At 37.2% G+C, this 68,821-nt stretch overlaps 1 protein-coding gene across 1 annotated transcript; it reads left to right on the forward strand.

Moving 5' to 3' along the window:
* Positions 1-12,096: 12,096 nt before the first annotated feature.
* On the forward strand, positions 12,097-60,604 carry LOC140243637 (uncharacterized). The gene is made up of 19 exons (XM_072323302.1): positions 12,097-12,156; positions 18,316-18,420; positions 24,051-24,093; positions 24,899-24,977; positions 25,491-25,588; positions 26,299-26,419; positions 36,567-36,654; positions 37,977-38,135; positions 38,719-38,888; positions 39,481-39,593; positions 40,931-40,982; positions 41,203-41,573; positions 42,183-42,373; positions 43,620-43,744; positions 47,110-47,202; positions 49,763-49,931; positions 53,403-53,639; positions 56,713-56,763; positions 60,326-60,604. Exons 1-19 carry the CDS (start codon positions 12,097-12,099, stop codon positions 60,602-60,604), a joined length of 2,604 nt encoding a protein of 867 aa, XP_072179403.1.
* Positions 60,605-68,821: the final 8,217 nt, after the last annotated feature.

Below are 68,821 nucleotides of genomic sequence, written 5' to 3' on the forward strand. Positions count from 1 at the left end.
AATTAAAGTACGGAAACAAGTGAGGCAGAGTAATGGAATGTAAGTTGGCTCAAATCACACGTATGGGTATCTACATGATTATGCCATTTTGAGTGATGAAAAGTTATAACAACATTCATCGAAGGAATTTTCGATAGAGTTGTCCTAAATAGCCAGGCAGTTGCACTATTGGTTGCCAAACATTAGTCATAAAGTACCAGTATGTACACTATGAGGCTTTCTTGTTATTTTGCTAATTTCCTTTCTTTGTTAAAAAAAGGGAAAAATGATCTTCTTAAGGTATCATTGGCATTGATTTTCATATAATGGTAGCTATTTTTAGAAAAATAGTAGCACATCTTTCATACAGTACTGTCAAATATTTGGGAGTATAATACATGTACATAACATTTGTGCAATAAATGGTACATGAAATAATGCAAGAAAATCATGGTCATGTAGCCAAGATGGCTGATTCAAAGTGGCTTCAAGACTGTATTAGAAGATTCAACAACTCTTCTGCTCATTAAAAATCCAATTTCTCTCTGTGTTTCCCCAATCTGTGGCTTATCTTATCACTGTGTGTATAAACTGTGTAGGCCAATGCAAAACTTCTTTTTTTTCCCATTTGTTGATTTTCCTTGTGGAGAGAGGACTGTATACAATTGTAATAGTTTTTCTATGCTGTCTCCAGTATACAGTGTATCTTGTGCCCATCAAAATAGTCTTCAAAAAAGGACTTGAAATTATACATGTATCTGTTTCAAGGAAAAGGGGTGTATGTCAGCTCTCGGATCTTCTTGTTGATTTATAGGATCGGTGCTCTTAAGTATAAATTTCTAATTCCATTGTGTTATTTGTTGCAAAATCATTCAATAATAGAAGGTTAAATTCACAAGGAGGAAAAATGAGAATGATATTGTTTGCCCAGTGTGGCAGATGTCCTTACTCCAATCAACCTTACAGCACAGTAGAGATGCCCTTGGAAAGGCATAACATACACATATTGTTCAATGTTGCCCTCACCAGATTTTCTTTTTTTTTTTTTTTCAAAATGATCGATGAAGGCCATAATCCATGAAGCATTGATTTCATGAACAGAATTTGTCTGTACCGTACCTAAACCTTGTCCACTCCCTGCCAAAAAGAGTACAAAGCTTTTTATTTGTGTTTGGATATTTTCTGGTTTGCTCACATGTGTACAAGTGTAATTCTAGCATTATGCAGAACAGTCCATAAAATTATACTTTACTTTTGGTACAAGGTGTACATTTACTTGCCAATATTATGCATTAACGGCCGGGCAATAATTCTGTATGTTCTTATATTAAAGGAAAATGGTACTTTGTGAAAATTCTGTGCACATGATTGTTCTCATTGTGTGTGGGTTGGCTCTGTGTCTTGAACTACACTGTATACACTGCAAATTTCCATGCAAGTATGAAAGGCGAAAAATTATCAGCTTCAGTTGTTTGGTCGTTCTTGCATGTCATCCACCCTATAGTATCCTTGATATGTCTAATCTGGTAACGCTGCATTTCTCCTAAACCCACAGTTATTTGAGTTGCGTATTCAGTTGTAGTGTACATTGTATTGCTTGCCGTTACTGGCCTACAGACAAAACTGATTCAACAGAGGGAGAACTTGCCAAGCTACAAAATACATGTAGAATGTCACAGATCTATCAAGACATTGGTCTGAGAATGATCCAGAGGCCAAAGTATTGTTGGCATTCTAGATGCAAAATTTCCCAGGCATCATAATTGTCTTTTTGTTTTTACCGAGGCCAAAGTTGTACAATGTAGTAAGATTATGATGTCATGATTTCAACACCTTTGCTAGGCTCTTAAAGGTCAATTTCACCTTCATAGATGTGGACTGAGTGAATGCGGCAATATTAGTAGAGCGCATCAGTGAGAGTTTGAGGAAAATTGGACAATCCGTTCAAAGGTTATGAATTTTTTTAAGTACTTGTATATTATGTGCGCAGTCACTGCTTGATGAGAAGACTAAACAGTGTATAGATGATGACTGGCGGGGGAGGGAACATACCGAATGTTCCACCCGAAGGGTTTGAAATGCTATTGAGGGACTTATAGCCTCCCAAAATAGCATTTCAAACCCTGAGGGCGGAACGTTTGGTACATGTTCCCGACAACAAAAGTCATCATCTGTTATATTATACGGGTTAGTCAAATATGTCAAATCAAAGATCTTATGATCTTTGGTCAAATACGTCAACGTCAACCACCGGCAGCACAACGCACTCGATCGCTCGCTGGCGCAGAGCCAAATGCATGCACTGTGCGCGCGCAGTCCTATGCCTTCTGTCATTTATTACGTGAAAATTTTTTCCCATGGGAGAACATTACAAGAATGTTTGCTCATGGGCGAACACATGCGTAGAACGATATAAGGAAAATATAAAGAGAATTAATTTTTTTAAAGTGCACATTTCCTTGTCACTGACATATGTTAAGGGTAATATTATTCCCCTGCCTTCTGAAAGAGGCAAGTCAAGACAAGTGTTCTTTTATTAAGTGAGGAAAGTGAAAAATATGTTGAATTTTCTCTTTTTTCCCCATTATATCGTTTTACACATGTATGTGATTATACAATGTATCACAAGATGAAGTACAATGTAGTCTTCTCATCCAGCAGTGACTGAGCAGAAACTTCAAAGGGTTATTCATAACTTTTGAACAGATTCATTGTGATTTGTCTCACACTCTCACTGATACATTCTACTAATATTGCTGCATCCACTCAATCCATATGTCTATGAAGATGAACTTATCCTTCAATATATTTGAGTGCAGTCTTACACAATACAAATGGTACCTGTGCCATATTGTATGAGCAACAAGTGTAGTGCAATGTATGTGAGATTAAATGTGAAACTGAGAATGTACCAAAAATGTGCATAATTTTAAAGAACAGTTTATAGAGATCATTCAAGTGACCATTTTGTTTGATGCCCAGAATTCAATTGTATATTTGCTAATACAATATCAAGCCTGTAGATTTAAAGAACATATTCTACATCTAGATATTTTATTATCACAGATAGTCATGTTAATAGATTTATGCATTCAAATGTAATACTTACACAGTAGACAAATTTATGGAAAGGTCTTGGATTTCAGCCAAGCGCAAAGTACGTCATGAAAGTGAAAGGGCTATGGAGGTTAGGTCAGACTTTTGACACAAATCCGCTCCTAAACTGGAGAACTTGTTTGACAATGCTGAGATGTCTAATCTGAGTATGGCATGCCTAGAAAACTACATTATGAGTGCAATATCAATCATGTTCTTGATTGTCATAGTCAAGTGTTTGGCGATGCTGTTTGCGTCATGTGCTTGATAAATGCCAGGTCGCTCCAGACAAGACATGGATTAGTCACAGTGGGACTGAACAGAGAACAGCCCCAGTGAACCAGGAATGTTGCTGTAGTTATCATGCTTGTCATGATAAGTAAATCCAAGGGAGGTTATTCTCATCCCCACAACTGACAGAGATCGGGACATCTCGCCTGCTAATCCCCCAAGCTGCTCGGCGACATGTGAAGCACATCAGATTCATAAAAAATGAGCAACTTACAATGTATGCCTTCAAGATACTCCTTTAATTTTATGGATATCGCACTGGAACATCTTTATTTGAGATGTTTTGTGACAATGAGCATAGCCGCACTGCAAGAATTAATTCTTTCGGGCTTAGCAAATTAAAAAGTTTGGTGGTTTGTTTGTGAAAATTATATTGTGAAATGTGAGTGCAGTCTTTAGCAGATGTTGACTCAATGAACAAAGTAGCTTGAACCTTCAGCCCCCCCAGAGGCTTGGTGAAATATCAACCTCTACTCACCAAAAGAAATTAAGTCACTTTCACACTGTTTTCAGAATTCAAAATTCAAAAATTTAATAATGTGAATATTGTGGTACCATTCGCACATGTTGGTATCATGCATAATTTGTATGAAGTTATGCGAGTAGCTGTATCTTGATGAATGAAGTGATTCTTATTTTGAGCAGCTACAGTTGTACCGAAAAAAGTACATTTGATTCAGCGATAAACTGTTAAAGGGAAGGTAAACCCAAAAAACAATGTGGATTGAGTGAAAGCAGCAACATTAGTAGAACACATCAGTGAAAGTTTGAGGAAAATCGGACAATCGATGCAAAAGTTATGAATTTTTAAGGTTTTGGTGTTGGAACCGCTGGGTGAGGAGACTACCAGAGGATATGACGTATGAGTGGACAACAATACAAAGAAAATATAAAGGAAATTCAACAAAAATTCACTTTTCTAGAATCATGAAAGAGCAATGGACCAACCGCTTTCAGAAAGCAGGGAGAGTAATTGCTACCCTTAACATATGTCAATATCAAGTTGATGGAATTTGTAATTTTCATGAAAAATGGATTTTTGCAGAATTTTCTTTATATTTTCTTGGTATTGTTGTCCACTCGTACGTCATAACCTCTAGTAGTCTACTCACCCAGCAGTTCCAACATCAAAACTTTAAAAATTCATAACTTTTGCATCGATTGTCCGATTTTCTTCAAACTTCCACTGATGTGTTCTACTAATGTTGCTGCTTTCACTCAATCCACATTGCTCTTGGGGTTTATCTTCCCTTTAACTGTTTACATATTGTAGCTCAAGCATGTGAAAAGTAGATTGTGGACTTTAGATCTTTGGCATAAATTGGGTTTACAGCAGGAAAGCATGGGTCAGTTGCTGTTGCAGTATCTGGCAATAGTTTGATGTTTGTATTATTCAGTTTATGTCCTGAACATCCACAGGAAGAAATTTGAATAGAACAGTATTCCCCATCTCAGCTACAAGAGCAATGTTTTTTCCTTTGAGCTAAAATTGGATATCAGATGCCAATTTTATTCTAAATGTCATCTGCCAGAAAGAAAGATGGTTGCCACAAATTCCTTGACAGTGATAGACCAAAATAGATGTTTTGATGTGAAATGTGAAATAAGCAACTATAAACCAGCCTGGTCCTTTGATAAGGTACTGGTTTTGTGCTACATCACATGTACAGTACATGTATGTCCAAAAAAAAAAAAAAAGAAGAAAGAATAATAATAATAATAATTACAATCGGATTTTTGCATTGATACTGTAACTCCCAATATGATATAACTGTCTAAATGCTATTTCAAGGTCTTAAAATATAATATCTTAGCTCTACTTTGCAGAAAACCCCATTCAATTTGGTTAAGCGGTCACAGAGAAATGTGGTTGTTGTAAAGCATGTCATGAGTCTGATTCTTCCAAGTTCAGCACTTGGATGCTCTTGGAAAGTGCATAAATGTGTGAACACATTTACACTGTAGCTACAACTTGGAGGGAAGAGATTCCTGACAGGCTCTACAAAAAGAAGCAAATCGGATGGGGTTTTCTGTATAGATGTGGGCAGTGTGTGATAGTTTCATACCCTGAAATTTTGGATTGATTTACTACTTTTACAGTTATCATTGCAGAGGGTTCCGTTGTAATTTTTATGGGACACACAGTACAGTGTATTTTTGCTTGTTGTTTGGTGTTTGGTGTTGTATCCGATGTACACTGTAAATGAAACACTCAGAATCTCCTATACGTGTACAAGTACCCGTGTGTTATTGAGAGGAATGCTGATTCAGACTTGGTTTGGTAAACAAAGAGTATCACACCTGCATAGAACACATCTCTTCAAACCGTTTTGTGTAGACCAGTGTATACAAGCAGTGCATTATAGTGTGAGCGATTGCATCTCAAATATTTGCCTTGACAGATCCTTGTCATCTTGGACAAACAAGTTTCCTTGAGGCCCTTCAGTTGGGCCCTGGACAACAGTGTGGATTCAAGACCACCATACAACACAGATACATGTACATAATGTCTCCAAAGCAAAGTTACAATAAATAGATATATCTAATCTTTACTTTATCCCTGCATGTCATCATTTTCCAATTGACTTTCCATAATTCAATGTACATGTACCAGGTACTGTCTTTGTTATGGTATAAAATCTGTGTGTATTACAATGTACCTAATCATAAACATGAAACAACGTGTTACAGAAGTCTGACAATATTTAACACTGTATCCAAGTTTTCTAGGCTGTAGCTAATCATCAGTTAATTGAAAATTACTTCCGTGGTCAAATACATTGTACCTCGTGCCCTCTGTTGAATCTTGCAAATAAGATTGTCAATATGGAAAAAAATGGCAATCTGGGCTACAGGATAACATTGCATCGCTGCTGACATTTTACTAGAATTTAGAGGTAACCTTTGGGTGATATTTTTAGCCTCTGTCACATTTTAAGTCAGCAAGTGATGTTGTGTGTCTGTCTCTTTCTTTTTTTTTCTTTTTTTTATATGTAAGGCAGGTATTAAAGGGATGGTACAGTATTGGTGGAGATGAGAATTGGGCTTTTAACTTTTTGCGAGATACCAAGAAAACACTTATGAAATAGTACAGAGCATACCATTCTAAGAGGAATTCAAAGTTTATTTGATGAAAATTGAGTTTGGAATAACTGAAACATCCAAAAACAAAGTAAAACAAAGCGATCGTAAAAAAGTGTGGGTCCCACACTTTATTAGAATTGCTCCGTTTTGGATATTTCAGCCATTTCAAAACCAATTTTCATCAAATATAAGTTGAATCCCTCATGGAATTCTGTGTTCTTTCATATTTCATAAGAAGTTTCTCATTATCTCACCAAAAAATGTTAGAAACCTGAAATTAGGTCTCAACCAAAACTATACCATCCCTTTAATGTTCATGTGAAGCAGCAGGGAAAGTTGCTTGTGAAGACTCAGTGTGTTGGTTATCGTATGCCTTGTGTGTCCCCTTGGCAAGCTACAGTCTTGTGATGCCTGAGTGCTTGGCTTGTGGGTAATCTTGAACTTGGTGGTTTGCCATCCCCGCCCCATCTCTACCCCCTAAAATAATACGTAGGACTTACCACAATGTACAGCGTCTGTCTATAATGTGTTACAGAAATGACACAAGGCATGTGATAATGTCTGCATGCCCCCCCCCCCCCCCCTTTACTATGTCTGGGGGTTAAGTCTTTTTCCCCCCATTTCTTCTTTGGCGACGAGATCATTAGTTTCAGCTGAAGCATTGTTCAAGTTTTAACCACATGTGCATCATACCATGTCACCGTATTATCAAAAGTATTTCTGTCCTAAGAACAGTCATTGTACAGGGCTCAACACTAATTTTTGTTCTCTCTCTCTCTCTCTCTCTCTCCCTCTCTCTCTCTCTCTGATGGCCTGTTTTGGCCAATAAGATCTTCCATTATGAAATTTTGGTGACCAAAAATAAAAAAAAATATGAAAATTCCTTTTGAATTTTAGATGCCCCCTCAGGCCACCAATAGGAAAATTTGGTGGCCAGACATCAACTTTCGATGACTGCTAATGTCGAACCTTGTTGTATCTCTCCCCATATTCTCCTGTAAAAAGTACAAAGATCTGTTGTACATGAAAAAATATTTAAATGAAAGAATCTGAATAAACAAGCTTGTATTTCTTGAAAAAGTAGCATTTTGTGAAATTGTCTGACAGCCCATTGTTAATGTACTGACAGTGATTCCTGCATTTGGAAATCAGCCATAATTGGATGATATGTAATAGTTATATAAGTGAGAGTCTCATAGAAACTATTCAAATGAAAGAGAGTTTGTGAACCATTACATACGAAAAGAACAATGACATACAATACCGTATGCAACTCATTGGTTGACAAGATACTCTGTACAATATGAGTAAACTTTGGAGATGCAGAACATAAGGAAATTATGAAACTCTGTATACAAGTGATAAAGAAATACTGGAGTTGGAAATGCATTGTAAATTTGCAGCACAGTTAAGTCATATTTCAAATCTGTAACCTTGTTCTCCATCCTTCATGGATTAAAGGCACTTAAAGTATACATCTATTAAACATATCTCCATCCTCTCTTTCTCTCTCTTTCTTCCATGAAAGAAGAAGACGAAGAAAAAGAGAAAGGTTGGGGTAAATTCTACCACAAGAGTGTTTCCTTATTTTCCACGCTTGATTTAGAGTACACTTGACATGGACGTTAATAGAGCAGTCAGCAGGAAGTTGTAGAGCGCGGAATAGATTCCAAAAAGGAAGTAATTAGGTTAGCGGTTAATTTCATCTGCCTGCCTGTTTCGGAGGTCTGCATCAAGTGGCGACCACGTGATAACGATATAAGAAGAAGTAAAAACAAACACACTATTAAAAGAAGTGATTTGGTGCTAAAATGGCGTAATTAGATTTAGTATCAACTGCATCCAGTTTTTGCTTCTGCCAAAAATGTAAAACAGTTATAACCTAAATTAGCCCGGTATGAGGAATTTCCCCTCCTCGTTGTAGCAGGTTTGTTCTTGGTGCGTACAATACTTTGCATACATGTAAGTATTACGGCATTCTATATATAGTAGCTCAGCGAATGAGAACACAAGCATGGCAAATATTGCCAGCCAAGCAAAGTGATAGCCTTGAGTGCATTTATGCTTAATTTTTGAAGGCACAATCAGCATTTTGAGACACTGTCAATCCGAGAAAAAAAAATGAAGGGAATTCCACAAAAATTCATTTTTCATGAAAATTACACATTCCATCAACTTGATACTGACATATGTTAAGGACAGCAATTCGTCGCCGGTCACACGAACTGACGAATCACTCGATTTTGGGTCAAATTTTCGATTTTGAGATTTTCAATCATTTCGATAGTAGACATTCCATACTACATATTCTGAAATTCTCAGTGTGTAATTCAGTGTAATTTTTACGTAGTTATCACTTTTGTAGAAGTATGTAATTCCATTTGTGAAAATTATTTGTTTTCCCCATAGACGCGTGTGTTGAACAATCGGGCGATTCGACGGTTCGGTAACCGCGCGTACTAGTACGCGCGGTCACCGAACCGACGAATCAGTGCGCATTGACTTGCGTGTAGTTTTTGAGATTCAACAGTTCATTGACCGCGCGCACAGTGCGCGTACTATGTAATACATGCGTTGACAATGACAACGCTCAATGCACATGTACATACTGTATGGACACACATGGAAAATGACAACGTTCTTTGCAGACCGAAAATACATGCATGCAGCTCTTTGACGATTTCCCGCTTATTTGTTAACAATACAATTCGATAAAAACTTCACAAGTTTGAGCTAGAATTGAAGTCTGATGTACTACAAAAATAATTGGAAATTATAGACATGAAAGTGTAGCAACCATAAGTAAAAAATGGGTTAACTTCAAACGCGATTTTCTCGAATTGTCATTCTTACGCAAACCTGAGGGATTCGTCGGTTCGTGTGACCGGCGACGAATTATTCACCCTGCTTTCTGAAAGCGGTTAGTCAAGTGCTCTTTCATCATGCTAGAAAAGTGAATTTTTGTGGAATTCCCTTTATATTTTCTTTATAATATTATTGTCCAAACATGACATCATAACCTCTAGTAGTAGTCTCCTCATCCAGCAGTTCCAACACCAAAACTGTAAAAATTAATAACTTTTGCATCGATTGTCCAATTTTCGTCAAACTTTCACTGATGTGTTCTACTAATGTTGCTGCTATCACTCAATCCACATTTCTCTTTGGGTTTTGGTTTCATACAACTTTTTTTTTTCTTTTTTAAATGGAATGGCTGTCTACAGTTGTCTGTGATTTGACATTCACTTGTGTATTGAGAAACCTATCGCTGCTTCAGGCTTTGACATGATCCTATTTATCAAGTCCTCCTCTGTTACTCAAATCAGTATACGGGGTCAAAGGTTGAGCATCCATGCTGGAGCTATCTAACAGGTGCTGTGTCAACTCTGGTAAGGGTTCAACAGCTAGTCCTTCTCAAGGCTTACAGAGTTTTTGTTTTCGGGTTTATGCCATGAATATCAGATGCAATCAAAAGGAAACTGATTAGAAATACCATGGAGCTACAAACGAATACTATGCGATACACAGAATTTTGTATTCTTTTGATAATGATAAATAATAATAAATGTAATAAATAACACATTTACCATGCAGTGATGTCATCATGTCTTCAGTGTTTGCAAGAAGGGGATTCCCCTCCATGCAAGTGCATTTCAACAATCTAGTTGATATCAGCTTGTATCTCTGGAAATCAGGTGCTCAAAGTAAAGGCAAAAGCATAGACCTACATGTGTCAGAAACATAGCATGTACAAAATATAGGAGGTGGAAATAGAGACATTTGTGCTATTTTCAGCTATTGGGCAGTAAAAATGAAAGCAACATTTTTGTTTGCCCTCTTAAATGATGTACTACTTAATTATTCACCACACAAATGTAATTATTTATGTGTTTACTCTTCATGTTTGGTCCAGTCTTGAATCTGCTCTTATCTACAGGTAGCTTTTCATATCTCAGCATTCTATTAGTATTAACGGCTCAGTAGTTTACTGTCCTTGATAAGTGTTTTGCTATGTGAATTTCTTTTAGAAGATAAAAATAGCATGAAAATTCCACATGTTTGTAGATACTGGATCAAATTTACCATCTGCCCCCCCCCCCCCATTTCTCTTGTCGCAGCCAGACCATAAGTGGCCAGAGTAGGGAGCTAGACTACAAAGTAGATTCAGGAGCTGGGTACTTTGGAGCACCCCTGTGTGCAATCAGACCCTGCCTAGTATTATTTGTTTATTCCATGGCGACTAAAAATAGCATCTGGAAGCAATTTTCCTCTCAAGATCTTTGCCCTCCCTCTTGTGTACCTCTCTTTCCCCCCCCCCCCCCATAATTCCCTCTTCAGATATTAATGTCTTTTGGCATCAAAACTGTCTTAAAAATTGTCTTTAGCAGAATTTAACAATTCAGAATATGCTCTGCAAATTAAAGGCATTGGGCCATTTCTAGTGTTAAACGATATTTGACACCACTTCCCTCATCATGTGAAGATCAAAATAGAGGAAATGTATTAAATTCATCAGCTGTAGGCCTATTGTATGTGCTATTATTTTTGCGTACATATGTGTAGGCCCTATATTCTTATGAATGAGGAAATCACAGACATTTTCGGGAAATATTGTTTTCGCATATTTACGCTGCAGCTACATTTACATCGTAAATGCACTGTTACCCAAGCGCATGGCGACATTTTTGCTTAAATAAAATTGTTAAATTTGTGGTCTAGCAGTGATTTGCGATATTCCCGAAAATGAACCCCTCATGAATATAACAGCTTTAATATAGGCCCCTCACAGACACTCAGTATCTGAAATTGAAATATTCTTATGATTCATAATGTGGCAGAGTGTTTTAGATTGAAGTTGGACATGTGTAATAGCAAGTACAGTGAAAATATTTCATGGCTGCACTGATAACTACCTTTTTTTTTTCAGTTTTGCAGACAAAGTTTTTAGTACCAGTAACTGAATATTGCTGTACATGTATTAAGTTATCCTGTGTTATTTCATGGAATTCATCAGTTTAGAACATGCATACAGTGTAGGTACTTGCATACAAGTCACAAGTGTAGCTTTTAACATCACTTATCCATAAAAGTTGTTAATGTTTTCTGAAAAGAAGTCAGCATCATTCATGTGCTTCCATCATCTGGATGATATACACATGTGTAGCAGTACTGGGGAGCATTATTCCATGAGTGTTCAAGAAGATGTGTTTCATGAATTAAAGAAGGTAATTTTTATTGAGAGATTGTTCAGTCATTCATAATTTTGCTGTACACTTTATCTTCTTTTACACAAGATCACAGTCATGCTCTGTACAAGTAAGTGTGTTTCATCAGCCCGAAGTTTAAAAATAGCACGCTATCTTGCGGTTGCGAAACTAGCCATGTGTCAAAATAGCGCGCTATTTGTGTAGTGAAGATACAGTAGGGCCTACAACTGTAGGTACCTAGTTTTTCCATTTTTTATTGGCCCATTCCTGAAATATACTGGTCCAACAGTGATTTTTACTGGTCAGGGACCGTCGGACCAGTGCCAGTGTGCAGTGTTGGCTTGGAGCTTGTTCGGAATTTGCATGAAGCTGAAACCATACATGTACGTCAACATTATAAGAACAGCCACATTGAATGAAATCACTTATCAACCTCTAGATGGCGTCATCCAAACTTCCTCTCATAACCCCTTCCATCCAGACCATTGATCAGATAATGGTATCACCAATCATGTGATTATTGATGTATGGTGGAGGGCCTCAAGTTCAGGCAGCTTTAATTGACCTGATTGACGTCAAGAGAGAAATCAAATTGGGTCCAGAATATGCCCTGTGTCAAGATTTGGAAATTTGTCAAGTATTGATGAGAGAAATGTTAAAGTGGCCCCCTTTTTTATCAAAGTACTCTTGCACCCTTGGACTGATATCACAGAGAGCTTTCATGCTTACCAAGAATTTGTTTGTGAGCCGCTCTTTTAACATCTTTCATGCCAATGAAATGTGCCAATGTGCACAAACTCGTATGCTTGGCCAGAAGTACACTGTATTAAAGTAGCACAGAGATGTCCTCCAGTTCAAGTGGGGTTTTGCTGGATTCTAATACCTGTATGGCTATGTTAATATCATCTTTCCCATGTTTCAAACGTACTGTATTTCACTACCCACTATTAAAACGCATTTGCAGAGCCTTTCAGATCATTTTTCGAGTTTTTGCTTTAATCAACTCTGTCATGAGTCGATTGGGATAACTTGTCACTGCGCAATTTGACCCGTGGAGCGGAGATATGTAGTTGACAGGGTTTGGTTTGGCAGGTCCGAGCTATAAAAGCGCTCAAAACATCAGTGCATTTATCAACGGTACAGAAACCCTTTTCAGACTCAAATGCATGTTTGTATTAATTCCACTATCAAAACAGCTTTGCATTTTGATATCAAGTCCCTGAAAGTTGTTTGGAAACCTTAATTCTGCACCAGAAGTGAGTTGATAAACATGCACTTTGTAATCTGAATGGCTTGACATACGTAAAAAACACTACTGAAGAGGCTGAGCCAATTTTGATCTTGTAGGTATTGTTACTTCTACCATCATTCATATAAAATGTGTTCATCATCACTGAAGCAGATTCAGGGTTACATGTCTAATTGACAGGTGGTAGTGTTTGTGATGCAGCTGTCTCAAGGAGTTAGAAGTCAGTGAGGACACTTGAGCTTTGTGCCTGAACGCTTGGTACAACATCCTACATGTACAAGAAATGTGTGTTGAAATCATGATTACTTACTGTTCTTTTGAGTGAAAGCCTGCAAAAGACCCCAACCAACTTAATATTGTACATAGCTGTCAGGGCTACTAGTAACTCCTTCATTGCTACAAGTCAGCTTAACTTGAAATCACTGAATGAACACAATGAAGGTCCAGAATACTGGGAATTATTAAAATGTTGGCAAAGAGAAATGTTCAGTTGTTGCAGATTTGGCTGTAAAAGGAAGAAGTTGAATTTTTTATTTATTTATTTATTTATTTATTTTTATTTTTATTTTATTTTTTTTACAAAATGCAATGCACAGAATGATGCCAAGGAGTCCTCAGTACTGCAACATTGAATGAAGACTCCATTCAGCCACTGGACATTTCCCACACCTAAATGATTATGAGTGTACGCGTAAATATCAGAAAGACATAAATACAATTGTATGAATCATTAAAAAAATAGCAAAAGTTTCAAAAAGAGTCTGACTCTGTGAGAAAGAGTCCCTTTAATCTTGAGTACTGTCAGTGATTTACATTTATTGCTATTCTAAATATTCATGTAGGAGCCTACAGATAAAAGTTAAAGGTTGAGACATGTACAAATCAAGTTATGAGGAGAGAACCTGCCCATAGCATTGTGTAGAGGGGGACTACCTTGGATAGAGGGTAACTACCTTGGTTAGAGGCTAACTAATCCTTCAATTGCTGGTAATAAACCTTGAAGTATAAACCATTTGAATGAGTGTCACAAGTATGTTGCAGTCACCATTTCCTCTCTCTCCTCTTTCGTATCTTTTCCTTCTCTTTTGCTTTTCATCTTCATTCTTTCTATCTATCTGGATCAAAGTTTAAGGGATCAGAGTCAAAATGTGCAGAGTACACTCAGACACATATGACACATGTAGACCTTCATTGTATGTTTAGTGTGTTTGTCTACAGTACAAACTTCAGTGTGAGTCATACAGTGTTCTTTAGACACCAGTTACCAGAAGGCCTCTGATAGCATGGAATGCTCATTTATGGCTCTGACTCATTTGCATAATAAAGAAGCCTTTTGAAACTGACCAGCTATGCCAACATCTGTCTAGGTCCAGTGTCCAAGGGATTTGCCTCTCCACTGACCCTTCATGTGTTACATAGGCTTGATGTGGACAATAGCCCATGAATAGATTTGTCTGGCCATCTGTAGCCAGGATGGCATTAAAACCAGATTACAGTTTTAGGAAATCACCCCTAAAGGAGATCTCTCCAATTCTTCTGTCTGTGATCATATGAAAGGGGAAATCACATGACATGTGCAGTGCAAGTTGAAAATGGATTTCAAAACCAAAATTTGAGAATCTACTTCATTGAGGATTCCCATTTGTGCTTCCAAATGACAGTACACTTGTGTATATTTTTGTTGCGTTACAGATTATTCAGTGTCCGGCTGGTTTCAGTGATTTATTCACGTTTGTCTACTCAGCGTCATGACATTTTATCTCATGTGATAAAGTGGTCTGGTGTTACAATGTTGGTGAAATGGTGAATTGGTTTCTTTAGTACAAAATGTATGCATACAGCTAGTGCTTTGATAAATCGTAGGAATTTCTGTAATAATCTGACTCGCCCTTGTCTAATACCAGTTCGCATTATTGTTGGCTGTCCATCAGATGGGTGTATTCTGGCTTCTGTGGAAAGGGAGTGATAGTAGATGTATTCATATTTGAATTACTGTGGTATTGAATAATAAGTTACATAATGTAATTTGTCGGCAATGTTCCCATCAAATTGGCAAAATACCAAGGAGATACATAGTTACCATGGTATTCCACTTGGTATCATTCTCATTCATGAAATACCATGATACCTTGTATCTCTGGTAAGCACTGCGCATAGTTCATACCTCCTAGAGAGAGAGAACAGGAATGTATCATGTTAGATAATACACTGCTGTATGATCAGCGGTATTTTCTGACACGATTCACAATCAAGCCTCACATCAGTATTTTGTACGAAGTTTGAATTACCACCCTACATAAATACCACATATGGTATTTCATGATGTATTTTGTGGTGGATTTGCATTCACATTACAAAATACTATGATATGGTATTTCCCCCGCCAATTTGAGTTACAATGAATGCACCTACATTGTAAATGTCAATGATGATGATTGAATCGCTCCATTCTCCATGGAGATTGTAATGAGGTAGTGTTGACATCTATACAAGGGAAGCAGGGTGTGTCATTGGGAATTCCCACTGAGTCAGCTTTAATATCTAATGCCATGCAGCGCAACATTGTCAGCGGCATTCAAATGTCTGTCTAGGGAGATTTGCACTTTGTAGAGTGATGACTTCACTAATGTTTATAGTGCAATGTCCAAAACAACAACAACAAAAAGTAGACAGTAATGATGATAATGAATTATTGTGCAGGTGTATGCACACAGGAGGGATTTGAGATGGATGTACGATTGATAATTTATCAGTGTTGATTCAGATTGTACTGATAATGAGTTTTCCAGATAAACACATTATGCATTGTTGAAAATGAAAGTACAGAGGCAACTGATAATGATACAATGTATGTTTGATGATAGTTTGGAAGTTGGCAAACAGTATGATATTCTCCTGCATTTATCAGGGTGATGGTTTCCATATGGATTTCATATGTATACATTTTGCTGTGACATGATGTGATCAGAAAGCACTCAGCCATTATACCCAGGGTAAGGAAACAATGTGTTTGACAAATTCATCAAATCTGAAATTAACCAGCAAATACAATTTGATGATAATCTTGAATTTACACACACACAAAAATCACTTTGACAAACCCTTTATGTCAAGATTCATAGTATATTGTACGTCATTAGAATTTGATATTGCACAATTTGTTTTTAAAGATGCAGTAGATGTTTGATTCTAGTCAGTGACTGTAGCAAGAGATATTAGACATGCACCTTCCAAACGGTGCATGAAATTTAGTCGATGTGACAAGTCTTTTCTTTAAATAAACTTAAACCACATATCAAATACACAGCTTCACACTGTAAATGTCTCGTTCATCTGTCATGCTATACTCTGGTTTTTGCACTTGTTGTTGACCCTACACTTTGTCGGTTGGAGTGTGTCAATATTTTTCCCCTCTCATTGCTGGTATATCGACCTTTAGGGCGCCAAACATTCGGCAGTGTTATCGTTCAACAAACTTGAACATTTTTTTGTGGGTAAATAGGAGACCTCCAGCAGACAAAAGCAAGACCTTGATACACATCTGGTGCATACATGTCACAGCTCAGCAAACATATCATTTATTGTTGGTGAATATGTACTGAAGTCATCCAAGGATACAGGAGGTGGTGGTTCATTTCATGTTCAGCCAGATCTTGATACTACAGTAAAGAATTTTTGTTTCATCAATGCAGTTATTGATGCAGTTCGCCAGATAATGAAGCATTGAGTGTGAAATTGTCATCAAGTTTCCCAAGGATATCCGTAACATTTGTGCTTGAACCCTTTCATCTGTGCCAGGGACTCTGGACAGTGTTCAATGCTCTCAGGTTTTTTGTGCCAATCAGCACACATTGTTCTGTTTGTTTGTTTGTTTGTTTATTCAATGGTTCTTTTTTTTTGGGGGGGGGGGGGAGGGAGGGGAGTTTGTAGTAACCTGTACAGTAGCTTCCAATCCACAGTGCATAAAGATAACAATTTGCCTCAAGGAAGTACCATAAATGCATGGAATGTCCGCTCAAATTACTTTTTGATTCTTTGAAGAACTTTTTATTCCTTTTTTTTTTCTACATTCTTATGTCCTCTTGTGATCAAAGTCTGTGTATAGTTTGAAAAATGATTTAAAGAAGTCATTTTGTTCACCCCCCGATCTTTTAAATGAAGACATTTAGAGACTCCAACCCCAAGCACCTTCTGATCTGGAGATTCTCCCGCGTGAAACCCCTAGCGAACAGGAAGCTCCAACTTCGTCTTATGCGCGAAGCGCGAAATGATAGGGTTCTAGATGCTCTCTCGTGCTATCTAAGGCTTATTTTTTCAACACACTAAGTAACACATGAAGTAAGAAATCATTTCAAGTGGGAGACACAGAGCCAAGGCGGGAGAAATTAAATCTCAAGCGGGAGAACGGGAGATTTTGCAAAAATGGGCTTTCGGCGGGAGATCTCCCGTCGAAAGCGGGAGAGTTGGAGTCTCTGGACATTGTACGTAGGACTTACAGTGTACCTAGAGTGCCAACAAGCAAGTGCTATCCTTCAAGTACCACACTTTAGACCATCAGATTTCTGACCTTCAGTTCTTTTTTGTTCGGTTTACATCAAATAAAATATAACTCACCAGCCATTAGTTCTGTTTGGATCCTTTTTTTCCCTACTGGAGCTTCTATGGATATTTTTGATATTGTGAGATGGTACCAATGAGCATTGTTTGTAAACTTTTACCTGATCGAACATTGAACATAGTGAATTCTGTTTTTACTATTAACCACACTAGGAATCTAAATATCTTCCATACATCTGTAGAAAATACAATCCTCAGGAAAATCTGTTATTTCAGCATCATCTCAGCGAATCAGATGCTGTCGTATGAAACCTTGGCCCTGTTTTATCAAGAGATATAATTGATTGTAAATTTCCTTAACACACAGGCTACCATAGACTTGTGATAGAAATCAACTTCATAATCAGTTTTAACTCAGAGCTCTTTGTCCAGGCTATAATTGTACAATTAGCTTCTATCTCTCATTCATTTTCAGGTACAGTCAGTTACTAATGTTACATTGATTTTACTTATGTCTTGATCAGTATTACTGGTTTTTGGGGTGCCATAATTTCCTTTGTTTTTTGTGTTTAATTTTCTTTGTGTTTTATCATTTATTTACATTGTGTTTATTATTGAAATTGTTATCATTATAAGTAAATCCTCAGAGCTTCCCAAGCCAAGAAATCATCAGCTTAACTTTCTTCTCTAAATATTTTCTGTATAGTACAATTGTGATGTGTGTATCCCTGCTGCTGCAACAAGCTGCATTGGAATGATTATCTAGCAATGCTGAATGTCACATGAATTACTGTCTGGAGGTTTAACATTAATGTCTCTAATTGTGATGTTTGTTTTGATCGTCTCTCGCAGAAACATGCCAAAGCCAAGGAACTATTTGACCAGGTCTACTACTCACTGGATGTCATTGAAAAGGATTACTTTGGACTTAGCTATATGGACACTCAGCAAGTCCAGGTAAGACCACAGCTCACACTGGCTTAAGTGAACTGAGCTGAAAATTTTGTTCTAAGAGCTCCTTGTCCGTATTTTGTGTGAGAAGAACATAAGAGGAAAGCAAATACAGTAAAATTTATTTTTCTGCAGTTATTTCCTCTAGAAACATATTTTTGACAAATTTGTAGTCAACAATTTACAGATCTCCATTGTTTGGTCACAGACTGTGTGATATTTTACTGTATGAAACCTGGCCCAGACAAAGCTTCAATAGAAGTTAGAATTATTTTGCAAGTAGCTTTAGCAGTTAAAGGGCTGGTATATTTTCTGTTGAGATGAGGCTTCAGGTTTCTAATGTTTTTTATGATGATTTTGAGATAATGTTAAACCTCGGACTATGAAACTTTAAAGATCATATAGTTCTAAGAGGAATTCCAAGTTTATTTGATGAAAATTGGTTTTGAAATGGCTGAGATATCCAAACCAAAACAGTCCTAATAAACTGGGACCCACCTTTTATCAAGATTGCCTTGTTTTACTTTGTGTTTGGATATCACGGCCATTTTATAACCAATTTTCATTGAATCAATTTTGAATTCCTCTTAGAATTGTATGCTCTTGAACATTTCATATAAGTGGTTTTTAAGTATCTTGCAAAAAGTTAAATGCTGAATCCTCATCTCAACCAATACTATACCATCCCTTTAAATATGAATTATTATTAGAAACACTGCATACTTGCAGCTTAAAAGAGTATCTTGATATAGCAGCTCATAAGGCACTGACAAATTGCATAATTTATAATACATTTAATAATTTTAGGGACTGAAAGGATATGTGGAATAAAGAGTTAAAAAAAAAATCATGAGTGAAATTCGCAAATTTGTGTTGCTTGGAAATAAGCATGGGCCATACCAATACAGGCAGATATTTAGTACAGGTCTGTAAGTTCAGCCATGTGAGTTTTTATGCCACAGCCACAAAATGTCGCAAGAAGCAATACTATCATTATTTCTTTTTTGCAAAGCTTCCTGTAATGTGAAAATCTTGTCTGTTTGCATCTGTTTTTGTTTCCATGGGAACAGTATGAGGAAGAGAATGTTCCATATGTTTACAGCATACCTCCCCGTGAGACTGAGGTATAGTGATAGAAACACATTTATTTTCATTTTTGTTCAAAATCACGTGCTGCCCATTCTTTGTCAGCTGTGATGTTTGTAGCATGAAAGTGTGTCTTAGTACCATGACATTATGTGTTACATTATCAGTAAAGCATCAGCGTGCTCTGAAATGGTGGAAAGGTGTTGGAAGTAGTGCACAGTTTCTTCACAGTACACCAAAGTTTGGGGCTGGTATTCTCAAAACAGTTTCATCTTTGACTCCATCTTTCACTGCAAGTCAAAGGGACTTACAAAAGAAAAGACTTAATTTGAGATTTGAAATCATATTCTGAATGTCATTTCACTCATATTTGTCATTTTAAAGACATGTCTGTTTTTCAACCTTACATAATTGTGCCTTCGTGCTCATATTTGACATCAGGGTGGTCCACAAGGGGTTTGAGTGTGTCGCAACAACATGCTCAAATTCTTGTGCAACATCCTCAAAAGCCAGCAACATGCTGTGCAACATCCTTGAGAATTAGAGACATGCTCAAATAAAATATATTCAAACATGTGAAAACCATTCAAGTACAAAACTTCAGAAACATTCAAACTTCTGTACTTAGAAAATTTTTGTGCAAAACATGAGGCAGAACATATTAGAGCATAAGCAGCATGATGAGAAATAAGAAGCAAAATATTGCATGCTACTCGCTCATGATACGTATTCCCTGCACGTACAATTTCTGCAATACTCTTACATTCTAAGCTTGTTATTTCAAGTTGTGGACCACCATATGACATGCCAATCTTCTGTATTACCATGATATGAATCCTGCACATTATGACTTTTATGTAAGAAGATCCACTCAGGCATGATAGCATCACATTTCGTCATGAATGCATCTGTGATAAAGATTGATGACCAAAGCAAGTCAGCAGATGTACTGATTGGTGAATAACATACACTTGTACATTTTGTTGAAATTGGATGTAGCATTCGTAATATTTGCAATTTTTGTATTGGTGCATTCCCATTAAAAAAAAAAAAAAAAGATGATAATAATTCTGACGTCATCAGCACATGTATGTTATCTTTTCAAAGGCAATGCTGCTTCATGTTTTGATTGTTTGTTATTGCGTCTAGTCTAAAAGAAAGTAGACAGAATCGTGAAAAAATGAGGATACATTTTCTTCTTTTTTTTTAAATTTTGTATATTTTGCAGATATGTAGAAGGATCTCAGTGATGATATCTTGTCTGGTATGCCCACTCTTGTGCTAGCTTTCATGGTTCAAATTGTATTCAGCTTGATTTTTAAGTGTGTTCACCTGTAGCTGGTCCACCGCAATGATTCACACTGTCCGCTCAGCTATCAGTCACATGTGCCATATTGTACAGTGTTGTGATGTTGTTTTTTCTGCTTTGCTTCTTTTTTTTTTAGATAAATGTATATTTGGCTGCAGAAATAATTTTGCAAGTCAAAAATAATCATCCATCATCGTGGGAATTCATTACTTTTTATCTTTTTAATATTTTAGTATTTTGTATTTTTCCCAGGCATTAGCTTGTGGCATAGTGATTGTTTATGAAAGCAGTAGCCATCATTCACAGGACATTGTGGTTAAGAAATATGGTTGATGCAAAATGCTTCTTATAGATTACACCATATCATACATGTATTAGGGTGTAATGTCAGAATTCATTTTGAAACTTTGTAAGATAATTCACTTCTGTAAATAATTTTTCTGTTTTGGTATAAGTTGGCAGTTCTATATTATTTTCATTTCATTTTTTAATGCCACTTAAAGAAATTTAAGAAAAGTGTTTAAAGAAAGTGTTTGAATCGGCCATAAAAAAGTACAGTGTCCTTCAGAAGCTTATGAACCACCAATAAGCAGTTTGTGATTTCATGTCTCAAAATAGAATGCGGGAAGTCATGGCTCAATGGTTTGAGTTGGTCAGAAAAATAGTGGCAGCAGGAGTGCAGGTGATAAAACTATCATTAAATTCCAAATATTCCTTTACCATAAGTGGAAAAAGATACAAAGGTTGTGTATTTACTCCCCCCCCCCCCCATCTTTTTATGTCAAAATGAAGTGAGAGTTAATCTGTTCGAACTTGATTCATTTCTGTAAATTTATCCATTTTCTCTTCTTCATATTACAGTCTCTGCAAAAGGGATTTTACATGTAGCCTTATAGCGTTGGACGAGATGGCATTCATCTTTTGAAGATGTGATTTTTTGTTCTTTGAAAAGTTCTGTTTATGATTTATTGAGCCCACACTGAGCGATTTCATTTCATATCTCCCAGAAAAAATAAACGTGAATATCATGAATTCAATCGTGTGAAATGGCAACCTGTGATTTGTTACTTACACCTCTCACCCTGTGCTGTTATCTGCACATGGTATAGAATGTACAATGCACAGCCAAAATGGAGGTGTCTAGATGGATAGTTTGGTGATCTAGTTTAGCTCAAGTTTTACAACTTTCTGCCCCTTCCTGAAATTTTGGAGGTGCAACCAATACTTGGTGAATTTCACATGCTGATGGGAAAGTAAGTTTGTTTGTTTGTTTTTTTTTTTTTCAGCTCACCATTTCATATTTTAAGCGGGGATGTTCTTGTCCACTTGTAGGGCCTAAATAATGCATAAAGGTTGTACCAGGAGCTGTAATGGCTACTATTCTCCTTTTGCTGTTAGTGTAAGGGTGACTCACAGAGTAAATGAAGCCTTTAGATCCTTTAAATATTTCTTGATCAGACTAAAAAGACATTGTGGGTGCTGCTATCACCTTCTCCCTGTTCTAAAGAGTAGATCAGCTGATAACACCTTGACCTCATGGGGGAAAGGTCAAGTTGAGGTCTTGTCCCCAGGGGGTCAGGAAGCCAGAAGAAAGTGGGAGGGGGGGGGGGTGCAACTGACATGTGTCATAAAAAACACCAAATCTGGGAACCAGACAAGGGAAATGCTAGTTTGTTCACTTGGTACTTTGTAGTCTCAAAATGCTGACATTAAATTAAAACGTATTCCACAGTGCACAATCTCAGCATGTGATGTTAACCTGGAACTGCCAAGTTGCATACATGATGTACAATGTATTTTATATTTGTATGTGACCTTTATTTTTTTTTTTTGCCTTGAGCTTGAGCTTCTTTCTAGAATACTTTCAATTTTGAAGTTAAATGTAGTCTAGAGGGTGGTAATTATACATCATGGTATTTCTTATATTGATGTGTATGGTATGTCCATTTACATACATACATGTGTGTGAAACCTCATAATATTTTGTTATCAACTTTATCATAAAAAATGAGAGCATTGTCCCATTCTCAGCACAACTTTGTACAGCAGCATTGAAATGTGGTGTTTGACATCATTAGTTTTTGTGGTGATACAAAAAAAAAAAAAAGAATTGTGATGTTGCTGACATGAGAAAATGTTTTTACTGGTATAATGTGCCTGTATGCAAACAGCAGTCTTGCCAGCTACAGATCTGCAATTCATGTAATTTCAATAGTGGGAAGAGATCTAAATTTAGCATAAGTCACATGACATGATGGTAAGTTCTTTGCAGTGAGGGTACTCACTGCAAATCATAACTACAATGTACTGTACCATGCCAAGTTAAAAAAAAAAAATGACATTCCGGTTTGTCATATTTCTGGCGATGTTATACCTAAACCCTTGATGCAGTTGCTTAGCAACTATCATAGTTATGTTGCCTGCAAGTTCTTCTTACATCGTGATTTTTCATCATCATTGTGAATGGCGATTGTGATTGATTTGTGTGAACATGTCGGTTGCACTTTTCAAACTGGTAAACAACACAGCGTACATTCTACATAGTCCCTGCCAACTGGGCCTCAGAAATCATCATGTTTGTACATTATCACCGAAAACATCATAATGACTCTCTTCCTTCGCACTGCTGTTCATATCATTATCGGTCTGCCCATTTAAAAGAAAAAAATGTGTGATCGAGTCTGTGTAATTTTTGACTCTGATATTATGTACAAAATGTATGTATAGCTTTCTGATGGGGGAATGTGTGAAGATTGAGATGAGTATGAAATTGTAACTTTCTTTTTTTTTTAAGTGTAGCTGTGCCAGTTTCTAAAGTAAAGTGAGGTAGAATATAGTGTCATATGTTTACTGGCATGTGAATGTGAAATTGTCACAGCTGCCTGCAGTAATTCAGTTGTTCATGATGTACAACTACAGTATACTTTGCCCTTGTGAAATGTTTCTCTCTTCAGGTATGTGTCTTGTATGCATTGTCATATTTTACAGACCACTGGATTATTTGATAAGCCAAGAGAGTTTGCTAGTTCATGAAGCAAATATAAAAACAGTCTTACTGACATGTGAAAAAAAAAGTAACATAGACCAGCACTTTGATGGTGAGAAAAGTCTGTCAGATCTCTTTACAATATGTAAGCATGTTAAATTTATTGTGAATGTCACAAATGATGATTGTAAATGATCAGTGAGGTACGTGTACAATTTGTTGAATTATCATTGTTTCTGTTCTGTTTGATTGCAGCACTGGTTAGATCCAACGAAGACCATCAAAAAGCAAGTCAAAAGTAAGTTTAATCTCAAGATTTCAGCACATGAGCTTGTATAAGAATCCTCCTAAAGGAGAATAATCAATTGTTTATAGTAAAACATGGGAAAGGGGGGAAAGAAACGAGAAAAATCCTGGTATGAGTATGTACTCAAATAGAACTGCTCAAGTCAGTGAGAATTTCTGCTGCCACATCTGTTACCTAATGAAAGGAATTGTAATGAATTATAACTTTATTTTTCATCCTTGAATGTTTGCTCACTGTTACACTGCTCTTGTGCAGATAACTTTCCCCTTCAGGTCTACATTTAGAACTTAGGTCAGGTTAAATGCTAGACCTCTCAGAAGACCTTTATTTCTTCCATTCCCTTGAAACGTGTGGATGATTTCCACAGGCCACTATAAATATTTGTCTAAAAGTAGTTCTAAAGTCTATTCTTAGGTGTCCATGAATGACCGTGTAAGATTTAATTTCTTTTGTTTTCGTTGTCAGGATTTCTGTGGTCAGATGGTTTTCCAGTGATGTCAGTGTGATAGAGGATTTTTTTTTTTCTTGCCTAAGAATGAGTGGTAGCCATGGCAACACAGTATCACAACAGGACAGGGTGCTTGCACCATATGTATGCCCTAATTACAGCAACATTGTTTGCCTAATCTTGTTCCACATTTCATAATGAACTACTGGTTTTGTAATTTGTTCTCTTCATCTAATGTTACTTTGAATGAAAGCAAATAAACCTATTTTTTACATCTTCTGTTACATAATCATTGTACCTGTTATCCATCAATGTATGTTTTGTTCTCTCTCTCTGTCTTTGTTGTAGTTGGTCCACCATACACATTGCGATTCCGAGTCAAATTCTACTCTTCAGAGCCCAACAACCTACACGAGGAATACACAAGGTTTGTCTCACTGTTCTTCCAATGCTGTTTTTGTTTCATACTGATCAATACAGTGTGTTTGCACATTTTGAAATGTTTTTTCAATAAAATGAAAAAGTATCAGAGATGTTCAGTGTACTTTATGGAGAGTTCATATAACAAATTTGATGATATTTTCCTTGTGTGTGTAATAAGGATATTAGACCTACAATGTAGACTCTGTACTCGTTTAACAACCAAAATGTTATTAAAAAATCTTACAAATTCTATATGATGAAGTATAATAACAAATTATTTACATTGGATTATAACCTGAAAGCAAGCATATTTTTCTTACAACTGCTATCAAGATGATAAAATTTTGAATGATGTCTTTTAACATTTTTGCAAGGCATCTTTTTATATAATATGCTGGATGCTGACTCTACAGTACATTCGTTCATTAAATCATAAATTCCTTCATTCATTAATTCAGTCAATTGTGATAAGTTCTTTTTTGAATTCTTGCAGTAGTTTGTTTATCATTTCATCCAGGTATTTGTTCTTCTTACAACTGAAAGAGGACATACGATCTGGAAGGCTACAGGTATCATACAACACACTCCTTGATCTATGTGCACTTGTTCTGCAATGTAAGTATTCCCCTATTGACATCCCATTTAAGATCACTATTGTTTGAAAGAGTGTAGTTGTTGAGTGTGATAGATTACTGCAGGATTCACTGTCTTTAGGCAATTTGTTACTCAGTTTCCTTCAACAGTTCAGAAGTTTCAACTTAAACTGAGATGTGGTGCTCTGAGTTTTCTCAGTGATCAGTTGAATTTTTTAATCCATTTCTTTTTCAGGCATTGAGAAACAGACAGATCAGAGAAAAGTAACATACAAACAAAGGGAATGTTTATAGAGTAGTTCTAAATAATTATCAGTGGTCTTGTGCTTTTATTTTGTAATTATGCAAAATTATTTGCCACCTCACAAGGTTTACTCTGAAGAATAAGAAGTGATATAGTTTTGTTGTGTTTTTATCTAATTTTTGAAACCATCTAGTGCCTTATATAAATCATTGTCTCTGTACTGGGTCATTTGAACAAGTGCTTATTTTAGCATCTCCAAACCAGCATTGATAGTGAGCATTGTACAGACACCAATGGGATTATAGTGGATTAAAAGTGTTACTGAATTGAAGTCAATGTGAAATATTATGAGGTTTTAAATTAGTGGCATTGCTAGTAGGAAAGAAGTTTTTGCATTCAAATGTCATAATTAGCTGAGACAGATCAATCATGGAGGAAACATCATTTTCAACATTTCTATAAGTTTGTGTGAATTGTTTCCATGGCAGCGGAGCTGGGAGATTATGACCCGGAGGAGCACGGACCAGAACTCGTCTCGGAGTTCAGATTTGTGCCAGAACAGACTGAACAGATGGAGCTGGACATCACAGAGAAGTTTAGACAAATCAGGTGGGCAAATTGTTGTTGTACTGTACTGTTTTCTTATGTGTCTGGCCTGGATGGTGCAGGAAGCATTCTTTCAGACTTCAGCGCCAAAGAGATGTATTGAATATCCAAGTCCCTTTCGGTGCAAACAAGGTGTAAAATGCCTTACAAGGTGTAAAATGCCTTACAATGTTACAAAGAAGTGTTTGTGAGGTGTTGCTGCTGTAACTTTTGGTGAATTTTCTTTTTCTAAAGTAGAAGTCATGCCACTGCTCTGAAAACCACCTGGGCCCTGTGTTGTGATATTAAAATGACTCTCAGATGGGGTATCATGCAAAAGACTTTTCAGATTCTTGTCGTGGAGATCTAGAAACTGATTTTGCTGAACTGTATTAAGATGGAGACCCGTATTTCAGAGACCCGCTTTCGGAGACCCGCTTGTAAGGGGACTCTGAAGCTACAGACACTGAGATGTTTCCTTATCAATATCAACCAAAAAACTCAAGTCAGTCATCTTGATTGCTCTTCCTTAAATTCCTTTATTGATGGCTCTGTTATGGACTCCATATTAAAATAGCTTTCAAATTGATACTCCTTGAGGTCCAAAAGATAGATGGGAAAAGAAAACAGATTTCAAGACTGAGTTCTTATCATAGATGAAGGCACAATTTATGGCTCCCTATAAATAACCAGAGTAAGATTATCTCACTATTCTTATTAGAACCCTAGGATCCCTGTCTTTGGGTGGCATAGAGACCAGACGTGCAGTGCTCTAGTCATGTCGACAGAGGCGATCAGAAAGACATTTTCTGGGTGGTTGTACCCAGCCTCGCCTCCCTCTTTCTCCCTGTATCTCTGGCCCTCTTGTCTCAGTGATGCTTGTGTTTCTCAGAAGTCAAGGGGCAGCAATCTAATCCCACCAGTGACTGGGTTTAGGGGCGATGAACGGAGAGCTTTGGCCCCCATCCCCTGGTTGCGTCCAACCAGTTGTCATTATGGGGTATCACTGCGTTGCCATGGCAATGTGAAGTCAGAGCTGTGCAGTTCCTGACTTCTTGGGGAAGATTGTTCTGTATATCATTCCCCATTGGAAGTTTAACCTTTGAACCATGTGCAGTAAATAGGAATAAGGAAACAATGGTGTAGGGTTTCCGTGTGGAACCTGTAATGGTGCAACTAACTGACAGATTTGATGAGAGAGTACATTGTATTTCACTCCAATTTTGAGAATACGAAGACTTCTGCATGTTGTATGGCCAAATAAAACAGTAAACGTAATTACACTGACAAACCGGTCTTTACATACCAGACATTCTTGTTCATCTATCGGTATTTTTATCCTATAAAACAGAAGTTATATTAATTACTTCCTCAGTCTCAACTGAATGAAGAGATCAATCATTAAAACCATTCCACAATCAAGTTGACTTTAGTAAAGAGAAAAGCAAAGATACGGAATGGTAGATGTTTATCCAAATTTGACAAGTTTCATGTGTTTTCTGGTAGCACTGATTTTAGTTACAACTGCACATACAGTATGTAAATTAGATGAAGTGATATCATCGGCTAATTGTTCTCCCGTTAGATTGTATACAAAGATAGTAGAAAACTCACCTTTTATTGGTCAATCTATCACCCACAACCCCTTCCCCCTAGGCATTGTAACATTATTATAACAGTGATTTACTGCAAAGGACACAGACTTTTTATTTCTGTCATGTCCAATCTATTTATGTCTAATAAAATCTAGATCTTGTCCAGTCAGGAAATTTATTGAAGATTCTAATGTACAGGCGCGGTGGAGCACCCCAATTTGCATCTCATTATCGCCCCGTTCTATTCGAATTTCCAACGGGCATCCACGGCTGCCCGAAACTGTGTGCATGAAAAAGTCAAATCTTTACCTTCTCCTTGTGCCGCTATGCATGCCGCTAGTAAACTCAAACTTCCCACACTATCTAAGTTTTTAAAAACCTTCCTTTTAATGAAAAAATTATGAAATTTGCTGCACTAGAACTTGAGATATTAAAGCGTTTTGAAAATCACCTCTCGCAAAACATGCTCTCTGTTTTTTTCCGACTGGACTATGGCCGGGCTCCAATGTGTCCGAAATTGGCAACATAACTTTATCAGGCCTCAATCCATATATGGTGAAAGTTTTCGCTTGGTTCCACCTTTACTTTTTGAGAAATCAACTTGTTTCTACAGGGTTTGGAATAGAAAATTGTAGTCAGCGAAACAATTGAAAATGACGTCATTTCTTTTCCCGTAATATTGGGCATGCGTGGTACGTGAGATTCAGGATTTCATGCTCATTGTTGGTTTGCATGTGACGCAGTCAATTTTGCTGAGTGTCGCACGGCGGTGACTGCTGAGCTGCTGCCGCGCACGCTGCATGCAGCACAGCGTTGTGTGTGCTGTGACATGCAACGCTACAGTCACGCGATTATATATACATGGGACCGACCTGTACGCTTTGCGTTCGTGTCATTTTTGACATCACCTTCTGTTTTTTTCCGACACAACCATGGCCGGGAATATTACGGTATGACATTTAAAATGCAAGCAGATAAATAAATTTCGGTGTACTTTGTTCGAATGGCGCTTTGGTTCCGCAATCACACTTCGTGAATTTTAGGATGATTTTCGAGTCATATTTTTGGTAATTTTGCTCGCCAGGTTTTCGCTAAAATTTCACATTTTATCATTGTCAAATCCTTTAATATGTTATATGTGCATATTCGGACATGTTTTCAAATTCAAACTAACTCAATTTTAATCAGAAAATAGGTTACCTTAAATTGTTATTAGCTTGAGAAGTTGTTACTTTTTCTCAACTACGCGAGTACATGTTGTTTACTTTATGCAAATGAGGCTCGGCTGCCGATGGATTTCTGTGAGATAATTGGGGTGCTCCACCGCGCCTGTGTAGGTCAGTGCTAGACTTGGAAAAAACCAACAACTTTAAAGGACAAGTTCACCTTCATTAACATAAGGATTGAGAGAATGTAGCAATATTAGTCGAACACATCATTGAAAATTTGAGGAAAATCGGACAATCCGTTCAAAAGTTATGAATTTTTGAAGTTTTTGTTCAGTCACTGCTGGATGAGAAGACTACTGCAGTGTATGATGTCACATGCGTACAACAATATAAGGAAAATATAAAGAGAATTTCACAAAATTTCATCTTTTGAAAAAAGTACACATTCCTTTGACTCGTTGCTGACATATGTTATGGGTAATATTATTCCCATTGCTTTTAGAAAGAGGCAAGTCAAGTGCTCTTTTATTATGCAAAATAAGTGAAAATATTTTGAATTTTCTTTACATTTTCTTTATACTGTTGTACTCATATGACATCACGAGCCTTAGTAGTCTCCTCATCCAGCGGTTCCAACACAAAAGTTTTAAAAATTCATAACTTTTGCATCGATTGTCCAATTTTCATCAAACTTTCACTGATGTGTTCTACTAATGTTGCTGCATTCTCTCAATACTTATGTTAATGAAGGTGAACTTGTCCTTTAAACTCCATAACTTTGTTGTATGTTTATATGTCTGACTATGATGAAACTCTCTCTGTTCCATTTGTTTGGCTTGACTTTACTCATTAATACTAATTTGAATGTTGTGTGGAATCGCGCCTTAATTTACAAGTCAGCTATATCCTATTGTACGATAAAGGAAGAGATATTATTTTGTTGCATGAAATTCTCATGAATTGGAGCCAATAGCCTTTTTTCTGGCATGAAATCACTACCGGCATCCAATGCATAGTGTAGACAAGAACTTTAGCGTACAAATTTAATTCTGTGCATCTTGGCTTGCGAAATTTGCAGAATCAAGATGCACATGAAAATTTCTGGTTTTACAGTTTGCCTGTATCTCTCAATTTTTTTCAATTATATATATATTTTCTTTTATTTTTCTTTTTGAGCAACAAACTTTCCTTGAGATGTCTAGTATTCCATGTCTTGGTGTTGCTGTCTTCACAAAGATTGTATTTTTCTCTTTTCTTCCCAATGTCTTGTGTTGCTCACTGCGTGTGATGTGTGATGTTGATGTTGAGGAGAAAGGGGGGTCACTCCTGACAGTGTGATGTGTGATGTTCACGTTGAGGAGAAAGGGGGGTCACTCCTGACAGTGTGATGCTCAGCATTGTCTGGTCTGCTCATGGCATTCCATGCATACTTCTCCACATTCCAACACCCAGCTGATAAGGTCCCATGTACTGCTGTGCGAATGTTGTGGTTGGAGAGAAAGAGTGTGTGAGTGTGAGTGTGTTGTGAGTGCACGCGAGACAGAAAGAGAGTAATCTTTTTGAGCTTCTACTTAAAGGTATCGTATAGTTTTGGTTAAGACCTAATTTCATGTTTCTAACATTTTTTTTTATTTTTTTTTTTTTAGTGAGATAATGAGAAACCTCTAATAAGATATGAAAGAACATGTAATTCCCAGAGGAATTCACTGTTTATTTGCTAAAAATTGGGTTTGAAATGGCTGAGATATCCAAAAGAGAGTAAGCTTAATAAAAAGTAGGACCCACCTTTTATTATGATGGCTTTGTTTTACTTTGTTTTTGGATGTTTCAGTCATTCCAAAACCAATTTTCATCAAATAAACTTTGAATTCCCCTTAAAATGGTATGCTCTGTCCTATTTCATTGTGGTTTCTTGGTATCTCACAAAAAGTTAAAAACCCATTACTCATCTCCAATACTAAACTATCCCTTTAAGATATGTGTATGTTTGCAATTCACATATTTTTCATGTTTACATCTGCTAGTTAAGTACACAATCTTTATACCCACTTCCACATTCTTTCTTATTGTCTTTTTTTCCAAAGTGACTTAGAATGAACCGAAAATGAAACTTTGTGTGGAGGTCTGCCAGCTGAAGTGTAATCTGTATTGTATGAATGAGGAAAGTTGATAAAACTGCATGTACAGAAGTAACTTTAAAAGTTTAGACAGTGTGTTTACATTTGTTTCTGAAAACCATCAACTTCCCTCATTGACAGTAGACGATGATATATTTTCTTTTAATAGCAATGTTTTAACAAATCTCTGCATTGTACTTTTTAGTCAGTGTGGTTATATAATTTCTTATGCACAGTCTAACAGATCATGAATTACATGTATAAAAGCAAATGTGAAAAACTACAAAACCATAGCATCTATATAAAGAAGGTATTTGTGAAACATAGAGCATATGGTGTAACTATTCTTTCAAGTAAATTCTAATTTCAGGACATTTCATATAATTTGAGGTGATTTGACATGCAACTTGGCAAGTCAGCATTAACCACACCCAAGTTAATTACATGCAGACTGCTCCATTTAGGAACAGTCTACTCTCACTTGATAATTGTAACCTTCCATACTTGTATTAATCTGTCAGTATTAGATGTATCATCTCCCTTTCAAGAAATGAGTTATTCATGGAAAAATATAGATATATTTTTTCCCTCTGCAGTTGTGCCAGAACTAATGAAAATGTGTCAGTGTGCATTTTGTGTCGGCTGTCAACACGCTGGGCACCATTGTTTCATTAAATCATGGTGACTGATGTGATACAAGTATTCCATTCATCTCACTGTGTAGGCCCATCAGTACAGGATTGTGTTTAGATGCATTGACTACTGGTTTGATAATTGGCACAATCTGTTCATTGACTGCATGTGTGTGTGTGTGTGTGTGTGTGAGTGTACACGTGTACAGTCACAGTTTTGCTAGAAGATATAGATGGGTAGAGGAAGAGGGTGGGGAGGGAAGGTTTTCATTGGGGTTTTTTTTTGTCAGTTTTTTTGTAATATAATTCATTCAATGTTTTGCCTTGATAAAAGCATATCGATGCATCAAATTAAAAAATGTCTGATATATCCTGTTCTGTACATTGAAAATGAAGAAAATAATGTCTCATATACTTTTGTGTAATTGTATTATTTAATCTAAATGAAATAAGCAAAAATTCCTTGGAGAAAAAAAGAAGAAGATAAAAGCACGTTTGTGCTTTGTAAGGGTGAAATGCAATGAACCTGAATTAGAGTAGACTACATCCTTTGATTTGATAGATTTTTGGAATAAAAAACACACAAACGCATGCAACAGAATGGCGAGAAAATAAACTCGCTAATGCCTGAATCAATTCTAGAATGAAGATACATAATTTTCACCCCCCCCCCCCTCCCCCATTCATACACATCCATATATTTATATCCACTGATGGTAGGCCTCAAATATAATGGGTTTCCACTTGATGTACACCATACCCTTGTGAAAACAAACGTGCTTGCCAAAACTGACCCCAATAACAAAGCTATTCCAGATTTGAGCTCTGTAGCTCTCCCCCCCCCCCCCCCTCCAAACAATGGTTATTATAAGTATATCTGCCCAAGAGGCTTTGGATATGTGCTGCCTGTGTTTATCACGTCTTCACTTTGGGAATAGAACTCAGAAAAAAAAAAGCCAAACTGTTTCTTGAATTTACTCCAAGTCAGGTTGAAAGTCAACAAACTTTCATGGGGGGGGGGGGGGTAAGGAAAGAGTAAGTTTAAAGGCTCTAACTCTTCCTGATTATTTTCAACTTTTACATTTGAGCAATTATAAATTAGTCATTCTGAATACAGAGTTTCAAAATTTTTAGTGATTGAGATGAGGAGTAATAATGATTTCAAAATTCATAACAAATTTCAATGAACAAGGATGATGACATGGCAGCCTCACCATAAGAATGCTTGAGCTGGGGCTGAAGGAAGCAGGACAAAAGAAGAAGGCATGCATAGATTTCACACAGGTGAACATAAAGCAAGTGGTATTGTAATGGAATTATACACTGCTAGATTTCTGAAATATGTGAGGCCCCTATGTAATTAACACTGTTCAGTGTAATTTGTTTAAGATTTGTCAAAGTATTGGCTCTATGCTCAAAAACCGCAATAAATTCCACAAATCTATATTATGGAGCTGTTGATTTATGTACTACATGATGTGAAAATATGAAAATCGTCTGGAATGCCCCTTTAAAGCTAATGCACTACTTCCTTTCTGGCCATGTTTACCCACATGTAGTAGGAGATACAGTACACAAGACCACAAAGAAGTGAAATATTAAACACTTCCAGTTGCTAAGACGAACTTTAATTCTTATGCATTGTGATTTCAAGAAAAATATCTATCTCACTGACTCACAGTGATACCTGCCAAAAGAAAGTGTTCCATGAGTACAATTTGCTCTTTTTTTTTTGTTCTTATTTGATTTTTTAACATTTGTTCATTGAAGCTGTAAAACTAAAAACTTCTCTGAAACTTGCGTAACAGTTGACTGATGTCAATTCTTACATGATGAGCTATCAGGAGAGATACATGTATGGTGTAGGTCATTGAAATTTATTGAGTGAGCGCAACAATATGAAGAGTACATGATCTTGGCATGTGTAGATGTTTGTATGTGCATTTGTATTTGTGTTTGTGTGTTAGTATAGTGTTATGTGTGTTTTTTATGTTTATTAGTATGTGTTTATGTATGTATGTTTTATATACTTGTTAGTCTGTGTGTTTGTATGTACATGTATTTATTTATATGTGTGTAATGTGTTTGTGTGTGTTTGTACATGTGTGTTACTGTGTGTCTGTATACTGTGTGCTTGTATATGTACATGTAGGTGTGTTTGTATGTGTGTCAGTATTATTGTGTTTGTGTCTGTAGTGTCTGTTGTTTGTCACAAAAAAAGTGTGTTGTCAGGGATCAGCTCTCCATACAATCATTTTTCCTCATCTCCATAGCGGCAGTATTGGTGATGTGTGTAGACTGTTTTCTGCCATACTGTACGGAAAGAGGAATGTAGTAGTTTAGTGACAGATGGCCTGAGGTGAAAAAGATCAATATTGCACCCTCGTTAATCAAACACTCTGCAAACTTCCTAGACTGATGGTGTCCTGTCCCCAGACTGTCTTGTCAGTTTCATTGCCTCACAACCCAACTTTATCATTTCCATGCAGAGCATAAATGTCTCTCCTTTTTTGTTTGTTTGTTTCTTTTTTATTTTTACCTTAGGACTTTCAGTATACTGTAAAACCATTTTTTTATTTATTTTTATTTATTTTTTTTTTTGGTGCATGCATGATACTTTCACAAATTTTTGAGGAGCCAAGATCCATGAAAGTAGAGAACGCAGGTTTTAAATCTATACAATGTATTAAATGCCAGTGGCAATTTTTGAAAGTTTCTTACCGCTAAAGGGCGTCAGCTCCAGTTCGTGAAAGTGTCATACCGCGAATGTCTGGTTTTACAGTAAATTCATGCCATGTTGAGAGAGCAATATTCCCTATGTTACTGAATAAGCTGTTATTTTTGCGTACAGATATTTTTTTTTTGCGAATGAGAAGGACACTGATATTTTTCACAAGATGTTTTTGTGATTTAATGCCGAGGTCATTGTAAAGTGCAGTATTAACCAAGCATGTGGCAAAATTTTCATGTGTTGTAATTCGTGGTAGAACAGTGATTCACGAAATTTGTGAAAATTAAACCCTTGTGAAAGTAACAGCTTATACAGTAGTTGTTTACACTTTATATCAAAGAAAACAGTTATGCCTGTGTTCATTGGTAAAGCACCAGCCTATTTGTCATGTGAGTGTCCCCACTTTGGATGCTTACATTGAACGTAAGCATCAAGCATCCCTTATGGCTTCCATATACTTCTTGCGGCTGTTTGGATATAATGCATATTCAACAGGGAATGGGTAGAATCAGTATTTCTTTTTTTAAGGATAAGGAAAAATCATTAAATTGTAGGGACAGCCTAATATTGCTTTATTTTTCTGTTTCATTTCATTTCCTTTCATAGTTTGCATTCCAAGCAATTTTCCATTTCTGAATTGTTTGAGTTCCCAGTCATAACAAATTATATGGTGCATTTAATTAATGTTCCATGCTATATAGAGCGACATGTTGGAGTACACTGACATACTTTAATCAAATATTTAGTCTGACTTGTATTAGTGTAGTTATTTTTTTCTGATTCTTTTTTTTTTAATACTGCAAGTGGTCTGTTGTTTGCAAGCCATGTTAATGATTACCTCACTTGCTCATAAAAGTGCCTGTACACTAGAGTGTTGATGTACTATGCAACCTTTGGATTGACCATTACAGTAATTGGCTATTTGTTTATCCTTGACTCATAACATCCCAAAGTCATGACTAGTGACAGAGTGTGTGCATTTACTATGGTAGGATAGGAGGTGAAAATATGTCAACAGCCTGTACAGCTTCATGAACTACTGTGACAGACATCATTAGTCTACAATTTGTCAGCAAGAGTATTTACATGTGTACATTAAAACAAACCAGATTGATAGAAAATATGAAGAGATGCATTTTAACCCGTTGAGGACGGACTGATTTTGCTACAACACGCATTTCCCATAGACACCTGCCCGAGTATACTCGGGACTCGTCCTCAACGGGTTAACAAGAGCAGCTTGGCAGAAGTAACTCCTTCTAAAATTTGATTGTTTGCTGTGTACTTAAACTTTTTTTTTTTCTATAGGGAAGGAAAATCCATATCAGTATGAAAAAAGTACAAGTGTGTGTTTGTTTTTTTTTTTTGGTTATTTTTTTCTTCTTTAATCCATGATTTCTAATGTTGCTGAAGCTTTCCTAGATATTTTGTGTGTACAGTTGCCTTTTTCTTGTTGAAACATCATCTTTTCCTTGTGGAATAAATTTCCATTTACTTTTCCCCTTTAGTCCATTCTCTGTCTCTCCTTTTCCATAATTCTGCTGTAGGTTGTATTCCACAGAGTATGACATAAAATACCCAAGGAGCTTTACCAAGTCAACCACAACAAACATGGAAACTGGAATGCAACCTACCCGTTCCTTCCATTGTAAAGCCCACTATGCATCCCATACACAATGTACCCAAATCTGCAGTGTGTGGCATGACCACTGCTTCCTACTGGGGCACACACTGTGATTCTGACCTGTCTCAGTAGATCAACAACATTTAAACAACAACAACTCCTCGGAGGGGGCAGAAAAGGCTATTTAGACCCATTCATTCCCACTATTCCCCAATTATCTATTATGTTATTTGTCTCCCTTAACCTTCTGTTCAACATGTCTCATTTTCTTCACTTGTTCTCTCATTTCTCACCCTCTTGTAGTGGAATGAATCCTGCACAAGCTGAACTGCAATATCTGAACAAGGCCAAATGGCTAGAGATGTATGGAGTGGATCTACACATAGTACAGGTATCTACATTTCTTTGCAGGCCACACATACAGTGTAGTATACAAATAGTGAATGGTCATGAGTGCGATGGTACAAGATTTGGCATGAGGTGAAAGATAGAGGCGCTCTATTCAACGAGGCGAAGCCGAGTTGAATATTGCACATCATCTTTCACCGAGTGCAAAATCTTGTTCCATTGCATTAGTAAAGACCATACACTATTTGTTTTAAACAACACCTCGAACGTCAACGGATGTGGTCCACACAGATTCTTGAATTTAGCACAGAAATGGCAACCATTTTCCATTAAAGATGAATGAGTAGCCACACAGTTGCAGTCACCCTGTACGTACGTACGCGAGCCGATCAGTTGAAGTTGTTTATAAGAATGAGTGACGTAAGTACGCGCTTGTAATGGTTGAGTGCACAGGCAAATGTTTGTTTATTATGACATCAGAGCTGTGCGGTGGAACAAGAATTTTGGGGTTACTGTAAAAGTAGAAATTTTCGCAGTGTTGAAATTTTCGCGCATTTCGAGCAACCAGCAACTAGCACGAAAATGAAAGCACGCAAATATTTTTGCTTGCCATATGTTCCCGTACTTACTGTCTTGATTCTGCGGAATTAAAAACACACAAAACTCTTTTTGCAAGTGACTGGGGGCAATTAACTTCATTTTGTGGTTATATGATTTAGTGGCATTATGGGTCAAAAGGTTCATGCACTGTATCGGGTAAATGCCCAATCAGCACTTTTGTAAAGAACTGTGTAGGCCAATATGTAAGTGGTAAAAGATGTCTGTATGTATTAAGCATTGAGAAGGCTGGCGTCACTATATTTTTGGTTTGTAGATCTTCATTTTGCAGAGACTTTTTATAGCTATCAATAACTACAACAGAAAAGAAGGACTCAGTTTTATGAGATGTGACTGCTTTTTACGAGTTCTGCCAATGTGATTCTATTGTAACTATTGTTTGTTTTATATATCACTTTGTGGAAGGTGAATGTAATATATTATGAAAACTTCATGTTTTCTGAGAACTACTAACTAACCTGGACATAGCTTTGGGATACATTTAAAGAGTGATTGTTTTCTTGACTAGATTTTTTTTTTTCATTTTCAAAATTAATTTTTTGCTTCCAGAATTAGTCGTCAAATGACTCTGTAGCATACACAGGACTCGCGACTTGCATGAAATGATCATAATTCCAGTTTTCTTTTTATCATTTAAGTGATGGCTTCTCAGAACATTGCACTAGACCAGCTCAGTAGTGCAGGTTAATATGGGGGAGATGTACAACTCTGATAATTCCTGCACTTGTCAATGTTTTCCATGTTTAGGGGCGAGATGGACACAACTACAAGCTGGGACTGACTCCAACAGGGATCCTGGTTTACGAGGGGGAGACTAAGATTGGTCTATTCTTCTGGCCAAAGGTGACCAGGCTGGACTTCAAGGGGAAGAAACTCCATCTTGTGGTGGTTGAGGATGATGAGCAGGTGATCTTGGGTTATTCATATTTTTCGATAGAAATATTGACTATGATGCCTGCTTTTTTCTCTTATTCCTTTTGTTTTCTTTTGAAGAATAGGAAGCAAATGTATTCTCCATCCTAATCGGGTCAGATTTCACAATCATTTCTCTGGTGTGGCTTCCCATTCCGCCTGATTGCTTTCTATACATCTACATCTATTCAAACATATTACAGGGCTCAACACTATCATTTTTATATATTTTTTTTTTTTTCTGGTGGCCCATTCAGGCCGCTAAAATCTTTGAATTTAAGTTTTAGTGGCCCGAAAAAGAAATATAGTTGTCCGAAATGAAATGAAATATGAAATTTCATTTTTAATTTTAGCTGCCTGATCAGGCTACCAAAAGATGACTTTTTAAATTATGTGGCCCTACATAAATTTTCAGTGGCCCTGGGCTACCACTTATGTTAGCCCTGCATGTTGTTTTCCTCACTGGATGTATTTCATGAAATGATTCATGTCCTGCCCACCCTGTGGTCTCATTTGGTAACTGAAGTATAAAGATAATACACGTATGTTGTTCTCCTCTGTAATATTCCTTTGCCAGGGGCAAGAACAGCAGCACACGTTTGTCTTCAGACTAGAGTCGTCCCAGGCCTGCAAACACCTCTGGAAGTGTGCTGTGGAGCACCACGCTTTCTTCCGGCTGCGCGGCCCCGTCAAGCAGACCAAGGACAGACAAGGGTTCATTCGCATGGGCTCAAGATTCAGATATAGGTACCATTCACAGACTTTCCCCCCATGGGCAGTCCACTCAGTGCTCTAAACGGTTCTAGGCCAATTACCCCAGACCTTTCTCCTAGCCCTCACCCTAAACCAAACTCTTACCCTAAACCTAACCCTGAACCTAAACCTAACCCTTATCCAAACTCTAACCCTAAACCTAACCCTTACCCTCATCTTTACTCCATAAACCTTATCACTAACCAGTATTTAGCTTCGGGGGGGGGGGGGGGGGGGGGGGCATGGTAGTTGCCCTGATATAACTCCAAACTATTGAACCTCTGCCCTGCAATGCATTGGAATAATCATTTTGTTTGATGCTATGACTTGATATGCAAGTTCAAAGGTCAGAGGGAAATTTTTATTGAAGTTTAAAACAAATTCTTGCTATATGCAGATAGTGATAAAAATTTAAGAGTCCCAGCTATTATTTCATCTCCTATGATTCTTTGTTTTTCACCTCTGTTTTTAGTTGTTGCAGTTTGATATGATCCTTCATGGAATTAATTGAGGTGTTGTGCTTGTGTGGATCGTAACCAGAACTCAATAATGTTTTGATAATTGCATTTCCTTCTCATGGCTGCAGTGGAAGGACAGAATTTCAGACAACAAAGACCAACAAATCACGTCATTCCAGGCAGTTTGAACGTAGGCCCAGCCAACGCTTCTCCAGAAGGCCGTCGTATGCACAGAAAAAAGGTGAGATTGAGGTCATACCAACATCTGTTGCCTGTCCGTCTAGGCTTGGTTTGAAATTTCTCAGTAATAATGTTTGCAGCACAGATATTCCTTGAATATACATTGTCACTTTTCCATCCGTAGCACAGTGAGACTACACCAGAGATGAAGATCTGTTTAGAAAAAGAAAAGAAAAGAAAGTTGTTGGCATGATAACATTGCTGTGAGTGAGTGTTCATGCTCTCTTCTAACATGAATATAAAAGTAAATGTCATCACCCTGTGCAAGGAAAGGAGGTTAACCTGAACAATGACAGTATTAAAATCAGAAGATGCTGTGGGATTTCTTCTATAGACACAAAGGGACACAGTTTTTGCGGGATGAAGAACAGGGTATTGTACACAACGATTACTTTTGCTGAGATAGATGGGGTGTACGTTTTTTGTGATTTCATTGTACTGTAGAATTTTAAGTCTCCATGCAGAATTTTCAGTTTCCACTATAGAATTTTTAATCTCCATAGAATTTTCAGGCACCACAGTGGAATTCTCAGTATCGCCAATACCATACGTGCCATGCACAGAGCAGTGTTTTAGATGCATTATGGGATAGCCCACAAGACAAATTTGCCCAGGTTTTTTGCTGCATATGCACTCAGGTCATGTTCCATCTTTATCCAGGGGTATCTTTTGTTCAAGATTTCTTCACTTTCCATCATGTGACCAGCACAATGAAGCCTTGCAGTAGTGAACCATGACTGTAGTGACCGCAAATCAGTAAAACTTTGACATTTTAAACTCCTTTTAAGTTGAATTCTAAGTGAAGAAAAAAACCAGCAATGAAAGAAAAGCAGATGAAAATTGCATTGAATTGCATGGGAACTAAGACATGTGCAAGACAACCGGAAGTGACAATGGCATCGAGGAATCCCACAGTGCATCTGTAGCAGGGCTTTTTTGCATGCGCAGAAGTTTTTTGCACATTGGTAACATCGAGAATTGTCAGTTTCCTGTAGAATTTTTAGTTGCCATAGAATTTTCAGTCACCACAAATTTTCAGTCACCACAGTAGAATTTTTAGTCTCCATTGTAGATTTTTTTTTGCCATCACTGTGAAATATTCAGTTTCCATTGACAGCAAGTGGTTGGGTCACTGTCAAAGAAGCTGTAGTTGATAACTTTGACTCTAATCAATTTTTGAGCTCATGGCCAGTCAATAGCTTGGGTGATTATATAATGACAGTGACCGAAAATTAGGGAATCCTTTGACACCGAGTCACACTGTTTTCATCTCTGTCACCTGAAGTTTTCCTAAGACTTTGTTTCTTTTGACTCACTTTTTTACTCTTTTCCATCTAGCTGCTGAAATGGCTGCCAGACTTCATTCCAATGCAGCAGCTTCTGCAGGAGGGTGAGATTTCCATTTGTAATTTACTTTGTTTGTGTGTATTCATGTGTGTGTGTGTTAAAAGCTTTTGTCATTGTTGCGGTATTTTGTTACTGGGAATCAGCTCTGTTCAAGTGCCAAGAGCTGATGTGTTAGTAGCAGATTGACCTTGCTGCTGTTACATTGTACAGGTATGCAATTAATTCAGCCACCCCCGTTTGTCCTGTTTTGTCAAATTTTGCAGTCGCTCACCCAACGTAAGGCAGCGCTCCCCCATCAAGACCTCTCCCCACGTGTCAGGCCCCACCCGTGTGGCTGCCAATGCCACAGTGCACGTCGAGACATCTAAGGGACCCGCACCACCGGTCCCAGTGACCACACCCGAGGCCAAACCGCCTGCCGTCCCCTCCATCCCTGGAGCTCTGACGGAGACAAACATCGACACAGGGGCCACGGCAGAGGTTCTGGTAGGAAGGTCGACGCCCATTCCCCCTCTCCCTGAGAAACAGTCCAACCTGGCTACAGTGTCTGGTACGAGCATCGGAGGGACTGGCTTGACCGTTGCTCTGACCAGGCCAGCTGAGGACATGTCCTACACCCAACCCGGTGGACTGAGTGAGAGACTTTTTCTTCACAGTGATTGTATTTGTTGATTCTCCTTTTTATTTCCTCCCTTTCTGTATCTTCACTATTTAATTTTTGAATATTTAAAGGGACTGTACAGTACTGGTTGAGGTGGGGTTCATGTTTTGAACATTCCTAAGTGAGATAATGGGAAACCTCTTATGAAATTTGAAAGAGCATGTAATTTTAAGAAGGATTCAACATTTATTTGATGAAAATTGGTGTTCAAATGGCTGAGATATCCAAAAAAGTGATGATAATAAAAGGCGACAAGCCACGCCTGTTATTAGGATCTCTTTGTTTCACCTTGTTTTTGGATATCTCAGCCATTTCAAAACCGATTTTCATCAAATAAACTTTTGATACCCCTTAGAATTGCATGCTCTTTGACATCTTATAGAGTTGTTTCTGATTATCTCGCAAATCATTAAAAGCTAAATCCTCACCTCAACCAGAACTGTATACACCCTTTAAAGAGGGGGGTGACTATGAAGATTGGAAGAAAATATATGGAAAATTTTGGCTTAATTAGCATGCTTCAATACTTCATTTGTCGTGCTGTTAGTTTGATTCTTTCATATGTTGTTGTTGCCACTGTAGGTGAGTCAGATCGAGTGCAGGCCAAGCTAAAGGGTCTTGAGACAGACACCTGTTACATCCAGCCTAATTCAACATCCCGTGCCATGGCCGCCGGTATCGGTCACATCGGAGCCCAGCAGAACAACCAGCAACCCAAACCAGTCAACCGCAACCAGCTGCCTGCCGAGCACATGAAAGTCAACCCTCTCAAGGTATGATGCAGTCGCCATGGTAACCATTTCCTGCCAAATTAGGGGAACAGCCATGATGTATTATGTCATGTTTGTGTTATTTACTCCTTTTTTTAAATTTGTTGTACACTGTACTCCTTCCCATTTCATACATGTGTAATAAGGTATCAGTATCATACAGTTTATAAAGTCATTTTTCAAAAGTCAATTGAGGTGCTAAGTTGTTTTTTTTTTCGTAGTAAGTAGTCAAACCAGAAATATTCATGGCATGAAGTTTTCATGCATTGGAGCCGATGGCCTTTTTCTCAGCATGAAATTTCTTGTCAATTGCCACTGGCATTAAGTGCATATAGTGTAGACAAGAACTTTTTGGTGCTTTTAAATTTCATGAATCTTGGCTCTTGCAAATTTGAAATGCATGCAAAAATTTCTGGTTTTGCAGTATATCTCAGTGTTTGTGAGTCAACTCTGGCGAAAGAATGATTACAGATGGGACCACCCTCTGTGCCATCTGTTCTTGAGTGATCTGATGTACTCTTGTCTATTGTGACACAGAAAGTGGTAACACATGTACATCCTCCATGTGCACTGTGAAGAAGATATGTCATTGACAGATAATAAGCAAATAATCAACGTTGGTGAAGGTGATGGGACAAACTATCACTTCCGAAGCGATCTGGATGTAGCTATCTTTCCGAAGCGCAGCTGAGGAAAGATAGCGTACACATTCAGATCGCGGAGGAAGTGATAGTTTGTCTCATTGCCTGAAACTAAAAGTTGATTATTTGCTTTATATTCCACATCTAGGATCCTAGATATTCCCATTTTATTCCACATCTGAAACCGTTGTTAGCTGTCTTAAGGTATCCTTAGGGCTTTAGGCTACGTAGTTTACTTTAGACGTATGCGTGTAGATGACAAAAACGAATTTGCTCCGCACCCTGCGCGTGGCACCGAAATAAAAGTATGTTGCACTGTGGTCTATCATTTGACCCAGGTCAAACTGATAGACCACAGTGCAACGCACTTTTATTTCGCGCGTACTCCAAACTGTAAGTTATATCACGAGTTAGGACTGTGTGGACCAAGAGATTAGCGAAACAAAATGACTATCATCATAGAGTGTAACGAACTCTTATTCTCAGGTGATGTGATGGGCAAAACTACGCTTTATCACGTGATCAGCTCTTGACCAATCCTATAGCAAGATTCTTAGTATGTGGAATATAATGACAGATTGTTAACGACAAATATTTTTTGGTAACAGGTCATGATGGACGAGAGGAACAGGATGCCAAACACAGAGACAGAAAAAGTGACAGACACCAAGTACAAACTCCTGCAGCCTCCAAAGAACGTCGACATTCACTACGATGAGGAGGGCAATTTCAGGTAGGCATTCTGGAGGGTCTTTTATTATAGGCACTCTGCTAACTCCCTGCACCCCCTCCCAAAACCAAGATTAAAGCAGTTATATTTGTTACAGCAAAAGGAAGATTGTAATTTTACTGCCCTTGCAGTCATGTGTAGAAGTGGTCCACTTTGCAAATATTTGAAGTGAACAGATTGGATTGACATAAAAGCATTAAACAGAATTTAAGCAAAATGAGCTTTAAGATTGGCATTGATAAATTGATGATTACTTGCGTGGTTACATCAGGTTATCGGATGAAAGTGTTCAAAATTAACAATCTGTTAGTGTTACATCAATAGCGCAAGACAGATTTAATATTTTAATTTCATTTGTAAGCACTGAAAGAAGCCCAACTTGTAAACATACAATGTAACAAATCAAGTTCAGACACAAAATACAAGTGTGTAGATTATTAGAGGATTAACAGTGGTTTTGATATTCTCCTGTTTCATATTGTATCAGGATTGTAGTAACTTGCAATATAGCTATAGTTACTATTAATCTCAGCAATTTTCCATATCCCAAGGCATGTATAAGGTGTCTGCATGCATGATAATTTTTGATATTTAAGTCAAGATTAATATGCATGGGAATGAGTTCACTTGTTACGTTGAGATCACTGGCAATGAACACTTTGCGCCACCTAACTTACATTACAGTTCATATGCATGCATCGCTGATTGCTGATGACTTTTTCACATCCCGTGCAGGGGTCAACCATTAACCTTTTTTTCACATCCAGGACAGAGAACTGGAGTAACTGTAATTTCCAGCAGAGAAATGTTGAATTTGCTGGCAATAATTTATTTGCCCCCCCCCCCCTTTTTTTTTCCATTCTGCAAGGACTTTGACTGAAATCTACAAGTGTCGGGCTGATGTAATGTCATATTGATGGTCACAAGATGTGGTAGTCATTTGAAAGATATTTTGATGTGTCAGCAAAGAATTGAAAATGCGGGTTATGACAATATCTTCAACACTGAAGTCTCATCTCTCTCACCTGACATGCAAGTCATTATCTCAAGTTACTCCCATCTTGCGATGGACAGTTTTGGTGGTGACATGTTTTATCGAATTATGATGATGTTGTATTACTTTTTCTTGTGATATTCTTGTTTGTTTGTTTATGGTGGCTGCGTCATAGTTATATTCCTCCCCACATTAACAAAGTACACATATGGATTGCTTGCATGGCGAAAGCACACCCGCTTGCGTTCCTAGGCCTGGCAGCATATTTGAGTAAAACCTTCACAGCCCTAACACTTTCATGAGCATCAGAGAAAGTAATTAATGATGTCATAGTGATGCTCATATGAAGATCTATAGCTATGTGTAGTCAGAAGGTGGAATATATGTGGCTTCAGTTCAATTCCAACTCTCTTTTCCTGTGATATTGTACAAGAAAGAAATAATTGACCTCCAAATTATTTTTTTTTTTCCTTGAAGGGACTAAAATAACTAAGTTACCTCACTTTACATAATAAATTGTTTCTGATTTCTTTCTTTGTCCTTTATATACATGAAATAGATTTCAGGTCATTCTAATAGTGTCAATCTGATTGCTAGTGGGATGTACTCACTATTATTAGATTGGAGGAAACATAGGCTAATGATGTTTGAGGCATCCGGGAAGTAGAGCACATGTAATTCTGATTGGTAGGATGTGATTTCATGTGATACTTCCCCCCTTGTTATTTCTTTATGATGTTTGGCCCGCTGAGATAACCATGCCAGGAGATAGGGCGTAAATGTTTTGGCAAGCTTGAGCGCACGTTGTTCCTGCATCCTCCCCACATCCCCCTCCTCCCTCGCTGCTATCCATTTCCTCCTTCTCCCTGTCACGCTTCCTGGTAACACGCCTTCTTATCACTTCATCTTGCTCGCTTCATTACCTACTGAGCAGAAAAGTATTACCTTCTCCCAACTGACTGAAATTGCTCCTTCATTAACTACTCTTCCCCAGTAAATTAGAGGAAATTCTTATCAAAATGTAGCAAGAATAAGATCATGATGTGCATATTGGAGAAAAAAAAAGAAGAAAACTCATTACACTTGCTCCCCTCAATCATGAAATTGAACAAACCAATTCATTGGTAATATGCTTTAACTTGGATATGCAATAATAGGGTTGATTCTTTCATCCTGCTCAGATTAACTTTCATGAACTAATCTTATCTAAAGCATGATGGAATTTTAACACTTGAATTCAGGAAATTATGCAATGCCTGCTTAGAATTAATGGTTAAATATTTTTTTTCTTTTGCCCTATACTAACATTTGGCAAGTAGCATGCGGAATTTAACTTCCTGTTATTCATTTTTTTTTTCTTCAGTTATATTTAGTACATATTTATTACTTGGATTTACTAAAAGATGTAGCACAGTATCAATTTCAGCCATTTAACGATATCACTTTTGTGTATCTTAAACACAAACCTGAAGTTTATACAGTGTAATTCAGCTTTGTCATCTAAATACCTTTAAAATGTCAAGAAAATGCAAATTTGGATTATATCTGTTGGATATAATTTCCATTACTTAAAAGACTTAATAGATATTCCTTGTCATGCTTTTTGAGCTTGCATCTTTTCTTGTACTCCCGTAATCCTGTGGTGCCAATGTGGGAACGTCTTGACTCTTTCCTTTGTCAGGAAGAAACAAAATTGTAGTAGTAGAGCAAAGGAAGGTATTTTACAAACTCCACTGTGAATCTGTATGTCTGGTTGTTTCATCCCTCTTTTCTTTTACCCCACCCCGCCCTGCCAACTTTCTCGGTGATGTTTTTCCTTCCTCCTTTTCTGTCATCTTCTTATTGGTCACCAAACTGACCCCTTGATTCTTGGATGACTGTTCAATCCCTTCCTCCTACCCATATTCCCTGACCTCTACCCCTATCCTTTTACCCTCCCCTATTCCTATCCACAATCCCTTATCCTCTACTTTCTAACCCTATTCCTATCCGTCATCCTCTACATTCTAACCCCTACACCCACCCCCTTCCCTTCTTCCCTATGGTCTCTTCCCCACCTCTGCCCCCATTCACAAATTTCTGCCCCTCCCCCATCCCTATTCCTCCAAACATCAATCTTCTAACCCCCATCCCTTACCTCTTATCATATCCCCTATTCCCATCTCCTCTATCTCCAACCCCCCTCAATTCTTTACCTTCTGACCTTTCCCACTTACCTTTTATTTTCTAACCCCTGCCTTGTACCCCTATCCATTATCTTCCCACCTCTTATCTCTGCCTCCTACCTTCCCACCCTCTACCCCTGACCCTGCTACCACTGTCCACTACCACTCTCCTCTCTGCACTCTGTCTCCACCTGTTCTCCCCACCCTAGACGTCACAATTCACTGCCCCCGCCCTCCAGCGATGCTCCTCTGCGTGTGGAACATAAAAGGGTCAGCAAACAGTTCTCTAGCATGCGGAATGTGTAAGTTTTCGTAGCTCCCTGTGTCCTAGATTGAAATGACTTTATTACACTTCAAACAGAAGCTGAGACACATGTTGCTACAGAGACCTCTGGAATAGAGTTCTTTGAGTTCACAATTCAGCTCCCAATATTATCATCATTAAAGTCTATGGTGCAAATTCCCTTCATTTATAATGCAATTTTGATGTAACGAAAGAAAACTGCCGGTCCTGAGGACTTCTTTATAATAACAGTCACCTCCACACTGTACGTCTGTTTGTCGATGTTTGTGGTGCCATATTTGGAAGTAATAGGCTTGATTCCAGGCAGTGCCAGCCCATAGATCTCTTTGTGGACTTAACAAAGATACCGACAAAAGCCTGCACTTGACTTTGATGGCTTTGGCTTCATGCATCATAAGTTGATTCTTGTCTTTCAGTCTCAGTTAGCATTGTACTGGTGCTTGGTTTGAGGTAACAAATTCATGCTAGGCATGTTCTGTGTTTGTCTAAGATATTTTGGTGCTGATTATAACAAACAGCCATTCATTGATTCTGCATATAAAGACAAAAACGTAATAAAGCTTTTCTTTTACCCTAATACTATCAACGTGTGTGTGGTGGAGGACTACTTTATAGTGTGTGTGCAATTTAGTGCTTTATCTAACTATCTCAGACATGAAGTAGTTTCTACTTCTGTCTTGAACACAGTTTTAACTGAATAACACCTGTAATGCAGCATTCTGTTGAAAGTGAGCTTCTTATACTGACTGCATTTACAATATTTACTCATAAGAAGTTACATTTGGAAACAACCAGACCGCATTAGGAAATGGAAGTGTGAAGGAACTTTGTGACGGCTGAGTAAAATGAATTCCAATAATATTTTTCTCCCTCAAACTGTCCACTAAAGTCTCTGCGCACGTTGTTAGATCTGAGCCTCTCTATTGTGTTTATATGAAAAGACTTTATAAATGTAGGTGATAATCAGACATCAATTTTTATTACAGCATACAGATACCTTGAAGTTTGATGCCGTGAATTGAAATTCTTTGTGGATTATAAAATGTACATGTACATTCAGACTTCATTGCTCTTCGTGTACTAGGTTGGACAAATAACAGGACAGATGTCCAGTTTAATGAAAAATTACATGCTTTTTGCAGGATTTTTACTATTGCTATTTTTCATTAATTTCCTTGCAACACAGCCTTATGGATGGAAATACGTATGAGAAGAAGTGGATTTATTTTTTTTTAGCAAAATAAATTGTGACCTGTTTGTCATTTGTGAATTGCCTTTTTTTCCCACAAATAAAACTAGAATTGATGTTTGTGGCAGTTGTACCGATGTTCATTTGATATGCACATCATACCATGAATTAAATCTACACTAATACCTCCTGATGAATGACATATCCATAGTGCGTAAAATGAAAAATTTGCGTGAAAAAGTTATTCTTGCTTGATTAAAAAAAAGAAAAAAAAAAGATTTTGAAATTATATTTTTGTTCTGACTATAGGTTATCCTCCTTCTTAGTTGATTTAATGTAGATACCACTATGGCTGCTAGCTCTGTGTGCGCTTTCACTGAAATGTATACCACAAACTTGGCATGAAAGTCTTTGACTGAAGCAAGAGCCTTGTTTTAGTGTAAAGCCAGTGGTCACTTATATCTAAGCATGACAAAGTCTCAGCAAGCATCTTTTTGTCTGACTGGTTCAAGGTGGCTCTTTTCTCAGCTGGGACAGGTTCAAGCATTTGCATGAAAGATGATTTCTAGCATCAATGGCTGAAATAGGATTCATGTATTAAATTCATTTTTAACCTGTATGCAGCTGACTTCAAATTGAAATCAAGTAATTTGACAAAGATGGACATTATGATGGGGATGGTTATAGCTTCTTCAAAATCAGTGCGTTTCTGTGATGATGTTATAGAATTAAAGGTGTTGTATTTAGCCTTGTATTACCGGTATACATGTAGCTGAGGCAATAGCTGTGCAGTAGGGGAATCACGGAAGTTTACATCACAACTTTTAGTGAACCATGAGTAGCCTCAAATGAAATTTGCAGGAGGAGGATTTGGCTGATTTGATTTATTCTTACTATGCATGATGTTGATTGTAAATGCTATGAAAACATTGTTTCCTTTCATTGCAGTCATGTGTGTGTGTTTGTCATTTTCTTATGTGAAGATGTACAAAGGTTTCAAACATGACATGCTATGTTGAAGTGGGAGCAGACATGAAGTTGTTATTGTGTGCGTTCGCTAAAAAGAGACAAGATGGGTACGTGATGGTTTAGTCTATGACTTGCATTTCATATAGAATCGTCTGCAGGTACAGCGAAACTTGTGCACATTTTGACATACAATGATATTGCAATGGATAAACAGAATATGAGCAGTATTCAATCTTAGTGCACATGGATTTCTTGTGCTGTTCTCAAATGTTGTACAGAAGTAAATACTGCACCATTGTGAGTATTCACGTTTTTTGTGCAGTGTTTACAGATCATGAAATTCAACAACCATGGCATTATTCTCATTGGTCAATCATTCCTTCACATCTGACTTTTAAAGGGGTACGGAGGAGGAGGAGAATCTCAAGGCTGCTTCCACCAACGGACCAACGCCCAACGTCCAGTACCAGTACTCACCCATAGGTGGCGTAGTGGTCAATGGGAGTGGTAGTGTCCGAGTGGGCAGTAACTCGGAGCTGGGCGGGGCGGACCCCAAGGTACCTCTCAGGGTAAGGCAACAGTTATATTGACTTCTATCATCATCCACAGCCCGCTTGGAGGAATGAGTGGATGGGATTATACAATGTTTACTCAGTTCAAAGCCTTCTCTCCATTGAGCTTGCTCAAGAGGAAGATCAATACTGCCAAAATCACTTGCATGTGTATATTTTTGTATACTGTGTAATAATTCATACATCTATTTATGATACACATCATATGCACACACACACACAAAATTGCACAAACATATGGAACAATTATGAAAGACACACACACACACATATATATATATATATACCCTTGCCAAGTGCTGGTGTGTGTTCTGTTTTGTTTTTTCATTTATATGCACAGTAGCACAAGTTGATGGATTGGGATATATAGGTGTCATATGCCTCTGGTGATGGTGATGAGAGTGGTTTAGTCTGCAAACATATATCATCATATGTGGGACTGTATATACAACACATTTCATTTGATAAACCATCTATTCCTTTTACTAATCATTCTTTATGAGTTTTTTTTTTTTCCCTTTAATTTTTCAACCTCCATGTACGTGTACTTACATACATGTATATTCTTTGAATATCATGACATGCTAACATACACTCACACTAAATTCTAACTCTGGTTGTATGTTCTGGAGGATCCCAAGCAAATGCACATATCATTTGTAACAAATGGATCACAATCTCCGAAAGAAATAAATAGTCCATGCCTTGATTTAGTCATTTATTTCCACTACCAGCATGAAATTAATGACAAAAGCATCTAACAAATTAAGTCAGCTGTGAAAGTAGGCAGAAAGTTTCATGATGGATGTCTATATAATGGTGCATTAAACATCAAGTTAAGCCTCCTTAACCCTAAAAGGGCCGGGGGGGGGCGGAATCCGCCCCCCCCTCGACGTTTCGCGCTATAATTCTGTTACGCGAGAAGGCCTCGTCGCGAGGCTTCTTGACTTTGTTTGTTCAAGTCTCGCGCAACTTTTGAGACCAAATTTGCGACGTCCGCGCGTACTTTTGCGAAGCCACGCCCATTTTTGTAACGGAATGTCGCCCCAAAACGGGCACAATTTTGTGATTTTGTGTACATTTCCTATGGAAAACAGTGCTCTGTCGTGAAAGTCATAAAAACCTGATTATTTTTACAATTAATCACTTTCATTGATTAGTTTTGTGCTAATTATGGTAGAAAAGTGGTCAATGACAATTTCCAATGAAAAAACAAAGAAAAAACAAAAGTTGAAAAACAAGGAAATACATAAGAAATTCTGAAAACAATAAAATACATAAGAATTGAAATGAATTTTGGACGTTTTTGTGATGTACAATCGTTGAATATGCTGCAACAGATTTACAGACCAAAAATTAGACTCTCAATGCTTTTAATTAGGCTAAAATATGATCTTGAGCTTAATTTGCATAATTAATTAATTAAAATTAGAAATTGATTGTTTCAAAAAATCTTATGACACAATCTTGTAGATTATGACGCAGGTCTCACGCATGCAAAATTTCATCGCGATCGCGCCACCGATGGCCGAGATCTCAGGGGGGGGGGCGGAATCCGCCCCCCCCCCCCGGCCTGAGCATAGCCAAAAAAGCCCGGCCCCTTTAGGGTTAACCATATAAATGTTTTGCTCTGCAAAACAGTCATATCTATGAGATATCTTTCATCACCATATAGTTGTCAAAGATCTAAGGCAATTGGCTTTGTGAAACTTCTCTCCATTTGGAGTTGTGACAACATGCCACTATTGACAGATGGGTTTCTTACTGGAACAGGTAGTTCAAGTATTCCTAATGTGCAGCATCCGTGTATGTGGAGCCATAAAATTTTATGAACCAAATTTAAGGCATAGTGTAGACTGAAGATCCAGCAACATTATGTACAGGTTGTATTTCTTTACAAAATACAAATACACAGACAAAAAAAAGTGTGTACTATTTTCTGAATTTTGGAGTATGGAAACTGCTCAAGGTGATGATCTATCTTGTAGATATGATTTTTAGATTAATCATCCCATATATATCCAAATGTTAATGAGTTAATGAACATAACTGAGTTTTTGTATGCCAGAAATAATCCTTTACAAAAAAAAAAATACAAACACAAGAACAAAACTGTCTTTTCCACCAAGCAACATATTCTATGTGAAGGAGCAACTACCTGTATTTAGAGCGATTAAGAATTAAATTTATTTGTAACTTTCAATCTTTTTTTTTAAATGCCATAATATTTGCATATTTCAGTTGACATGTTGGAATATTTATGTAAGTATGTGTGTACATCTATTCTCTTCCCTCCACAGCACACCGTTGTGTAGTTTGTATACTATGTATGTGGCTGCAGGCATGAAGTAAAATATTTGTGTGAACTTTTCTCTCAGTCATCAAAATTTTGATATCCCTGAAAATAAAGCTTAAAGGTAGACATAATTTCTCTCCCACCCCCCCCCCCTTTTTCCAATAATTCTATATCATGAAAGTAAAGAAAAAGTACATGTCTAAAAGCTTATTGACTTATGCCCCCCCCCCCCCCTCCAAAAAAAAACCCAACAAAACAAAACAGACGAAACAAAACAAAACAGATATGTTGTGGAGAATTCTGGTGGAGTATGATTTATTTATTTCTTTAATGAATTACAGAGTGCAATCATAACTCATGTACAAGAATTGCGATATATGACTAATCATATTCAAGTGCATGCATGTGATGAAAATATGCAGCAATTTAGATCAGTCATTTCTTTTCAAAACAGAATTTTACTGGTCATACCCAAAGTATTGTAACTAGCATTCTTGCATGCGGAAGTGATGTGGTGAAAACTGTCCAAAACATCAGATCAGAGTGCATTTATTTTGTCATTATTTTTTCTTCCTCATGGTCCATTTATTGTATATTTTTTTTACCAGTGAGACTAGTTGTGAACATTGTTACATGTACTCACCCTTCGTGAGAGAGAGTTGTACAAGTAGCTATGTTGTCAGCTGTGCACATATTACATGTATGTGATCAATGTACTTAGTGTGGAAGTGGAAGTGGAAACGACAAGGTTTGTTGATTCATGTCCAGACTATTGTAAAACGAGGAATGTTCGCGTGCATTTTAATTTTGCGAATTTTGTGAGAGCCAAGATTTGCAAAATTAAAATGCATGTGAAAGTTCTTGTCTACGCTATAGGCATTGAATGTGAGAGGCAACTCATGCTGCAAAAAGGCTGTCGGCTCCAATTCGCGAAAATTTCATGCTGCGAAAATATCATGTTTTACAGTATTCTTGGGGCTTTAGTCATTGACCTCACTCTAGACAAAATGATGCTTCTGTATAAAGTGCTGATCACTCCATCAAAACCCTACCTCTATAGACATGCATGTTTGATTATATTTATATGTTTTATCACTGTATGTTCAACAAATGTGTCATTGTCATTTATGAATTACCACACCCACACACACCCCCACAACCCCGTTTCGTAGTCTGGCTTAACAACCACGTACCCTGTGACCCCGAGTGACCTTCCCTCGCCGACCTCACCAAAGGTCAGCAACCAAGAAGCGGAGTTGATGCAGCGGGGGAGGACAAAAGGTATGGCCGATGGGACCAGTCCGTCACCAGAGGGCGGCAGACAGCACCCCTACTCCGTGGCCCTCACACCCCAGCCATCTCAGCATGGGTCTGCAATGGGTGATGGGGTCATGGGTTCGCCTCTAGTGGTATGTGGATGGGTTCCCTTCGTCCATCTCCGCATCTTTTTCCTCTCACACTCCTGTCCCATTCTCACTCTCCTAATCTAAATATCGCTATCTTCACAATCACCTGATACTTTTTCATCACTCATATACAGATTAGTAGCTTTCCCTGATTGATATAGGTGTGTGAGGCTGGATACAGTTATTGAATATTACACAATGCTACATTGACACATTTGACGGATTCATATTTAGATGATTAAAAAAAGATATAATATATTACTATTACATTTATAATATCTGGAAAATAAATACCTGTCTTTATCATTGTAATTTGAATGAACCATAGATGTGATAGATTTAAAGTGTTTTTCATATGTTTGAATGCAGAATATGAAAATATTCAAAAGCTGTATCTGACCTTTTGAGAGCTCTTACTTCTTCACCCTATACTATCCAGATATTATTCCTTTGTCTCACATATTCTTCATTTTCTTTGTTGCATGTGCTGGGGTACTTTTCATTACTGTTCGCTCATCAGTGCCTGTTTTCTCCCTGAAAAAATATACAAGCTAGAGTTTAGAATATTTGACTCAGACTTTGCTTTATATCAGGGAGTTCATAACACCGATTGCCAAGTTGTTATTGCAGCAGCATGCATGTAGTTTGAAAGATGATGACATGTCATACATGTAACTTCAAAAATCAGATTTCTTAAAAATATATATTTTTTAAAATCAAATTTGATTACAGTCTTAACTAGACAGGCTTGTCCCAAGCAGTGCCAGAAGTTCATCCATCATTCATTTATTTATTTACTTATTTGATTATTTATTTATGTATTTATTTATTTATTTATTTATTTATTTATTTATGTATTTATTAATTTTTTTATCTATCTATTTTTGTTTATTCATTTCTCAATTTTGGTAGCATCTTTTCCAGCGCAAATATGGATGAGGACTCCCCTTGCCACCAGTAGTACATTACTTTGCTATCTAGTTGAATTCCACAAGAATGTTTACCTTGAATAAGGATTCGAACAATGAATAAAGATTGATAGAGTGATACTCTTGCTTTCCTCAAATTGTGTAACATTCATTGAGTCTTATGGGCCGTGTCAAAAATCAATCCAATTATTTTCCTTATGTATTTCTAGATTGTTGCCATGTTGAGAAATTGGTCCTTTTCCATTTACTTTCTTTTTTTGGGGGGGGGGAGGGAGGGGTTATGTCATAGGCACAATTTATGGTTTTCTCCCCTTGTTCATAGATTGTACTCGTGTTATTAGATTTTTTTTTTTTATTTAAATGTCTGATTATGACCCATTTCCACCCCCTCCCTCCCCCCTATCCCCCCCCCCCCCCCCCCCGAAAGTGAAACCCTTTTAGAGTGGTATATTTCATCGCTGGGGTGACAAGACCTTGCATCTGAAATTTGGGTGAAAATCCCAACTTTCTTACTCCAAAAATGAAGCCACCATGGCATGTCAAAGGATAGGCTCTCCCATTCACTACAGTGCTTTGGACGCCATGTTTCTTTGCTCTCCTGAACGTTTGACATTTTGTAGATACAATGTCTAGTCACCCCAGCAATGATTTAATGAATTCACAAAGGTTTTATGATTCTTATTACCATTTGTCCTAACATGATGTTTGAGTTTTGTTTAAAACTGCTTATAGTCTTTGTACAAAGTGTTAGAATGGCTTTATTTGTTCCATGTAGACATTGTGCAGAGCATTTAGCAGTTGTGTTTGTATAAATTTTCTTTCAGTAGTGTAGTATTTGATGATTTAGTCGTTATTACCTACACAGTTATGTGCCAAGTTTTTCTTTCTCTGTTTTGTTTGTTTGTGTTTATATATTTGCATGCAAAGATATGTTTAAAAATCTATAATTCATTTGTATTGTTCATGAAAATTGTTATAGCACAGTATTGCATATATATCAGATGAAGGAATTTTCTTTCCATTTCTCCAATTTGTAATTAATTGAATGTGCTTCCAAAGTTTACAAAATGTGTGCTTCAAAATCCAAACTGCTGAAATGTTATTTGCAATATCTAGAGCCTATTCATAATTGCACAAATATATTTGCTGCGAAATTTCATCAGAATGTTTGATTGCGTTCAGTAAATATTTTGCAAGGTGGATGGGGCAGTTCCACATGGTTACTTCATACTTGTAATTTCTTTACGAGCCCACTATAAAAATTTCATCATATTTTCATCCCTTTCTGGTCCCTTTCTTTTCCATTTCCTTCCTATTATTTGGCTACTTTTGCTGAAAATAAGAAGAGTTGCTTTTCACTATTTTGTTGTGCTATGTAAATCTTGCTCACAACTTATATAATTTGTCATTTTAATAATCTACATCTTGAGGAAGCAGGACACTACAATTTTGGTAGATATTTCCAGAGTTTTTACAGAGTTTGCTGAATCAATGTAGGTGCCATGTCAGATCCTGATATTGGCGGCAAACATGTCCTCTCTATCCTTGAAGCACTTGAAAAGTAGTTTGGTTTTTATTTTTATTTACTGTAAAAGCGAATGTTTTTGCAAGACTAATTTTGCGCCCTCAGCGGGTAAGAAGAGTCCCACATGCTTTTAATTCTGCGGAATCAAGATATCAATTACTGGAACATATATAGCAAGCAAAAATATTTGTGTGCTTTTATTTTCCCGCTAGTTTCTGGTTGCGCGAAATGCGCAAAAATTTCCACTTTTACAGTAACATCATTCATTTGGTTTTGAGGATGATTACTTGAAATTTTCACGTAAAAATTTTCATGAGTGTTGTGATCAGTTTATTTGGCTTTCATAATGACAGTTTTGAAATTGTCACTTAGAGTATTCATGCCACAAATATTTTCTTAGGTTTTGTCGAAGTCCGAAAATGACAACTCTTAACTTTTTCAGACTAGAGTCATATACTTAATCCTGAAGCTGATTCTAGAAAAGTACTCAGTAACACTCATTTCCCATCTGAAGCACATGACATTATGTTCATTTTATATGTTCCATCATTGGTTTTGACATTCTGACCTTTATTAATTTCATGCAGTGTGTGTGTATTTCTCTGCTCCACATTTACTGCAGTCATCATCCTCAGTACAACCCGCTTCAGCTAGTCCAGCAAGTAAACTGGAAGTAGGTCAAAGGGCAACTAACTTTTTATACCAAGTCTGTGGATTCACAACTGGGTTGTCAATAGGCTTGCATGAAGCCACCAGGACGGTCAAATTTGCTGTCATGGTTATTGAGTTTTAACCTGCCATTAGATTAGTTAACTGCAGGCATCGATAAGAAATTCCCAATTTTATTAGTGATTTGATGAACTTTCTACCACGTATATGCAATGTGGAGATGTATTTTGTGCAATGGAATGGAGGTAGAAAAGTTGGTTACTTTGTTGCTGAGGTGAGATCGGACAAACATTAGATATAGTGTAGCTGTATCTACCACAGCCAGGTTGGCATTAACCCATTGGAGACTAATCCAAAGTATACTCAGGCAGGTGTCTATGAAAAATGTGTGTTACAGCAAAACCAGCTCATCCTCAACAGGTTAACAACTGCTGGTTAACTTGTATCACATGATTTGGCTTGCTGCAAACAGTACACCTAGTTGTGAATCCACTCAGTGAGTGCCTTACTAGAGGAATGCTTGTATGAACATACTTCCCAGAAGGTTGTGATGATTTTATGTCAATATATCTCACAGGAAGATATATGCTGAAAGATATATCTGTCAGCAGCTTCCATGAAGTAAAGTGGTGTTCAGTCATTGCATCACTATCCCATGAGCATTTCATTGCTCTCAAGATACAGTACATGGCATTACACTGTGTGTCACTAGAAACTACCCCACCAAAATCAGTCAAGCTGTTTCACTGTGTCCATTGTTTTCTGTCCTTATCAGGCCAGGGAGGTGAAACCTCCCTGATCAGGCAATTCCTGCAAGTCATCACACACACAAAATGAAATAAGCACAGCATTGTCATCTTCCATGTAATGTAATGGGCACATCAAAGCATCATAATGCTTCAAAACTTCATCTGTCATCAAGGAATAAGAAAGTTTTTGTGCTCTTACCCCTGTGTGATTTACAAAATGTGTATTTTACACGTGCCCAAAACAATGGATTTTTGTAGGTAAGAAGGGTCAAACTAAATGGCTGCTTTCCTTTCAACCTTGATTTTCATTATAAAGCCATGGTCATTTCTTAAGACAGTGAAAGCAATATTGCCCCCAGATTTGCCTGGACTATAATACATTAATACAGACATTGACTTCACCTCCTTGTTTAAGTCAGTGGTGAATGGAGAGGGGGAGGCAGGATTTTGTTTTTCTTCCTTTCAGGGAAAATGTTCATACAGCACCCCTCCTAGAGGCATTGTGCATTGAATGTTTGCTTCTTGTTGCTGTGATCTTTCAGTGTAACCAATAACAACTTGTGAACTTTCCCCAACAGGTTTCAACAAAGGACTTTTGATCGATAACAAGTTTAGAGAAGTGTATCATTTAACCAGACCAAACTATTAACAACATACCAAACTGTTAACAACATACCAAACTATTAACAACATACCATCATCAGTGTCACATTATTATGTTGTGATAATCATTTGAGTGTTGTGTTGGTCATTTTTGACCTTGAAATAGAGACCCCTATCAAATGTAACTTGTGTGTGTGTGCATAAATGGGACTGTAAGGAGAGGCAGAACATACTATGACCTGTTTGAGTGATGCTCTGAGTTTGGATGATAGTACATCTTCACAGAGTGTATGTAATGATTTTGGTGTTCTTCGTCATTATTTCTGATGGCATGGATACTTCTGGTTCTTGCTTGTCTATTCTTTTTTGCCCTTTTATTGAGTGATGTTTTGTCATAAATCTTTTATTTTGGTCATATTTTTGAGCTTTCACTCTGTATAATAAAGTATATACCCTTACAGTTTGAGAAATATGAGCCTTTTCTGGTATTAAAATCCTCACAGCCCATGTTGAATACACACAAAACTGTTTGGATGTGATACGCTATAGCGTTAACTGAAGATCTATCTTTCCAAGGGTACATATCCTTAATTAGATGCATAGCAGCAGTATATTCATACAAGATATTTCATGTCAGAATTACAGAAAGGAGTCGTCACAAAGAAAAAAGAGACCACATTTTGTGCTTCCTTTCCGTAGAGGTAAATTTACAAGGAAAAAGAGACAACAGTTTGTGCTTCTTTTCCAAATAGGTAAATTTGGCAAATGCCAACTGTAAGGAACTGTAAGGAAATGGGTTCCACCCTCAACATTCCAAAATGGGAAATCTTCTCTCCTGATTTCCTTGTCCCATAAGGTCAATGTTAACACCACAGGTAGATTTTTTTTTTCTCCTAATTTTCAGCTTTGTTTTTGCTGTGAATGATTGTGAATTCCTTCCACTTTCTCTCTCCTCTTTCTATCATCTGGGGGGCGTTTCATCAACGAGTTCGTCGGAGGTTTTCACCGACAAATTTGCTATCAGCCAATCAGACGCAAGGATTTCAGTAGCTTTTAACAGTTGTCGGTGTATATCACCGACAAAAAGTTTCATGAAACACCCCCCTGTTTTTGCTCTTCAGTTTGACACTTTAAAGGCATAATTTACCATTCACCAAAATAAAATGCGAGTTAGGAATAGAAACAACCAATGTAAAAGTTTTAATTATTGTAATCCATGTTTGAATATACAAATGTGAACAATAGATATAATAAAATTGTTTCTAGACTAAACTGTCTACAGATATTTAGTAAGAAAAATAGTGATATCTCCCTAAAATTTTAGGCTTTATTGCAAAATTTTTACATGGAAGGATGTTTTGTGATACAACTGACCTACAATATGTAACAGCTCGAACATTTTTTAAATCACTGCTCCCAACGGTAAACAGTACATTCAATATCATGTGACCTTCATTTACCAAACAGTCGAAGACAAAGTGAAGGGATTAAGAATCTAAATTGAACTTTATAACAGAATGACATATTTGTTGAAGACAATGTTAGCAGGTACATGTACCTTTTTAAGGAATCAAAATGCGCTGATAGTTTCATTTCTCTTTGTTTTTAAGAGAGACAAATTATGCTTTTATAAAAAAAAAGGGGGAATAATAGGAAAGTTGACTGAGAAATGATTATGTTAATACATACAACATGGCAAGTGTGTACCGATTTTCACTGGTATTATTTCATATTGCTACATCAGACCATGGAGAAGAGAGGGTGGGATATTGTTTTACCTTTTATTCAATCTCAAATCTGAAAACAATGCAGTTATGTGTGGATGGGCACAAGTACTACCTCTGCCATTTATAGGATTTTTTAAGTATTTCATGTGGTCTGCCAAGAATAGTAATCAATGGCTGGTTACACAAGCTCAGGAATAGTAAGGGACCATCATGAATGTACCCCTCAATAGATACATTGACAGTGAAAGAGTGTCAAGACATTTAAAAATGAGACATTTTGACCAGTACCTTGGACATTGTGTTATCTCTGTGTAGCCTATCCCTGCCTAATATTATTGTTGATTGTCAATATTGACTTGATATTCCAAACTGGTTTAGAGACACAGCATATCTTTTGTTTGAAAGTTGGACTTGAAGTCATCTCTGAGTTATTTCTAGTTTTCATTTATGTCATGGTAACCAGTTCTTTTCCCTTTCCCCACGACAGCAACTGGAGTCACAGACGAGGCCAGTCAATGGAGCGGGGAACGTCCGCAAGATTTCGGGTCTTTCTCGCAAGACCTCGGCCTCGTACACAGCAAGCAACAATGCCAGCGTCATGTCGCCCTCAATCTCAGGGCACGCTGCCATGGCAACCAATGGGCAGGGCGTTAATGTTAACAGCAACGTGAACATTACAGCATCGCAGTCTTACTCGGGCCCAGGAGGCGTAACGCTGACATCGTCGTCATCAACGAAGAGGTGTACGATGACCACGGAGCTATGATGTGTCTTTCAGGATCGGAGCCTACCCAACCGAGGACAAACGCAAATGGGGAAACAATGCATTTGTGGGTGCCTTTGTGAACAAAGAGAAGAGAGAAGAAAAAGGTACTACCCACAAAAACTAACGGCATCTCAATTCATACAGCTGCAGAAACATTGGATAAATGATGACATGGAAAATCATACGTGTATTTTCATTTATGTGACTGGTTTTCACATAGGCTGTTAGATTCTGAAATAGTGGGGTGCCCATTTATACTTCATCAACCTGCTGAGCACAGCTCACTGTGATACCTGGTATGAAATAAGAAGTTCGAGATAATACATGTAGATCTTAATGGTCTTTGTAGTACTAAACATGCACAACATCCCAGATATACTTATAGAAAACTATTGAGGTAACTGTCATCAGTTTGATACATTGATGATGAATGAAATCATGCTTTCATGCCTTGTCAGTGATAAATGGGTCAACAGTTTATTATTCAATGCACAGCCTCTTGTATTGCATGGTATAAAGACAGTTCATACGGAATTCTTGAAATATCAGTGGTTTATGTGATCAGAAAATTGGGCACAAATTTTAGTAACTGCACACACACATAGGCTTTTGTGAAGATGGAATAAAGATAGTTCCTGTAGGATTTTTGTTTGAATAGGTAATGGATATTGACCCGGGTGATCAAAATCATGTCATGTTGAAGCCAGATAATTTGGTATATCCTGAATAGTCAAGATAGTAATCTTAATCGACACCGAATACACATGCCACAGTATCTTTCTGTAATGAGACTATGTCACTGAGTGTATTTTATTTCTTCTTTTTTTTTAGAGAAATTATTACAGCAGAAATTGTACGGTGCAAGCATTTTATACATTTTCTGCACATGTATTCATTTTTATCTCCCAAAACACAAGACATTAGTCCATTTTTTTTTTGTTTTTTAAAACAATGATTTTTATGTCAGATCATGTGCCAATGTGTCTTATGATGAAACGGTAAGAAAACACTTGCAACATCAGGCTCATGTAAATTTGTGTTTGATGATTGAAAAAAAAAACTACAACACAACATCACATCATAGCACAACTATTTTTGATACTGTAGATAGATTTTTACATCAGGACATACATTTCTTAATGCTGCTACATGTTTAGGCTGTTGATATCACTCATGTCACTGGTTTCTGCACCTCAGCACATTGCAACAACAACTCAATGTGCAATAGCTCTTGGAAGACGAAATCTTAAAACAAAAGCTCTTTTAAATGCACTGAAAATGATAATTCTAATTAAATGTATGCATAGTTGGATCTTGTGAAAGGGACGTCATTCTCCTTGTGTGGGTGTTTTTGAGATTTTCAGCATATCGCCGTATGAGCGTAATGGATAAAAGAAATTCTTGGCCTGGTTTCTGTCCAGGGATGTTACTACAGTGTAGTTGTGCAGAAGGCATGTCTCTTTGTGTGTGTGTTTGTGGATAGAGTACACAACTCTCACTTTATAGCAGTCAGATCTTGAGCTGTTAGAATGGAAAGTTAACTGTAGAAGACTGGATATATGTGTCATCTTGCCACAAATACCCAGGTAGTCTTTTGGCCACTTCAGTCTGTTAAATTTGTGAGCTACATCCTAGCTTGTGATGTCCAAGCCATCATTATTTTCTCTCTCTCTGTAAACCTTAAACACTTGTGCATAACCTTCTAGCCATGAGCTCTGTGGTAATGTGCATTGTTTGTATGGTGAAGGTAAGTTTAGCTTGATTGTTCAATCCATTGATGTTAGAAATGTTATTGTGTGTACAGAGGTACATGTGGCGTGGACAAGATTTCTGGATTAGGTCATAATGAATCCCTTTTACAAACCTTGAAAAATATTACAGTGTGCATGACTGATTGATATGAAATTAAATTACCTGTGTGCTATAGCATGAGATTATTCCAGAGTTGAACATAACAGTTTATAGCAACTTCTGTGGAGAACAAAGGACACATAGCTGTATTACTGCACCAGCATCTTTCATGGTATTCATACAAGTTCCTGTATTGTCAGTGTTTGAGTGGCATGCCTGTCTTCGTGATGCTCATGTAAACCTGTTTCGTGGTTTGTACATGTATTGTCGATGTAAATAAGACTAGTAATGAGCATTATTCAGCATTTCTTTGTTGGAAAAGAGAAGAAAAAGTCAATATATACATGTAGGTCTGGTCTTCAGGGTGATTTCCATGCCATACACAAAATTAATCCAGAGACTTAATTTTAATTATCAGATTTCAAAGTCAAACAAATTTGGTTTTTTGAAATATTTTTGAAACATGAATGAGGTATTCAACACTCTCACCATTCACATGCCTTAATGACCACTGACTTTTGTATTGTTATACTGTTTACAATGTATTATGTATATTTTGTGTATACTGTTCATTACAAATTGTCATTATTTAGAGTATTTAATTTTTTTTTCATTCTTACATATTCTCTCTTCAATACAAGCTGTAAATTTCATTCCATGGTATATTGATCAAAGGAATGTAGGGAGAACTGCAACAAGGAAACTTTTCTCTTTGTTTTCTTGTTGTAGTTGAGGTGTACACTTGTATTTGCAATGTTATATTTAGCTGTATCATAATAATGTGTACATGTTTAAGATATTTTGAATGTATCCAAATGAAAAGTACTAATTCACTGCTCATGTTGGTGAGACTGTCCCATAGAGGCATATTAATCCAAGAATCAGCAAGGCATGAAAATAGTGTACAGCAGTGGAGCCTCTAGAATTCCCTAATGACGATAGGCCAGTGCAAGGGTCTGCCTCTATGCAATCAGTTTTGAAATACCTGCATTTGACTTTTGTATAAGTTGCATGTACTTGAGGATAAGTGAAACAGCAATGGTAACACATAGAAAAAGAGTGCTGGGGATTCCCCAGAGAAGAACTAGTTTGCAAAGAACAAAACATTTCCCCCCCCCCCCCAGATCAGCCAAGAAAAATTATATTTCTATACATCCATATTTCAAGGTAGATGAACACTTCAAATACTTTTAACCCTTTGAAGCAGATTCTACAATGAAAACATTTTAACATTAAAACCAAAAGATATTTCTGAATTCAAACATTAGTAATTTACAGCAGTTATCGTGTTTTCGGCTTCAGCAAACACACAAGATCTTTTGATCAAGATGCTCCAATGCCCTTTGTAAAAGGTCATATGTGGCATCATTTTTTGAAGAAGAAAAATCCACACATGAAGTGCAAATTTTATTAAAGCCCAATAATTTCTTGGTATGATGGATGAAGTTGGTATTGTGCTCCTCATGCACATGTAATGAGAACATCACCTTTCTAATAAAGAAGAAAGATTAAAATGACATCTTAGTAAAGAATAGCTATCATAACTGGTAATCATGTTCACTCAATTTGTATGTTGGGATACATTTACAGGACGGTTTCCATACCTCCCCTTGTAATTCTACCTTGCCAGTTATAAAGGCATTCATGGTTGCTTGTGTGCAAGATTGAGTTCCATTACCGAATCTATACATTTTAATGCATGAAATAGCTTATTTCTGTTACCAATAATGACCTGGCATTTACCCCGTGAATAAATAGTACTTACACATTTCTGGAAGTGTGTTTACATGTCATTATGTTTTACGTGACATCCTCCTATTCCATTTTCTAATGATAGGTGATCAAATCTTTCCCGAATTTATGAATGATTTGGAATAGACGTGATGTTTTTTTTCTGATGTAGGATATCAATCAAAATCCACTCTTTATGTTATAAACTTTAGCTTCTGCTGTAAAATACGTCAAACTGTCACCAGCATCCTATCTATATCTTGCCATTTGGGAGCTTTTAATGGATGAGCTTACAGCGTACTTCACTGTTTTTAGGTTGTTTATGGAGGTTGGGTAGCAACAAGTGAAGAAAAGATGTTTGTATCATGCTGTTTTATGAGATTTTGATTTCTATTGATGTTGATGTCCTGTGAGGTACACACTTGTAGAGACATAGCCAACAATGTATGGGACTAAGGCATTCCACTGCATCGCAGTCACGTAGTATTACATACTGTACATCTGGCTTCACACTACTTCATGCTTTCTACAGCAAGTGATGCAGGTGTAGGGACAGTGAAATGTATGTAAATGAAATATGTATTCTTAAATTATCCAATGATTTGTGACCAACTGGGATGTTTTCTGAAAGGTCAGCAAAAATTGTTCCTGTTGTATTGTTTTCTTTTTTTTTTTATCAGTTCATGCTGTTAAGTATCAATAGTGTTGTATTCTACCAATCTACCTATCTTACTTTGAAATGGCATGTGTTACCTTCATGCTGTTGTAATTGTGAAGTATTCTAACAAAACTATTTGTATTCCAGTGGGTATGGGTGCTTTTTTTTTAGTTTTTGGACTGCATGGAAAACTGAAACCTGCATATAGCTTCCAGAGTATCTTTATTATTATCAGTAGAATTTTGATGACTATGTTGTGGAGTATGCTTATGTTTATTCAGCTGTCAATATACGTTGGTATGTCATTGTTTTTTTTAATCTGAGTATTCCACTGATATTATTTTGTCTTTATACTTCATGAAAATCATGTAATATTGATTTTTCTTGTATCGGTAGATTTGTCAATATAAGTGCAGGAAGCTTTGTATTCTGATTTTGTATTCAGTTGATGCATGTCAAATCTTGCAACACATGTCTTTTCCGCCCCCATTCTACATAAAGGAGATCTTTGAGAGATCACTGATAAATCTAAAAATTGACATGATCCCTCAGCAGTCTCCAAGACCAGATAAAAATGATGTCATAATGGAATGTTTCTAAAAACCCTTGAAAGACTATGGGAAGACCGAAGAGAAATTTTCTGGCAAATTTCTCAGAGATCTCTGTGGGATTGTGAAGATTGCCAAACGTTTGTGGAGAGACCAATAAGACTATTGAGAGATCACTGAAAGATCATATGGCTTTCGCCCTGAGATCTTCAAGAGATTAATCCAGATCCCTGAGAGACTAGACATACCATGATCCCTCAATGAGCTCTCAATGATGTTACTGTGTTCTTCCCCTAAAAATGTGGCAATTCTTAAGAGATTGTTGAAAGACAATTCAAAGACCAGTAAGACCCTTGAGCACTCATTGAGAGATTGCTGAAGGACTACTGAAAGACCCATTTTCTTGAAAGATGGCCAAAAGAATCTTTTGAACCTTCAAAAAAAATTTGGAGACTGTGGAGACCATGATGTCAGATCACTTTAATAGGAATCATGAAGAATCTGGGAGAAAGTTAACTGAAAGATCAGAGACAGATCAGCTAATTTTTACTGTCTTAACGGTGATGTTTCAGATGTCTTGCCCTATATGTTGAATGGGGGCATTAGTGGGATTGGCGTGTTCTGTTAGCAAAGAATGCAGACAAGATTGTTGTGAATGTCTGGTTGTCGTTTTTCTGAACTTCAGTGTACTTAATAGTCGGTAGAGACTGCAAAGTTTCTGGAGGATGGCTCTCTCTGTCACATTTACAATGTAAGAGGGAGAGCTGTGTGGTATAGAATTATGATAGCTCCCAGGGATCATTTTGTAAGGACATTTCATTATTGTGTCTGAGGCTGTGTAAGGTGGAATATAAAAGGCTTTGAGTTCATGCACAAGTTATCAGCTTCACTTCACATGTCATCAGTGTAGGCCTACCAGAACTAATGTTTTGTTGATATAGCAGAGATTTGGAGTTGAGCACCAACTTGCAACTTTCGGTTGTGTTTTAAGTTACTCAAGGTTTCCATCCGATTTGGCTAGATGAATTCACAGTCCCATTTCAAATCAGAATAGAAAAGGCCTTATAGGTGACAGTTTATGCTTCTTATCAGCTATTGGGTATGTAATGGGGAGATAATCAGTGTGTTGGCTCACAAGTAGCCAAGCATAATCTTTCATTGTTTTCCTCCTCACTATTCTTATTCTGTATCTCATCATGCCTGACTGCATCTGTCTGTGTGTACATATAGTATATCATTGTGCCGGCATAACCCAAAGCCATTCATGTAATTATTAAAACATTACAGTATAATTTTCATGTATGGAAACACTACAATAATGCGTCCTTTGTGAGTTTATTCAAGCAGAGTGACATCTATACAGTGTGTAAGACTGGCTTGTGCAGTGAATGCGATGGTTTGTGAGTACATTAATGTATGTAATGGATACTTTCTTGTCAATGCCCTGAGAGTTCATGAATTTGAGCACAAAATGTCTTAAATGGGTAAAGATTTCGTAGTATGATCAAATTATTGTTTATATCTTCTTTTTTTTCAGCTTACCCATGACAAGGGTTCAATGAGAAGAAAATTAATGCATCTTCAAGTGTATGGTATTTATATTTATGGTCATATATTTGCAAAGAAATCATCACGCAGTGCATACATATACATTTGCACACACACTATTTCAATTTTATTTACATTTTGTATACTTCAGTGAGTTATGAAATCATTATTGAAATCAATGGTGGTCAAATGGAGAGGTTGGGGGCAAACAAAATTCTACTATTCAATAACATCCGTTTTCATAGTGAAGAGTGCATTCTGAGTTCTATCAGCTGATTATTGAAAATTACACATCCTTATCTCATTCATCTTCTCTCCTGTCTTAAGAAAGTGATTGCTGTTTCCTTATTACAATGTACACACTTTTTTTTTTCTCTCTCTCTGTGCGTGTGTTTGTTTGTTTTGGGGTGTTTGTGCGGGGTCTTCCCACAAGACCGACACCCATGAGTCATACAGCCCACGAGTTCGACTCTAGGCAAATAAAGCCCATGAGACCGACACTAGGTAAAAAAGCCCATGAGACCGACACTAGGTAAAAACAGCCCACGAGTTCGACAGATACAACGCAGGGTTTAATGTGTCGGTCTCGTGGGTCTTGTTTGCTTAGTGTCGAACTCATGGGCTGTATGACTCGTGGGCTGTATAACTCGTAGGCTGTATGACTTGTGAGTGTCGGTCCCGTGACGCGCACCCGTTTATGCGAGGGGATGGGTTTGGGGAAGAAATTTGTATGATATGTCCCTCTTTTTTAATTAACATTAATTGTGTGTATGCGCGCGCGCGAGCGCACGTGCTCTGAAATGCCATTTTGCCACGCAAATGTCTGGAAAGTTCCTACCGTGTGGAAAGTTCCTCTGATTGACATTCTCTAATGTCAAGGACTGTCAGCACTTTCTGTATCCTTTATAATAGATAAGATAAAAGTGGTCTGAAGCACACACACATATTAAATACAATCATGCTAAATGTAAATGTGCATATATATATATATATATATATATATATATATATATATATATATATATATATATATATATATATATGATATAAACCTAAAATGGCATTAAAACGCTTTATCCTGGCAAGGAAAGCGCATTTTTTTTTTTCTAAAACATGCGCTTTCCTTGCCAGGATAAAGCGTTTTAATGCCATTTTAGGTTTATATCACACACACACACACACCACACACACACACACACACACATATATATATATATATATATATATATATATATATATATATTTGTGTGTGTGTAATTATAAATGTACATTAATGTGAAAGAAATGAGATGCAAGACCAATTTCCCACTCTACACGATACATAAAAAGATAATGATTGTATTAACCACTGGTTTCTGCATGAAAGTGACCTTTTTTCCCTTTTGTTCACCCTTCCCCATAATAAAAGTGAGAGAAGAGAACTAAATGCGTCACGGCTTTTTTTTTTTTTTTTGAGAAGACGAAAGAAGTGAACTTCCAAAAAAAAAATCAAAGAATACGCACGCAATGTTTCATCAGTGAGGCGGAAAAGGAAAAAACAAAACAAAACAAACAAACACACTTTTGGGACCCAGGCAGGAGGCTGGAAATATCCCATCTTGTCGTCCAATCGAGTTACCAAGTTTGGGAATGCCGAACGGTTGGGGTTTAAATTTGCTGATGTATGTACCGCTTCTCAAGTCTGACGCATTTTGATAAACTGCCACGCCAAAGTCTAAGATTACTTCGAAAACAATCCAAAAAGCAGAATGTTTTTCCCTTCTTCCCATGTTCAAAGTTCAACCACAGGGAAAAAAAAAAAAACTACTGTTGAAAATAAGTAGCATGACACATTCGCCCTGTGATGCATCAAAATTTGCATATCACTTAATTAATTTGCAG

The sequence above is a fragment of the Diadema setosum genome, chromosome 20 (assembly GCF_964275005.1).
Source record: "Diadema setosum chromosome 20, eeDiaSeto1, whole genome shotgun sequence".
Classification (NCBI taxonomy): domain Eukaryota; kingdom Metazoa; phylum Echinodermata; class Echinoidea; order Diadematoida; family Diadematidae; genus Diadema; species Diadema setosum.

Coding starts and splice junctions, on each gene's coding strand:
- LOC140243637 (XM_072323302.1), top strand. CDS start 12,097: ATGGCGTCATCCAAACTTCCTCTCATAACCCCTTCCATCCAGACCATT. Junction 36,655..37,976: donor TGGATCTACACATAGTACAG/GTATCTACATTT, acceptor TTCCATGTTTAG/GGGCGAGATGGACACAACTA. Junction 38,889..39,480: donor GGCTCAAGATTCAGATATAG/GTACCATTCACA, acceptor TCATGGCTGCAG/TGGAAGGACAGAATTTCAGA.